Source organism: Xiphias gladius, chromosome 18 (assembly GCF_016859285.1).
Source record: "Xiphias gladius isolate SHS-SW01 ecotype Sanya breed wild chromosome 18, ASM1685928v1, whole genome shotgun sequence".
Taxonomy (NCBI): Eukaryota; Metazoa; Chordata; class Actinopteri; order Istiophoriformes; family Xiphiidae; genus Xiphias; species Xiphias gladius.
The window spans coordinates 26,969,747-27,030,694 of record NC_053417.1 but is presented as its reverse complement, the minus strand read 5'-3'; the positions used below and the strand labels follow the sequence as shown (position 1 = coordinate 27,030,694).

The following is a 60,948-nucleotide window of genomic DNA, read 5'->3' as shown; positions in this document are numbered from 1 at the left end:
GTTTCTTATATGGCCGTATTAGGACAGTAGCCTAGAGCTGCTGAACAATTAGCACAAAAACACCAACAGAAAAGGACCTTTATTGTGGCCATCAGTAAGTTTAATTATAATATGCTGCATCCAACACTTTCTGTATCCTTTCAAAACTGACAATCTGACAAGCAAACCTAATTCACTTAGTGGATGACCAGGTGTGTGGAGGCGAGAAGGTTTGCAGGATTTGTTTTTCTCATTGGTTTTTCGTCGTGAGTAAAAATGGTCCAACACCACGAATGGCTTCGAGCGGATACTTTGTGAAAGTTTGTGCGCTTGTCCCCATTTGTGCAATTTTAGCATCTTGCCCCTCCTCCTGATAACAGGGTTTTTGCCATGCCTTTTAGTGTCGCCATTCGGAACAGCTATAAATACTTCTGCTTTTAGAGGGAGCAAAGACAATTGATACAAAGTACTCTGTTTCAAGCTTACCACAGCCTCAAAGGTGTCCTCTGGCGTTTTCTTGTATATGATCAAACGTTATGTTTGTATTCGGCGTCTCTCAATAAAAAAGAGTTTACAGAGCTGAATTTTTAATTATTTCAAACTGTGATTTGTTTACAACCATGTTAAGGCCTGTTGCATTCTTCTTCCACTGGGATCCGCATACGGGCATCTGCTTCAAAGAAATTACAGCCAGCAGAGTGATTGATTTGGTCCGGGTCAGTTGTACCCCCGACCCCAATGACATCCCCTTCCGCCTCCTTCTGTAACACGCAGGCAATCAGATGATGTCCATTTTATAAAGATAAGAGGAACAAAGAGGGGAGTGGAAAACAATTCAAGTGATGTACAACAGCGACATACACCCACTGTAGGAGTTATAAAAATAACTGCCACACGGTTTTTTCTGCTTTCTTCCTTTACGCCAGTTCTTGTGTGCTTGCTGTAGATCTGTCCACTGTGTCCGCTATGCTGTCAGACGAGAAGATAGCATTCGGGTTGCTGCAGGGACCGTGCTGAGAGCTTAACCTGCTAGCGGTATCCTTCTTCAGTGCCAGTGTTGGCACATCACAATGTTTCTTGGCACATCACCGCCACCATCTGTTGATCGGCGTAATAAGGTACAGCCCGACGACAAGGACGTGTACCGTGTCGTCCACGGGCTCGCGTGAGTACACAATACGAGTAAAATGGGAACCCATTGTTAAAAATATTGCTTCATAGCTCTACTAGTAAATACAAATCCCAAAGGGGACCTTTAACAGCTGTACTGATTTTTGGTCTGATTTTAGATGTGGATCTCTGTCAGAGTGACACATTTCAACAACTGTTGGATTTCCCTAAAATTTGGTGGACACCTTTATGGTCCCAAGAGGACCGGCGATGGTGATCCACTGACTTTTCATATACAGGATTGTGTCCAACAGGTGAAAATATGTGCGAAGTTGTCAAACACAATTTTTAAGAATTAAAAACTGGAGCATGGCATTAGTTTTAGGCAGAGCGCTCAAGTCGTGCCTCTGTTAGCTGATAGTCACAGCTGTGTGACTATCGGTGGCTCAGTCATGTGCTGCTTGGCTACCAGCTGACATCCACCCATTTCCATGGCAGGTGTACAGGGAGGGCTTCACAAGCTGACACTTTTCACTGTTGCTCTGCTGACAGCTTCTTGCCAACACTGTTTGCTGCTTCAATTAAGCCTTTACTATTGTTCTGTATAACCTACTGTATATGTGAGAGCTCCCTCTAATTGTATAACAACTTCCTGGAAATTCCTTGACATGTCCCGTTGAATCCCTGTCCACCTCAGCTGTACTGAGGTTAATGCTAACATAGTATGCTAACAATCCTGACATTCTGGTTCTAGCACCAAAATCTGCACGTGACTTCCAGGGTATCATTCGAATGAGGGTGTACTTGACTTTAGTCTCTTAGCGTCCCCTTCCTACAGGTGCAGCTCAGAGAGTTTCAGGGTCAGAGACACGTTTGTTAAACTTCACTCCAACATGCAACAGTTAGACAAGGCAGATGAAAGGAAAGACACTGGGTGACAAACCAAACAGAGAGGGCTGGAGGTCAGCTGCAGAGACCTCGGTCTGCCCGGAAGCACCAACACTCGTCCAACAGTGACCTTGGCATTTTTCTCTCCTCTATGAGAGATTCAAAGTTGGAGAGGGCCTGCCGACCTTTTTCAAAATGGCATTTATGTTACCTGTTGATTATATATAGTCTGTGTGTGTGTGTGTGTGTGTGTGTGTGTGTGTGTGTGTGTGTGTGTGTGTGTGTGTGTGTGTGTGTGTGTGTGTGTGTGTGTGTGCCAATCCTAGCATGGAGTTAGCTAAAAGAGAAACACCGTACCGTATTTACATGTGTAAAGAGTTGTTGGCTTTTACATAATGTGTCTTTTCAGTCTTTAGTATCGCTCGTCTTTACATATATAGAAGGTCAAAACAAAAACTAAAAACATAATAAATGGGAAAATAGTAATTCTCAGAAGTTTCATCAACAGGCTAAGAGCCAACCTCTGTGTTCACCATGTAGTTTTCAATTAGTTGATGTATGAAGGGTATAATTTCATGGAGATCAACTAAAAAAAATTGATTAAAAGCATATTTTCCTAGTGGCCATTTTCAATAAACCTCTTCCAAAGTCCAGCGTTAGAAAACAGTGAATTGTGTCGCTGCACCATTTGAAGACATTCAAGTATCTCGGGGTGAGTGTGAGACAGAGAGTAAGATGGAACACAAGATCGAAAGGCTAAGTGCTACTGTTGGGAAGCGGAAGGTGAACGTGAAGCTCTCAGTGTATCCTGTCATTCTCCTTTTCTACCCTTAACTATGGTCATGAGCTCCGGGTAACGACTGAAGCAATGAGTTTGTAGATAGAAGTGGCCAAAATGAGTTTCCATTGCAGGGTGTCTGGACTCTGACATCTGGGAGGAGCTCACAGTAGAACTGCTGCTCCTTTACGCTGAAAAGCAGCCGGCTGAGGGTGGTCTATGCATCTGATTGGGATGCCTCCTGGACGACTCCCTGTGGAGGTATTCCAGCAACTTTAACTGGGAGGAGATGCTGGGGCAGACTTAGAACATGCTGGAGGGATTATACTGTGTATCATAACAGCCACATGGCCTGGGAATGCCTTTGGTTCCCCCAGGAAGAGCCTGAAGATGTGGCTAGGCCTAAGGCCCTTCGGGCTGCCATGTTTAGCCTTCTTCCACCACAACCCAGAACTGGATCCACACATCTCACAATCATTTTCATACACAGTATACACACAGTTAACATCCCTTTGGTTTATCCGTTGAGCTGTACATATTGAAAATGTTCAATATTTGTCCATTTCAGGGAGTTTGTCCTTGAAAAAACACCCCTCAGTGAGTCCTTTTCAGTCACATTTCAGGACAATTCCCTGCCGTCACTTCTGTTACATTTGGCCAGTTTGCTCACTGACCTTTTCTGCAGTCTTGCTTGTGAGTGCTACTTATTTTGGTTTGAGCAGCGTCCAGTTGGACAAACTCAAATGGACTCCCCTCTACTGAGATTCAGGTTGAATTTCTGAAGCACTGTTCCACTGTTGAGCTTAAATAAAAGAAGTAGCACTGATGGAAACACCTGTGCATTTAACCCTTTATGATTTAATTTGACCTTTCCCGAAGTTCAGCTGTAGCCTGTATTAACTCCTCAGTTCATTTCAGTAGGAAAAAAACTGTTCTCTTTTTTTAACGGCTTTATTTTAGTATGTTGGATCATTTCCTTCTTTTGGAAAAATATTGCACACAGACAGGCCACCTCCAGCAGCATCAGTCTGCAAACATTTGCAAGAACATTAATAAGAACTTGGTCTTTTCAGAGGCGTAACGAAGAATAACTATTTTGTTTTCAGAAGCCCTTCAGAAGCACTCAAACATAACTACCAACAAGAAGTGTGTGTTTGATTTCCAATTTTTTTCCTCGTTTTTGTATTTTCAGGATTGGGTAGCAGGTGAACTGCCAAGGCATGGCCCCCTTTCAATTATCACATCGTGCACACAAAAGATCACGCGGATTTTTCATGCTTTGTGCACTTTTGTAATATTTCCGGATTCACTGGAGATAATGAAACAAGACTAGGAACCTAGTATATGGCTGGTCCACCCTTAATCCGTTTGCTTCCCTCCTACTCTCTGTGGTCACATATGCAGTAATTTAATGCAGCTGAATTCTCAATGAAGCTGTTCTCATTTACATGTTCTCATGTACAAGTATGAAATAGTGACCGAAACGCAGCCCATTAAGACTGCGTGTTAACTCGCAGTCACTGCCGAGCCATTTCCAGGCTTCCGGGGATGGAGCAGAGGCTTAGATATTCTCACTTTTAGCCCTTAGTATGGGTCAGGCTCCAAAAATGCTAGATCCTACGCTTCCCACAATGCAGCATCTTTTCATTAGGCATCTCCCTGCATCGTACAGCCCCAGTTTTTTTTTTTCAAAATCCAAACCTCTAGTTTGTAGCACAGGCTTTCTGCTACGAATTCGAGTCTGTAATCCTAAAATGAGACAACAAATCACCCTGTCATCACGAAGGTTATTTTCCAAGACTTTGGAACGCTCCTTACAGAGCCATAGCACACATTACATGACTCGTCTCACAGCCTTAGCCAACATCTTTAACCAAGGCGACTTGCACCTTGTGTAGTAATCCCCATGAATAGTATCATAGAGCTGATGTGTGAAATTAGTGGAGTTCCCCTTTGACACAGATGATATTAAGGCAGAATGCCATAAATATATAATCCTACACATTGATTCACTCGAACTATGCATCGCATAAATCACATTTCTTTTATCTTTAGTATTTGTTGTAGTCAACAGTTCTTTTTCTCACAGCGCTGATGTGCTTGGAATGTTTAATCAATGTCTAATCAATGTTTTTATCACGTTGAGTCAGGTGCACAGGTGGTGGGATTTAACAAAAGCCCGTGATAACGGCAACGCTTCCAAGATGATGGAGAACCAACTGGGTAATTAATAAATACACAAATAGTACTGATTCTTTATTTTACTCAAGATTATGTGTGTATGTGTGTGGGCAGGAACTTGGGGTTTATGAACCATTTCTATAAACCCAAAGTTAATGAAAGGTTTGTTGTGCATTGGAGGAAAATATAAAGATATGTATCCATATTCCTTCCACCACCACATTACTGTTTTCTATTAAATCGAATGGCCATGGAATCTTGCATTCGCCTCATATCGAGACTTCATCAACGGCAAATCTACACAGCCACCAGATGAGCCAGATGCCCTCCATAACCTGCAGCATCCGCGGTGGAATTGGACGGGACTTTTATGATTAAACCATAAAGCTCTCTCTGGTCTGCAGCTGGAATACAAATAAACACACAGTTCATGTCTTTTTTTTCCCGGGAAAGATCTTGCAGAGATCCGGTCTCACTCCCTCCTGCTCATTCAGACGGGAGCTGCCCTGCATCACCGCTGTTTCTCGCAGTCCATTAGCACTGCCCGAAAAGGCCAGAAGGTTTCCAAAGCTTCCCCTTTCTTTGACGGCGTTTATGAGGGAATGTGTTCAAAAGTAGAAAGTAAGATGTTTTTTGTGTGGTGCGCAGTGTGGCGAAACTTACAACTGCAGACGGAAAATACTAAAAGAACGAGGCTGAAAGCTGAAATACATCCAGACACCACCCGCAGACCGCAGTGGTAGTTTCATCTTGATGTACAGATAGAGGTAAAACCGACAAGTGCCCCAGTAATGTGTTGAGTCAGCACAGGCTGCAGAACTCCATTAGGGGTCCGAACACCATTCAAAAAGAGATTCGCTCATTTGGCATTTCGATGATAGCCGGAGTTGAGTGGGTCTCGCTCTCAGCCCAGGGGTTCGACAATGCATGAGTGGCCCACCTGGACTGAGAAAGCTTTTCTGTGGGCACAATCATCCCATAGTCTAATACACACACAAAAAAAACATGACATTTAATTTTAAATCAACAGAATAAATGAAACCCTACATGGACTCTTACGTCAAACTGTATAATTTTAAGAAAACCTTGTACATAAATACGCTCAGCTGTCAGTTTATTAGGTACACCGAGCTAAAACTAATGCAGTCTCATACAACAGTCCTGCAAGAAATCTTACTTCACAAAGGTAAAAATGTTCAGTTTTTGTTGAAACTGTTTTAGAGAGGTGTTGATTTAACTTCATGATCACTTTGGAGGACGTAGTTTTTGGTGCCGTGGCTTTTCTCTTATTTTGTCCACGCCATTTATGTCAGCGAGGGTAGGTTAAATAACAGGAGACTGCATTAGCTGTAGCTGGGTGTTCCTAATAAAATGGCAACTGAGTGTATAGACTCCCTTTATGTGTCTCTCTGCCTGTTCCTGTCCATAGCGAATGATTCACATCCTTCTAATCCTCATCAAACCACATTACATCTGTACATTTCCGGGACATTTGTCACTGAACTACAGGGAAGGTCAGGGGAGTAACCAAAAGCATGAGGATACATTGCTGGGGACCATAAATATCCACAGAACATTTCATGGCAGTGGATCCAGAAATGTCAAGATCACAGACAGGCCAGCCGAACTACAAACCTCGCTGTCCTGAGGCTCTGCGGTGAAAATTAAACTCCCTGAGGAGAAGACTTCACAGGACCAGCTGGGAAATCTTGAATGTGGATAATGGATGAGTAGAACCTCGTCCTCCTTCAACAGATTTCTTCAGTGCCCTTTGATTGAAGCAGCTCAGCTGCCACTGCTCGACTGGTGCAGCTCTGCGGCCAACAGTGGCAGCTGTGTTTGGACCTGGGCGGTATGCATGAAGCCTGACTGGTGTGAATATGAAGGATGATGTTGTTGAAAAGAGTATGTGTCTTCAGCTAGCGCTCTGTTGACTATGGGAGGTTGAAAACAAAATAAATGCTACGGTCAACATGGCAGCAGCAGGTTTGTTCCATTCAACAGTGTCCTCTCACAGTGGAGAGGCTCGGGGTGTGAATTTTAGCTCTGCTCCTTCTTGTGTGAAGTATATTTCTTCCAGATACTTCACTGACATGCCAAACTAAAGTGGCTCAGATGAAATGGAAAGTATAAAAGACCCCTGTGCACATTTGCCTGCGTGAAGCCCGGAGAAGCATAATTCCAGCTTTAGGCAACAAAAACTCTTCGGTCAGGGTTAGGGAACGGTTGTGGTTTGGATTAAATATTAGTAAATATTAATGAACACATCAAGTCAGTTTTAACTTTTTGGAAAGACCACTGTCTTTCCTTAACCATAACCAAGTGATTTAAGTTCCAAAAGATAGATATCCAAAGAAATGTTAATCATGCTTAACTGCTACGAGCAGTTAGTATGGGAAAACAAATAAAATACGTTGTAAGTGAACGTTCTGCAGATATAATTTAAAAAACGTTTGCTCATTATGTTGAAAAAAACATAATTCCTCATTACGTTTCTCACAGGACGTTGTCGCTGTGGCAAAGGAGTAGTTTTGAAACAAAATTCATATGCAAAGTTTTTGACAGGGTTGCAAAAACCGCGGCAAGTTCAAGGTAATTGACCGAGCCTCAAATTCTAAAAGTATTATGGGGATGACTCAGTTTAAACAGCCAGAAGTCCCGTTTATATTGTTAGCACTCCACATCTATAGTGTGCCAGTGGAAAAGACTCCTAGGATGTGTCGTTTCATTATGCTAATGCTGACAAAATAATTGCTATTTTAGTGTATTATTTGGGTTAAAATGATAAGGTGTCCAGTTGTGTGGTATGGTAGTTGTTCATCTGGACAGAAATTTACTCCACAAACATGTTTTAGGTTTTCAGAAGGATGAAACAAAGTTACAGAGCTGAGGAGAACAAAGGCCAGCTGGGGAAAGGGGGGAGGATTATACCAAAGGGATGACTGTGGAAAAACTATTAATTATGGTCAATCTAGGTTTCTCTTGACAGAGCATGTGTTTTAAGAACATTTGTATTGATCTTTAACTTTTAAAACATCTGTTTTTGTATGCAGACCAGATGTCCTGCCCATCCCATACCCAGCACCAGAATTTAAATTCAGCAAACTAAGTTCTCCATTAGTGGGTCTGAGAGCAGTGCAGCTGTAACATTAATGCTGCATTGTCCCTGATTGTATCTAATGCCCGCTGCTTGAGCTCTCTGAGTTCGTCTGCAGACTCCCTTCATTAAATCTTGAAGGCAGTGGGAGGACGGATCAATAAATAAAGTCTGGGGGTCCAGTCCAAAGTCCTATCAAGGCCTGCGCCAAATGCAAACACCGACAGGTAAGCGCACAGAGTGTGTTTGAGCAAACACTGTCATGAATAAAATATTAGTCACAAGGTAGCGAGGCGATGGGAAGAAAATTTCGAGCAGTTAAAGGACCATTTTCAGGTTCCATCTCATTTTCTTAAGATGACACTCAAGTAGGATGAGGGCTCTGAAGGTTTTAACACTTAAAGGATCCCACCAGTTATATTTTTAAGTTTCAGTGAAGCAGTCGGTTTTGGTTAATTTTCTTAGAGCCGTGAAAATGATCTGACAGAGATTTGAAAGTTGCTCGAAACGAGTGATCCATCACAGTGAAGACTTCATCATCCTCTCGACCAAAAAATGTGGAGAACATGATGCAGTAATTTAACTTTTTACAGAAAAGCGAAGATGATGAATCGAGTGATGACAACAGTGGTTTGACAGAAACTTTCTCAATACAAGGTCCAGCCAACAGGTTGTCGTGGCCTTCTTCTGCAGATGGAGTTGCTCAGTGGTCACATGAAATGTTTTTGTTGCTATCGAATCACCATGTACACTGTTGGTCAGGCGTTTTTGCAACCATAGCCTATATAACAAAGACCGTCCTGCCAAGAAAAGTGATAGCATCAGGCATTCCACTAAATTCCAGTAACCAAAACGACATATGTCTAAGTTCCATCAAAATGCAAATGGCTGATGGTAGTGTGACTCTATAAAACTTTAAAGTGTTAAGTCTAAAGTGTTCTAACACGGAGGACCAATGGTCATTTCCCATTTCAAACCACCAGTCACCATTGGTTTCTTTTAACCATGACCGAGTGGTTATTGCTGTCACCCAAACAACGGAGGCCTCCTAACCTTGCCACAGTAGAAATTGTAACCCGAACCATGAGCCATAAACTTAAACTTGAACTTGCCCTAAACACTTCATTTTTCAATGTAATACTTTCCCACCATCACGGGTGAATTTCTGCCCATCTGCAAAGTCATTTTTCATAGAAATTAAAAGAAGTCGGTGGCTGTTTCATCGTGTATGTTTATGTGATTTGTTGTATATACTTCAAAAAATTTAAATTACTGAGAGGGTAGAAGGTACTAAAGTGTCATTTTTATAGAAATGAGGGCTTTTCAGGCTTCATTTAGCTGGGAAGTCCAACAGGGATCAAGAGGAGAAATAGGTGCTTGGAGGAGAAGGTTGCATATTAGATGTAATTGGATTAAACTTTAACAGTGGAGTAAATGTCAGTTATGTAAACATGTCTCTGGGATGTCTGAGGATTTGGAAAACAGAGTTTGGTTGTACTGTATGTTTAGTCTGATGGGGGAAGGGGGCTGAGGATAAATATAGGAAGGGGAGGATGAAAACGAGCGGCGAAGGAGTGAAATGCATTTGATGCTTCAGCGAATGCTGTGATTTCATGGATGAGACGACGGGTTGCAGGGGAGAAGGAGGGGAGCGAGAGAACTTGGGAACAGTTTGTTGTCTGTTCCAGAAAGCCGAAATGTTTCAGTACCTGATATTTTGGAGCGAAATATTTTGTTTGTGAAAAATTGTTTTGATAAACTGTGTTTAATGAACACACTGATATCTGCAGATTGTAGAGGCAAAAGTACCCTCCGTGTTTTCTGTCATATCCACCTGCATCTCTGCCTGCTCAGACCACATCGTTAGCCCACTCATACCTCCCCAAAGTCCTGCATGCTTACACACAGCTGGCACAGTGAGCCTACCCTCTTCAATTGCGTGAATTTTCACACACAGCGCTAGGATTTAATGGAAACCGACGACCTACATACTGGTGAGCTGCAACCTGTTGCACCAGCTTTGCGTAAGTAGAAATGTTTTAGCTTCAACATAGTACAGGGGTTACAGTATAACTAGTCATAAGTTGGCAGGAGTTGCTTTCTCTCCATTATTATTCCAATACTGCGCAATCTCTGCAACATCTTTTAAATTACAGTCGATGTACATTGTTGCACAAGTGGGGAGTTAAATGTGAGAACAACCTACACAGCATTTAGTGATGACTTTGCACTCAAACGATCAGCAGATGCAGCGAAGGCTACGGGTTTAAATTTACACAGTGAGATCATGTGGTGAATAACATGCAACTGTTTTACAGTTGAAAAAAAAAAATTCAACTCTCAATTAGAAACATGATTGGCCAGACAGACTGCTTTTCTCTGCTTTTTTTGGATGGCTCCCCTGACCTTTGCTCTCTTGTAGCTCCACCATGAGGTTGACATTTTTGGTTCAGATTGAAATGTCCCAAGATGGACTGCAATGAAATTAACAACAAATATTCAAGGTCCCTAGAGGATACATGCTAATGATTTTTGGTGATCCTATGGCTTTGTGACTTTCTTTTGCCGCTGCGATGCCCGTAGACTCCGTCGCTCCTGAGTACATGCTTGTCTCGCAGTTGCCAGCTATGTGTCTGCTACTTCCTCTTTGTATTACAGTTCAATCACTATAGTTGCTCCCCTTTACATCTTTATTCTAATGTACACGGTTCAATACATTTGTTTATTTTGTTTTACATAACTCACAGAAGAGAGTGTAATCTACCACCTGTGTTACATTTCATAAGGACATCTTTGGGTTGGCAACCAATCACAACCTTTCTTTGAGTCCAAAAAGGTGAAAGATTTTTGACATTTTTTTTACAAGGTGAATATCTGGCCTGATGGTGGTGACAGAGGAAAGGTTAGGGGATCATCAAAAACATTTTTTATTTATCCTCTGGAGACCATGAATATACACAACGGATTTCATGGCAATGCCCTCATTGATTGTTGGGCTGTCTCGCTCTGGACCAAATTGTTGGACAGACAGATTAATGGAGAGACTGTTTTTTGAATTGAACGATTTAAATGACTAGCCACTGCAAAAAATAATTTTCCCTCTCTAGAGGATGAGGAGGAAGAGTGGGCTGATAGAGAGGTTGGGCAATTCCAAGCTTTTAATGGATCTTCGTGAGAGAAGGAGGGGATGATAATAACAGGGGGAATAAATGCTGGAGGACTAGGTGGTATTCAGCATCCAGTCTCAGAATGGATGCTATTCGATGGAGCCAATAAGTGGCGGAGGAGGAGGAGGAGAGGAAGAGAAGCAAGAGAGGGCAGTGACAGACGATGAAAACGATGAGAAAAAGGTTGTTTGGAAAGATACCAGGAGCTGAATGTCGGGGCCGGATGCTGTTTCGATGAACCAGAGGATTAATTTAATGGCTGTTTGGAGGAAAAGGCAGGAGGGCTGGGGTGTAGCATCAGGGTCTAGCTAGTGAAATGTAGTGGGTGAGAGGTTTGGGATGGAGACTGATAAGACATAGAGGGCTTCATATAAGGTGCCTCAGAGAGGAGGGTAAACAGTGTTTAGAATAATGCTGCAGCTAAAGGACGGGAAGGATAAAGAAAAGCAACAGGGGAGAAAGAGGAGGAGGAGAGTTAATTTAGATGGCGTTCAGAGACAAAAAGATCAACGCAAATACATTTCTACATCTCATATTTATCCTCAACTGTTAGCCACGAGAACCACGGGGTTTTTTGGTATGTGTGTGTCCTATCGTTGAGTCCCATGAGTGACCTTGAAAGGGAAAACTTTTTCAGAAAGTGAGGACATTTTTTCCAGTCCACATTTCTTCGGAGGACTGTTTGGGAGTTAGGTTTATGTTAAAAAATGAGGGGGTTAGGGGCTAGGAGATGCATTAACTGTGAGGCGGGCCCGTGGGAAAGTTGGGAGGCGCAGAGGGAGAGACGTGAGGCAAAGAGACTGCGTGAGGTGAGAGGGTTAGGTGCCTGCCAGTGTTTGAAAAACAACGGCAAGGTGGTTATTTTAGTTTGTTCCGCTCATTTGGCCCATTTATCCACACGGTCGGCAGTTGCAGCAGCTGCAGTGGCCGGGAAGCACAGTCAATAGAGGCAATTACAGTACTTTAAAACCCTTGGCGCCTGATTGCCACAGTTTGACAAGCATGGCATGGCATGGCACTCCCTCTCTGGGGAGACTTACACGTATGATATATAATTATCTCGGATATATAATTATCTCTGATGTTCATTGCTAATAAATGTCCATAAGTCCGTGAACCGTGGATGACTCCATAGCAACAGACTTTTGAAAACCCCTGCGTAATGGCAACGCAGGTCCTCAAAAGTAAAGTACAGATAATTAGAGATGTGTTTTTCTGGTTGTGCTGACAGTGACCTGTTCTACGGCGTGCTGGATAACCACGGCTTGTGTTCACAAAGCGATGTGCTTTTAGGGTTCATAAAGAACAGAAACCTTTAGAAAGCTGCGCTGGCACCGCTCCGCATGTGTTTCTGATCCATGAGCTCCATGCAACACACGCTTCTTTATTGTCTAATTGCATTAAATTCGCTGCCCCGGGTTTCACTATTGCACCAACTTATGGTGTAGAGATTTACTGATAGGGTGAGGGTTATGCTTAACCCTCAAGGAAATACAATGTCCTCGCAGGTAACAAAAACTAGTGTCTGTTTGCTGGAAAATGTGTTACAAAATAGCTGACGTATATGTTTCCCCGCTTATTTCACAACAGGTAAGTGAAGGCAACAGTAGACGTGTCCCCTACTTCAGTACAATTGTGTTTCTCACGCTCAGAATAGAGCAACAAAAAAAGACCTTTTTAAATGCTTCCATACGCAGGAAATATAGATTGTGATCCAGCAGCTTCGAAAGGAGGATGAAATAATTCTCGCTTCCTAGAAATCTGTCAGACGGCAGAAAATAAGGGTTTACTCTGCAGTGTGTCGTTTCCTTCTTCAGAACAACGGGCGATGTAACGTTTGGAATAAAGGTGTTGACAGTCTGACATTAACACAAACTCAGAGCAGTTTTTAAGGATAAAGCAGCCTTTGAAAATATCACATTACATTAATATGTGGCATGAATTTTTTGTTTTACCTGTGTTGTGTTGCGACCATTTTGTGTTTCAACATCCTTACGCAAACACGTTCACTCATATTACCCTTAGAGTCCTTAAACATCAATCTGTAAATCACCATCTTTTACTTCAATCTATGTATCTCTGTATCTTTATGTATTTGTGCGGAGTAGCTACAAAGGTATCCACCATTTATGTGTTTTTTGCCTCTTTTTCTTCCCCTTTGTCCCTTAAAATCCAAGCATCAAACAAGTCGGTTCCAAGCCTTGACTTACAACCAATGTCCGGTAACTATCCGAACTGTGGCCTCATTTGTTGTTGTGTGACTGAGCCAGTTTATTCCAAGAGGAGACATTAATCAGTTCAAATTTGAAAAAAGAGAAACAGATGATGATGATGATCACCAAATGAAGCATGTGACTGTCAAAAACAGACTGGGCTTAATGCCCCTGGTCACGTGATTTTTGTTTTCTAGAATGAATATGAGGTGTTTTGGAAATTGTTAATGGAAAACAAGGAGGTGTCGTCTGAAGTGTTTATCCCTCTGAACACTTAATCATCCTGCTGCCCTCACACTTTCTGTATTGCTCCGAAAATTCCCAAAAAAACGACTGCGTCCCACGATCACACACACACACACACACACACACACACACACACACACACACCAACACACAGACAGGGCAATCATCTTTCAGCGCATGCCTTCATCCGAAGATGCCAGCTTACATCATCCGAGTCCTGCCTGTGTCTCCAGGCAGTGAAGTTGGTCGGCAGAATCGCTGGGCTGGAGGCCTCGTGACGCACAGACCTGCAGCTCAGCAGGCGGCCGCCTCGTTGCGCTCGTTTATTTCTGCTTCATAATATTACAGCAACAACGGCAGCGTTGTGGGGAAGCGCGAGATGAATTAAGTGTAGCCCACCTCACGCCAACAAGCCCTGGAGTGTGGATAATGAGCTGTGTGTAGCGCTGCGCCTCCAGTGCAGTGGATTTTTTGTTTTTTTGTTTGGTTTTTTTTTCCATGTTGATGCAGCAGATTAGTGTTGTCGTGACTGTTGGTGTGAAACAGCGGGAAGAGGTGTTGTTGGAGGAGTGTCGCTGGTAAATTTGGTGTAAATACCCCCCCCCCAGCTTTCGACTGTCTGCCTGCTAGGACGGGTGCAGGCCATCAACATCCAGTGCACAGGATGCATCTGTGATGTTTTCGACCAAAATCACACAAAACCCTTTTTAATCATCCGTTGCTCGTTTCGCTTTCAACCATTCTTGTACCCGAGGACGGCTAATTGCACAGAGCAGGGGCGTCGCCAGGGAATTTGGGCCCCGATAAAAGATACCAGATTGGGTCCCAACACCCCACCATCACAGGTCACGCCGACCCAGAGAATATAACACTGTGCAGACATGCATGCAACATCCTGTTTACGGTGGAATTCACTATTTGATGTAGGACTGATACCCTCTCTGGTCTTTTACAGTTTAAATCTAATTTTAATGGTAAAATTCTTGAATGGAGAATTCTCTTAACACCAAAGAATGACTTAAAATCAACAACAACAGCAGCACACATTGTTACCATAGCAACCAGAGTCCAAGCCCAGCCGAAGTTTGTCTACATAACATCAAAAAAAAACAGCAGCACAAGATGAAATCCTGGACGTTTTTTTTTTGAGGAGCATAATGCTCAACTTAACTGGAAGGAAGAAAAGAAGGGGAAACTTATTCAGAATGTCCTCAGAACATACATCTCAGGAAACTTTGGATTCGCAAACAAAGACTAGAGTTTGTGCTCGTGTCAGAACATGCCATGAGACGGGTCTTGGACCTCAACATGTTTGCGTTGACAACAGAGGAAAGGTCTTTCGTGAGTTCATCGGATTCCATCACCGCTGTCATGTTTTGAAAGTAACCCTGTCGTGACTTTCGTAACTTGTAAGAACCTTCGTCTTCACAGAAGCCCGATGCCTTCCACACCCTCCCCTCCCCACCTCCTCCTCCTCGTCTTCCTCCTGTGTCCTGAGGCGTGGAGCTATGAGGCTCCTGAGGATAAGCAGGACGTGTTTGCAAGAAGAGCCTGTCCTGCTTTTCTGACCTTGACCAACGCGGCCTACCTGGCTGGAGTCACTGTGGAGCTGCCCTGCCACTGCAAACCGCAACAGGTACATGTAACACGACCTACCATACGAGAAAAACTTTGAATTAGATCAATTTTGGGGATGAAATTCGTGCCTGTCGAATCTTTATTCCGATGTTTATTCCATCCCAAAATAAGACCACAATCTAAAATGTAAAAGTTTTAGTAAAGTCGTGGTAGCTCGCAGCTCTCAGACTGAGATGGAAAGTCTGACACATTTTTATTGTGTTGGATATATTTTTGATTTGCATGAATGTGTATTCTACAGGGTTATAATAAGGTGATTTCAATGTTTATTGCTTGTTTCCTCCATTTTAATACTTGTGTAATTGTATATATAAAAATGTAGCTGTGAAAAATTTTGCAAATATCACATTGTTTTTTAACAGAGGTAAAACGTTATTTAAGATTTAAAATAAATAATCGCAAACAGATTTTGCGGCACCCCAGGCACCAAAAGTGGCTGTGTCAGGATAGTCAGCTCAGCTCTGCTCTAAAACACCAACTCTTTGACCAAATTTAGTCCAGTTTTTTACCTGCAAATCATCACACCAGCGCCCACTGAGATTTCACAAACACCCTTGCCTGGCTCCTAACGATGAGGAATGGACGGACTCTGGAGCAAATGACACTGCGGTGAGTGATAATGAATGAGCTGTTCAAATATTAGAGAAATTATGGAAAAGGCGGAAAAGGCCACGACACTAAGCAGAGTCTCGTTCCCTCTGCTCCTCTACCACTGACTTCATCATTTTCTCATCAGGATTCCTCTGGGTGCATCACGGCCTTTTACCAAAAGACAGAGAGGATGTGATCCTCACATGTTAATACAGGGTTGAGTTAATTACACCTATGTGAGATGGTGTAACTTATGTGGTATTCAGTATCGGTGTTGACGGTATAGTTACCAGCTACTTGATATACCTCGAGCAGTGATTTAGTATTTCACCTTTCGAATTTTTCAGTCTAAAGAGAGGCCTTTCAAGAAACGCAAAGAATATGTGCTAGTAAACTATGATTGGTGTAATAGCAGCTGTGTAGAGGCTGGAGATGTTAATCAAGCTGCTCTGCCGCTGCAATCAGCAGCCTCCAGTTAGGTCCTGAAAGCAGGATTCGAAGAAGACAGAAATAAGCGAGTTAAATGGATCTGGGTATAACAGGACAGAGACGGACAGAATGTCCCGTCTTAAATTTCAGCATCTGCTGATCTAATCTGAGTCTCTGGTATTGATCTGCTGAACGACATTATTGACCACCAGCAGATATACAGTGTATTGGTCAATTTATTCTGTTTGTGTTTCAGGTCCAATCAGTCGTGTGGTTCTTCAGGAAACATCTGGGCAGCTCCAAAGAGACCAGAGCCCTGACCGATCACCATGGCAACAAGCTGCTGGACACCAGTCAGGTCCCTCACAGCGGCGAACTGCGGAGTCGATTCTCCATCCGTCTCTTCAGTCTGTTGATCTTCAGGGCGGGGCCCCACGACTCCGGCATCTACATCTGCGGCTCTGCCCGCAAAGACTTCTTCTACGGTTACGACCTGGACATCCAGGAGGCACGCACGCTCAGCCTCACTCCGAGGTGACAGGAAAGACCGGTCGTCAATGTCTGTGACTTTACGGGAAATCACACATTACGGCTGTCAAATTTTGACACTGATGGTGATGAGTATGTTATTTTACTGATAACTACAATTAATTTGTCACTGTCTGCAAACATTATGGAGACATCACATCATCACGGGAGACATGCCTGAAAAATGGCTCCAATCGTACGTCCATCATGTTTTCGTGCTGGTGGGTGAGAGACAAAGATAACAAAGAAAACATCAACTCTCATGAGCTTATCAACTTTTTGAGAAACATGGCATACATTTCAATAGATTCTTAACAACTAATGATTGCAAAACTGACAGTCTAATAGTGAAGATGTAACCAACTTTTTTTTAATTTGATAATGGTTAATCTACTGATAAAAAAGCTAAAAAAAACAAAAACATTAGTGTGCCATTTCAGCAAAGAATGCCAAATTAGTTTTATATGATTGTATCTACACTATACCACTGTGACAGACTTGGTTATGAATGAATGTTTTGTAATACAAATACAAATTAAGCGGATTTCTTTCAAACCAGTAGAATGAATGAATGAAACCATCTAAAGGAAGAATCAAGCATTTGTTGATCTGATCACAAGTTCAAAGTTATATCTAACCCATGACGATCCACTGATTTAATGGTCCTAGGCTCACTCCGGAAAATATAAGCAAGAAACTGAAGGAGAGAAAACGACTCAGCTCTGCTCAGCCACTGTATCGAGTCTTCACCAGCTACCGACCCTGGTCGGTGTGCGATCGCTGTGGACTACCGGGGGAACAGGTCCGTGTGGGACTCTGCTACGTCCACTCAAACTTCCTCCATGTACGATACAGACGGGCCAATCAAACAGTTGCTTCATGCGGCTCAGGCGCGGTGCCAAGGTCTTTTGGCCGTCTGAAGCAAAGCAGAACTGGAGCCAAGTTGGAGGTCAAAAGCTGTCAGGTGACTTGCCCAGCTGCAGCTCCGCCCTCCTCCAAACTCCTTGCTCTGATGGCATTTCTCGGGTACAGGTACGCATGCAGTTCCATTTCATTCTTTCTCACCACCATAGACAGTATGTAACACCTGGATATGCATTGTGCGCATGTGCGGGAGGTCGGGACATAATGCCAACAAAGTCAAACGTGTGACCCGGCTGACAGCAAGCGGGTAAAGGGGCCCGGCACCCAGCAGTTGTCTCATGAATTTTGTAAGGAGTTCTTTGGTTCCCAGTCAACGTCCCATGTTCATCGGTGTTGTCCTTAATTCAGTGTTAATGAGGGCCTCTGCCTCTCTCCAGAGGGTGGACCACATTCCCAGCTCCGTCTCTGGTTTTCGGAGAGGCACAGGCTAACATATGGCCTATTGCTGCGGTCGCTGGGCAAATTGACAGCAGCGACGGCAGTCATCCCTCTCGGGCTCCTGTTGACCCAGATCTGGGTCAACAGTTTTGGCCTCGACCCAAAGAGGCACCAAAGCAGGTGTCTTTGGTCTCTAGAACCCCAGGGAAAACAGGGCCTATCTGTGCCATGGTGTTCCCTTGGGCTCACTTCCCTCCCTTCAGGAGTTACTGGTAACAGATTGATCCCTCTCAGGCTGGGCTGCTTTGTGAAACAACAGGACAGCCAGGGGGGGGCTGGAGTCCTCAGCAGAGCTGCCAATGGTTGTTGAGATATTTCAGTCTGGAACAAAGTGGTAGAACAACAGACTGACTGATTGACACTGCCACCCCTACGAAAACGCTACTAGTACGACTAAAAATAGGGTGAAATCCAGGAGTTATGACGTTGGGAGTGCGACTATTCTCAGTAAAGTCCATGGCAGTCAGCCCATTCGATTTTGGCCAGAAGGTGATGCATGAGGAAACCTAACATCTAAAATGGAAAGAGTATGTCCCCAGGCAAAAATTTGTTCTTAGTAAAGGTCATGAGAATCTGATCTGAGGTTAGTGGGTCAGGAAAAACATTAAGATTCAACCTCTGAGGAACATGAATACCCACAGCAAAATCCAGCCACTCATTTCCAAAACACCTTGTCATGGACCTAAGAGTTGTTCAAATGGAAATGTGACCTGATGCAGTCGCTAAAGACAAGGTCAGTGGGACACCAAAATCACTAGGAATCATCCTCTGGGGATCATGAATCTGGACAGAAATGGTAGAGATATTTTGCTCTGGCCCTAAGTGTTTGTTTGACTGACAAATTTTCTGCCGGCAATGTCAAAGTTGATTACTGCTATAAGGTCCAAAATGTAATTAATTTCTAAGAACAAGTTTTTCTTCATAAATATGTCTATATGGAGTGCTAAATACACCGCCCAAGGCCTTATTTGACGGTTGGTCAATTTTTTTTTTAAAGTAATTGATAATAATATATTTTCCCTGTTGCACACACCCTGCGTCATTCAGTTTGCAGTAGCAGTACAACTCCTAAATACAAATGTAATACATGTCTATAGTCATGAATCTCTTGTTTCTCTGTTGTAGTTCTGCCTCACTGCCAGTGGAGGTACCAGTATTCTACTTGAACCACCCAGCGGACCAGGTCCTGACCCTGGGTTGCCCCGGTGCGCTGCCTAACTTGGCCGTGGCCTGGGACCGAGGATCTGAACCCATTTACCGAACTGAGCACTCAGCGGGTAGTAACATCAGCGCCACGCCCCTCAGGCTGCTGATAGACACCGGACACCACCTGGTGTTTAAACCGACAAAAAGTCAGGATTCAGGTACTAACTACTGTACACTAAACTACACCTGCATCTTTCAGGTGCCTTGTAAAAGATTTGTGTTCATCAGTCACTATTTTTTCATTTCATTATGTTGCTTGCCCTCTAGCGTTGGGTGACCTGCCAGTTCAGGTCAGCGTAAGTTACTCGTGCCAATTTGTGTTCCAAACCTTATTGGAGTGAAACTACACTCCTTTGGCACAAAACAGCCCTTGTGTTCACGTCCTCCTCTCCCAGTGTTCGTTCCGGAGTTTTCCACGCTCGTCATTCAACACCTACCTACTGGTGGTCGGTGTTGTGTTCGCCACCTCAGCCCATCATCTGAGCTGTTCACTTGGCTGCACGGCTGTCCCTCATCACCACATCACCTCCAGTGCCTATATAGCAGCCACCTTGCACTCATGCTGTGTTAGATCCTCTATGTCGTGTTGGTGTTGTAGTGTGTTGGGACCTGAAATCCATTTCCTTTTTTTTTTCATTTCCTGTTGTCTCATATCAACCTGTCTGCCAGTAGTTAACCCACACTGTTACACCATTTATTGGCGTCATTTCTTTACTTCCCACAGAAGAGAGGGGCAGCTGGCATTTACTATAGCGCTCTTCCATCCTCCATCCTTTACTGGGAATACTACAGAATGGAGCCTTTATGTACAAATAAATGTCTTAACACATATTCTCCAGAACAATAATCATATTCAGCATGTCAAACAAACATACGGAAACATTTCACTCCATTTTATATTCTAAAAGTCTCCATTGTGTGATAGCTAATATTTTTACACTGGGGGTCTCTTTTGCATGATAGGCTATAATTTTGCCAAGTAATTGCTTCAATAAGTGAAAGACAAACACAGCTAACTTTGTCATGTCATATGCAGTTTTTTCAAATCTTTGGAGCTTTTATGTTTTTGGCATTTTTTTTGTATATATTTTTCTAATGTCTAAAAAGTAGACTGCAGTAACTAAAGTGTCTTTGTGTTCTTCCAAGCTGCTTAATTTGACTCAGGTATCCTTCATGTTTAGGTGTCTACTACTGCTGGCTGCAGGGTCGCCGGGCTGCTGAGATACGTCTGCTAGTCTACGTCCATCTGGGGCGGGGCCAGTCAGTGACATCACATCCTGACTTCCCAGCGGCTGTCCAGACTGTGTTAAAATCGTACGCCACCATGACGGCCGTGTTTTGCCTGCTGGTGTTTGGCAGAGCCGCGGTCAGACACCTCAGAGACGCCGCAGAAGCACATGTGGATTAAACCCCTTTTAAGTACGTGGAAGTTGTGTAGTTATTGTCGACCACCATGATAATAATGATGTCGTGGTGAGATATCATTGTAGTAACACAGTCACACAATCACCATATTATTTAGTAGACAAAAACAGGTCGTAATGATAACACCGGCGGCACGCATCGTAAGTCAGTTTGGAAGAAAAACAAATTTTACCGGTTTATATGTTATGTTTGGACAACTAACACATGTTGGCTGGAAAAAGCAAACACTGACATGAGACAAGGTGTGAGCCTTGGTCCCCAGTGCCGAACTCGCCCTGTGTGCACGCGCACAACGTGCATCCAACGAGCCCCTCTCTGTGCCTTTTTGTACTGCGATATGACGCCAGACGGCTTCCTGCGTAAAATCCCGTATCGTTACTCCCATATTAGCGGGTGCGACATAATTTGATATGTATGTAAGTTATGTACGGTGACGGTGGATCAGGTTGGGTTTAGTCAGAGACACACAGTATTTACTAAATAAGGCTGTCGCGTGTGCCGCTAGCCCTACTGCGTCTGCAGAACCCGATATCTTTGCAGTCTGTAATATCGTCGAAGAAAGCAATAAAGCTTTTTAAACAGAAGGTTCTGGAGTTCAAATCCTCGTGTTCAGTAGCTCAAGCGAACAAAATGTAGCAACATGTTAGCATCAATAAAAGCTTTCTTATACTGTACACACTGTATAATCGGTACATTTGATATATTCTGCCCAGTGTTTCCTGAGAACCCGCTCATGCTAGTCAGCAGGCGCTTACAGTTTATCAGCATACCGTCCACGTTCATGTTATTGTGCTGGCACCCGGGTCAAAACACAGCGGAGCCTAGCCCCATAATCAGAGTGTAAAAGTGCACTCCACTTTTCTTTTCTTTGTTTTTGTCGTATTACCTGCGTCTGTGTTGCATGTTTTAAACAGTAATGTGCATTTTTATCCTGGTGACTAAACCGGTAGGTTGTTACAGAAGCTGTGGTTGCTGAGCCCGACAAGCTGAGATGATAAACGGTAACGTCTTCTGGTTTAGGTAACAGCAGTGCTTTTCTCGGGTGCCCCCCTTAGGACAAACTTTATTCTTGCCCACCTTGTAGACTTCCTCCATGACTTGGACCTAGAATAATTAGTGTTTGATGGTGTAAACAAAGGTAGTTTGGATCTGATGTTCGGAAAACTGGTCATTTGAGAGCGCGTTGGAATCTGTGCTTTGCTTGTATGCGGTTTCTGCGGCGTTTTGAATGTGCTTTTGTGCACACAAAAAAAAAACCCGGCTGTTTTTGTCCCCCTTTTGTTTGTGGCGGGGGGATAACACAGAAGTAATCCCACCTGGTGCAGCCTCTAGACCGGAGTGTTAAGTGCTCTCAGGTGTGTGGCTTCTCCCGGCGGTAGCCGAGAGCGCCACATATATACAGTGAAAAAAAGGGAAGCCAGCGAGAGGGAACAGAGGGGTTCGCTCAGATGAAAGGAAACCAGCGAGAGAGAGGAGAAACAAAAAGTCAAGCTTGAGTGCTGATGGAAAAAAAAGAGACATGGGTGAGTTGATGGTTGTGAGGAAAGATGAATGAGCATTTCCATCCTATTATTTCTGTGCAAATGAAATCGGCTCAAAAGACAGAAGGGAATGCAAATTTCTGTTAATATTTCCTACATATTGGAAAAATTGTATTCAAGTGTTTCTGTAAACGTACCGTTTTTATTAATGTTTAAATGGCACAGATATTTATTAACCTTCTAAAATGTCTAATGTTCAATTTTCCTACGAATCATATTTATTATATTATTTACTTTTTAGTTATATATCACTTTTATATATGTATAAAAAGAAATACATGTGGAAAAAAATGTTAAGATTTTTCTTTCACACTAAGTGTGTGCAGCTCAACAGGCAACCGGCTCAATGCGTTTGCACTGACGCACACAACCGGAGTTTTGTAGAACCTGCAGGCGTTGAAGAGCCTCTGGGAAATTCCGGTGTGGAGCGGCAGAGAGATGAACACAGTCCGGCGGGGGATAGGTGGACTCCTGCTGTGAGACAGCGGAGACGTCACACGCGTCCTCATCAAGGCGTCTCTCCAGCCCTGAGAGCCAGAGGGATGAACATCCACATGCTCGCTCCTCCACAGCTGTGGCCTGAGGATCATCGCCCCTGAGCCAGCTCTGGGGTCCCTCAGGTCTGGACCTTGGTCGTTTTTTCCCCTCCCCTCTGGCTGATGTTTTGCGTTGTGTGTGTTCATGCCTGTGTGTGTGAATCAACATGATTTTATTTTGTGAACAAAAGCGTTTTCACATCATTTATAAATATCTGCTAGGCTGATGTTAGGGAATGGCCTCTGTAGGCCCTCTGGTCGTATCAATCCATCGAGTGCGACGTATTTCAGCCAATTAGAATTTATTTCTCAGTGATAAGCGACCATGTTTCTGTCACGTGACGGTCGGAGGAAACAAGGAGAGCAGTGAGTAACATTTTAGCGTCTACTGACTCGTGTCCTCTTGTTTTAAAAACCAAAATATGGTCACCTTGGCAATTTTGTGTCATCAGAATTAAAGCTACCTGTGCAATGTGGTCCAAAAGAGTTACTATATGTTGCTATATCAGCTAATTCACAAGCGCTCAAGATTAGCCAGCTAAGACTGGCCATCTGACGTCAGTCACCTCGGGCAGGTGTCGTGTTTTTCTTTTTCTGAACATTCATGTCCGTATCCCAAACATCCGTGGCTCACAGGAAGGGACTAGGGTTTTAAGAGAATGGTTCAAAGTGCTTAATTTGTAAATCAGGAGGTCCCCCAACACAGAGAGGGTGAGGGGTCAGGGGAGAGAGGAACCCTGGAGCACATTGGACAACGCCCAGGTGCCAGCTGTCCACACTGAACAAACCTAAACAAACCCGTCGTCACGAAGCATTATTTATTAAGTCGGTCTAACACAGTGCGATACGTAATCTAAGACAGTCAGAACTAACGGCTGGCTCAGGTTTTTCTGTCAAATAACAAGTAACTACAAATAGAGTGCGTTCATTTACAGTAGTGCTGACCGGTCTAAATAAAGAAACTAATGACAAAGCCCGCTCTGTTCTCTTTTCCCGCAGTTGCAGTGAGGAACTATGAAGCAATGGGAAAGAAAGAGAGGAGAGAAACTCCCAAAACCCAAGGAGATAGTTCTCTGTGGTAGTATAGTAGCAGCAGAGTGTCTTTTTTATTTTTTTCTTGCATCTGTGAGATAAAATGTTGTACTTCACTGGAGGTCATCTTCCTTTCCAACACCTCAACTTAGTATGAGCTCCCCAGTTCACTATGCGTTCATTCACTCATCTGACTAAAAAAAAAAAAGTACAGCTATAAATAAATAAGCCCGCGTTGCTTAAGCTTCTGGAGCTCAGTTAACACTTCGCCCTCCTCCCGCCTTCCCCTCTCCGTCCTCCTGCCTCCGTTTCAGACCTCCGGCAAGCGGACTCTAGGTTTCCTGACGGACCGGAATTCAAAATAAAGCATTCGGTCGTTTTAATGGTCACCGCCAGGTTCTCGCATGCCACTTTGATTCATTCAAGATGTGTCTGACTTACTTATAGACACGTTTTTGTCAGTCAAGAATGGCCAGGACACACTACGATCAACGTGACAGATGGTACATTTTCTTTCTTTCTTTCTGTCTTTCTCTCCCTGCGTTTTTCTTCTTTGTCTGTGCTGTTCTTTGCTGTGTTACGTGTTTCACAACTCAAATTCATTCAATGAACATCAGCAACAAAGTAACACGCTAACTTCTTTAATTGAGGGCTAGAGGCGGGCTAGCAGTTTTGTTCTGGTATTGGGGTACCTACTAAAACTGCATTCCTTACTCTTTTTTTTGCTAGGTCATCAAATGCAATACATTTGTAACACCGGCTGCATAAGCTGCACATATACCTATGTGCAGCCGTGCAAGTGCAAGTTGTCAGATGAGCCTCTGAATGCAGTTTCGTTCGAAATGTGTGGAAACACTTAGAATTGTCTACTGAGTTTTTAAGGGGACGTTACCGTAACCCTGGTATTTTTTGGGAACCCCAAAATTACAGAGGGTCCCTAAACGTCTCATGGTCAAGTTAGCAGCTGTTCTGATTTAATTCACGGTACTTTAAGCACCTTTTTGTTCGTGCGGCGTCATGGGTCAATGGTTCAACCACATCACTTGGTAAACAATATCGTTCAGTGTTATGTTCTGTTCATTTGTGGGTATGAATCATCAATTTCAGAGCACAATGCAAGTCGTAGTAGAGCATTCACTGTATTAGTAATTTGTGCACAGACGTTGTGAATTCGAAAGTGCGGTTCAGACATTATACCAACAAATTGAGTTTTAAAAACATTTTAAAAAAAACATAAAAAGAATCATTTGTTCCTTCCATGGTTAATGTAGTTCCTCCAAGAGACAGATTTCTTTCCCCGTGACCGTTTGCCCGAAGGTCAGTCTTCAGTTGTAATTACAATAACTGTTCCAGTGGGAACTCAGACACTGAATTTTCTCAGAAACATCTCATCCAATTTGATTTTTCTCTCGTTCTGCATGCGAATGGGCCTTTGCAAACTGTGGATTAATACGCCTGCATCATCCGGGTCATGACATTACTAAGTGCTGAGTGCCTGGGGTTCTTGAGGACGTTTCACCTCTCGTCCGAAGGGCTTCTTCAGTTCTAACTGACAGGCGCGGAGTCCCAGGCGTTTAACACCTTGTGCGGTCATTTACACCTCGAGAGTCGCTGAGGTCACATGAGTCACGGTGGGAATGGGTGTTAAGCTGCCTGGGGAGGGATCTCTTCGATACCTTAGTCAGATATCTCTTCCTCTGTTAGCTCCCATTGTCATTCTCTAAGATTCACACCTGTTCTCTTCTCTCATTTGATTCAGTCCCTGTTCTGGCTTCTTCCCGCCCATCAGTCCTCCTCGCCTCTTGACCCCGCTGTTTTTCACTGTGGCCTTGAGCTCAGTCAGGGACTGATTTACAACAGGGTTGAAAGAGGAACACAGTCAACTGGCTGTGAGGAGAGGAAGCCAGCGGGACTCCGGGCCTCAAGGAGCAGGTGTGACCGCCGCTGCACTCCAGGTGCGGAGGCTGCACCACAAAGCATGCCCCAGGCCAGTTCGGGATGGGTTGAGCTGAATAAAAAGTCTTTAGAGTCAATCCTCTCGGGAGCACGGATGTGTTCTGGAAAGCCGCCTCTTGGATCAACAGATGTCTTGCATGCAAAGAGGATATTTTGGCCCGAGGCTGGAGCTAGAGGAAGGGTTCTACAGAACTATGAGGAATTATCCTCTGGGGACCATGAATATCCATCCCAGTTTTCATGTTCAAATGTTGAACGACTAAAACACATTAAAGTTAAAAAAAAATTGAAAAAAAATGAAAGATTAAAAATATAAATACATTAAAAAAAATAAACTTTCGAATCACGTGGCTCTTTAAAACTTTTACATTTTGTTTCCTTTAAGAAAAATCACTCTTTAGACTCTTTTGCCTTCTGCTACTCTGCTGCTTTGCATCTAACTATCAGAAAAATCAGCAGCCTGAACTGATTAAACAGAAGAAGATTTTTTTTTTCTTCAATGCTTCGATTTAGCAGGTTAATATTTCAGTTTACTGTAAACATACTGCACGCTGCATCATTAAAGTTAACCTCCAAATGGTTATTACGCGCAACTCAGCCACAACGTTAAAGTGGGTAACCGGTTTGTTGTCGTGGCGGATCGGTGGCAGCGGTATTGAGCGAACAGCAGGTAGAGGCCGTACCCCGTCTAATCCTGTGCAAAGAAACATTGGTGCTCATTTGCGTTGGAGGTGAATGGGACGCCGTCCTCTTCGTCAGCAGCACCACGCTGCCTCGTTCGTCCCCCGTTTAGCTAACCTTCCCTCATTAGCGGGCCCGGTGTGGCAGGCAGATGGAGAATGGAGAAGAAGGTGAGGGAGAGAAATTTAGACCACACACCACGGCCATTAATCAACTTGTTAGCGCATGCGGGCCATTGATGTAGCATGCTGGCTGTCTGCCGGAAGATAAATGAATGGAGACTGGTTTCTCGCCCTTGTTTTGCCTCGGAAGTACAGACAGAATATTCAGACCTCTCTGCAGCAACGCCGCCTGCCCACTGCTGCACTGCTGCACCAGATCAATGAGAAATAATCCCACTTATTTCTCATTTGCTGCCATCCAGTTGGTTTGGAGTAATAGGCAAAAATGTGAACGCTCATTGCAGCACTTTGTGGACCCCTCAGTTAGCACGGCCTGCTGCCAATTCGGCCTCAGGAAACAATTGCAGATTAGTCCCCGTGGGGAGGGAAAGGGTCCGTTTGAAACTGGGGAAGCTGTTCATTTTTTCTTTCTGCAACACTCACAGCATGTCCATCTCTCACTTGGTGGAATTTTTTTTAACTCGTCCTCGATATGAGCGATACGATCTGATTCCCCTTTGGGCAGGATGACATCGCCTTCAAAAACGAACTAACGTGAGCTGAAACGAATCGGTTAGTGTAAAGTAAAGATCGTGACAATGGTTGAAAGAAGCCAAAAATTGACCGTTGGTGGGAGATGGGATGGGAACATTTGCCTTTTCCCTAAAAGGTTTTGCAGAGGCAGGCAGATTTTCTTTCTGTTTCCAGTTCCACTTTTCTTTAAAATTTACAATTACTGCATTTAACACTGTCCTGACAATGTCAGTCATATTCCTTACAAAAACAAAGTCTTATGTACCCTCACTTTATTAGCACTTTATTAGGAACACCTGTCCACCTGCTTATTCACGCAATTATCCAACCATGCAATCATGTGGCGGCAGTGCAGTGCATAAAATTATGCAGATCCAGGTCTGGAGCTTCAGTTAATCTTCACATCAAACATCAGAATGAGGAAAAATGTGAATCCCAGCGACTCCGACCGCGGCAGGACTGTTGGTGCGAGACGAGCTGGTTTTAGCGTTTCTGAACCTGCTGATCTCCTGGGATTTTCACACACAGAAGCCTCCAGAGTTTTTACTCAGAATGATGCGAAAAGCAGAAAACATCCAGCGAGCGACGGCTCAGTGGACGGAAACGCCGCGTTGATGAGAGGGGTCAGACTGGCTGGAGCTGACAGAAAGGCTCCGGTAACTCAGATAACCACTCTCTACAACATCTGGATTTCCGCCGAGGCAATGCGGATTGTCGGGTCCGAATTCGGTTTGTTCTGTATTTCGGGAGCACTGCGTCCAACCACAGTCTGATCAGTGTCTCAGCTCCACTGGAGCGGTTTGAGGATTAGGGACGTTGGTCAGGGGCACCTCAGTGGTAATAATGAGGCTCGCTTTCTCCACCCAGATTTATCCGTCTGGTCAAGGTTCCACCATCAACATTCCGGTCACAAGCCCACCAGCCTGACTTTGAGCGGTCTCACCTAATAACCGCATCCCCTCTCCTTCTTTCTCCCTCCATTTCCGGTCTCTTTATGTTGTCACACTATCAAATGAAGACAGAAACGGCACGAGAACGAATTAACCTCTTAGTACTTTTTCAACAGGTGCAGGTCTACAATATTTTTTTTTTCCCATGTGTAGTGAGAAAATTTTGCTCAGCATTTGAAAACGGGCAGAGAGGTAGACGTACAGACATACAGGTCTCTTGACTGGGCTTTAAGGCAACAACATTATTATACATCATGATGTTTCTGTCATAAATATAAGGACACCAATGGAAGGTATTCTGAGTCTGGAAAGGCAGAAAAAAAAGAGAAAAACCAGCCAGAATAGAGTCTTATTCAGATGAATATTCATCGATCGTGCAGTCTGACTCCTCTTATGAGGATGTGCTGTTTCTGCCCAGTTCTCTTGAAGCAGGTTGATCGAGCTGCTTTATCTTTATTTTTATTTTTTTAATGGAAGTTTGTGAATCCTCACAGCTATCACATTTAAATGGAAAGTACAAGGTTTGAGCAGAGAGGGAGACACTGAGGGGCGAACGGGAGAGAGGGAGGAAATAAATCTCTATAGCTGGTGCTTTTAGACTGAAACGACATAAAGGCTAGACGTGATCATCAAAGCTAAGAATCCGGAGTCGATAAGCGGATCCCCTGTTGAGAAGAATTTCCCCGGGCTCTGAGGAGGAGACGTACTGCATCACCCTTCTAAAGAGAACAGAAAAAATGCAGTGTCTTTACAGTATCTGTGCCGTGCCGACTCCCTTGGTGCTATTTACAGAATGAGCCACTGCTTTCCACTGCTGCACATGTACCTTCTGTAATTCCCATTCCCTTCAGGCCCGAGGCGTTGGGTGATAGAACGCAAGACAGAATGCAGCATATTCTCTCTCGTCCCCGGTGCTGTCTACCCATGCAGACGCAGCTCCCGCAGGGCACAGAGTGAGAGAGAATCCCGCAGCCCGTACGTGATGGTGATTCTTAATCCGCTCTGCGCGTGATTTCTGCGAATGTGACCGTGGCTCTCTGGCTCCACAGTGACCGTCGGCCCTCCGGTTTTTCCCTGGAGAACGCGGTAACAATAAAGTACCCGACTTGCCGGCTGACCTGTTACAAACTCATTTAGTCTATTAAGTACTGTACATTATGTAGAATGAAATTCTGCACTGCGTCGTTTCAGGCATTAAAACGTACGGCTAGTGTAAATGTAGTGCCCAGGCACAGTAATATACACGTAAAAAGTTTATTTTATCTTAAAATTTGGACAACGTGGGTGCACCTAGACACCAGAGTTTTGTATAAACCGCTAAATGCTAGCAACCAGCTACGATCCAGACTAAAGTGAAGGGAGTTAGCCTGAAACCAGAGGTTCTCAACTACAGTTTGTCTGCCATTAAAAGGGACCAAAATGTATTAGACATAAGAATATCAACTTAAAGTACTTTCACCGTATGTACTGAACGTCTTGTAAAGTCAGTGACGGTCTGATGCTTCAGACCCGCAGACATGAACTGACTCTTTGCCCGTATGTTTAAAATCATCGTCCGAGGACTCAAACACCCTTCAAGCTGAGAGTCAGCACTTTAACCTCACAGCCAGTCGCACTTTAAATCCGGCACGTCGGACAAAACAGCGGAAAACGCGCCACTGCCAAAACACTCCCCTCTTTAGCGCTTGTATGTCCAGCAGACTGGAACAGAAGATCTGTGATTGAGAAACCGTGGCTGAGTTGGAACGCGGGAGCAACTTCACCTGTACTGTCACAACGGAGAAGCCGAATTAGAAGTGTGAAAAAATAAATAAATAAATAAAAAAGATAGAACCGCATCAGTGCTGCGAATGCAACTCATGTGGCAACCAGCAGTGGCCAATTAGCACCAGTCAAACGTTAGTTCTTCTTCTCCTCCTGATGATAAGGCAAGAAAACACTCATCATCTGAAGGTCCGGGTCATTTAATTAGCTGGTGAAAGGCTGAAAGACACACGGATCTTGCTCTGGTTCCGTTTTGGTGGCCAGGTGGATAAAAGCGGATGTTTCCTGTCTGCGTTGGATTTTGAATTATTACCGCGTAACCGAATGTTAGAGCTGATTCCGAGGCCGATGATGACCACAAGTAAAAACTTTCTTAATATATTTCTGCCTTTTTTTTCTACTTCCACTCTTTTTTTTTGTGTTTAATTGAAAAAAATGAAATGCATTAAAAAAAAAAACAGGTACCAATGTGTGTTTGTGTGTATATATGTATATATGTATATATGTATGTATATACATAGGGGCTTCAGATTTGTGTCTTTTTAATAGAGAGGGCCATCATTCCATCGTTTCACAATGATTTTCGGGTCAGGTACGAACTCTGGGCGCTGTCGAGACGTCCGGGACGAGTGTTGGATTTCATCAGCTGAGTGTAAGTGTGCACCTTTACCAGGGTAACAGAGAAACACATACAAGCTAATCACGTGTGCGCCTGGCGAACGTGCAAACTCGGCGCCGACTTTGTGCAGCTCGGCCCCTGACGGGCCGGCGTAGATAAACACCCCCTGAGTGTCTGTTCCCCGAGGCGACGCGGAAGCGATGTAGAGTTCGATACCTGCCTGAACATTCGGACAACACACACAGACACACACACACACCATAGATCACATGCAAGGCAGGGATTTGCTGATGCAGTGCGTAGCAGTAAATACTGCATGTCCCGCTCGTGTGTGTGTCCGTGCGTGTGTGTGTGTGTGTGTGTGTGTGTGTGTGTGCGGTCCCACTGGCCTACAACAATAAAAACCAGGGAACACAGTGCAATAGAGAAGTGTAGTTTGTGTAATTGTTTTCCTCATTATGGTGTTGTCATTGTTTCATGTAGCTCTCTGCTGCAGCTGCTGACTGTGCTCTACCACAACTGTGTCTAATCCTTCCTTCGGGATAAGTCTGTTTTTTTTTGTTGTTTTTCTCTTTGTTCGTTTATTTCGCTGTCGTTTTTTTTTTTTTTTTTTTTAAGCAGGGGATCCCGGGCACACGTCTGAACCACCCCGCGTTCCACCACCTAAAAAGGACCGTGGCAACAGACGCTCTGAAGGTTTCACCGGCGTCCCTCCGAAGCCGGGGGTGGTGTGAAATGAAGGAACGGTCGCGTGACTGAAATGGGGATTGAAAGACTCACCGCGGACAAGCTCAAGCGAGATTAAGGCTCCAAACAACCAGTAATGCAACCCTGCAGAAGACGGTCGTTACACTTCTGCTCTCTCCCTTCAAAACAGAGCATCTGCTGTAATGAACCCATAACTGGTGATAAAATACGCTCGACTCTTCACTACATTTCATTTTCATTTTATTCATTTTTTTTATTTTTACACATTTGACACTCTCTCTCTTTTTTCCTCACTAAACATTCCCTTTTCCAGTTTCCCTCGTGCTTGCCTAATGAGACGGGTAATGATGACTGATGACTGACTGCTAGGTATCAGAAAGAGGGGCCTTAACTCTGGTGGACGAGGCGCGTTGAGCCCTCGGAGACACGCGTGTAATAAGGAGCTAAATAAATACATTTGCCTGCCAACCAGACAGGGTTTAATAAACCCTCTGAGGTTTAGGCAGAGACACTGAGGGTCCTGGTCTTTCTGATCTCCCTGGAATCAGAAAGAATCTTTCATCCTTAAATGACCTTCAGTTTTATCGGAGGGATTTTTCCATTAAAGTCTCACCAGTGGCTTCACCCTTCCTGTTTCATTAATCCCAGTATGACTGTCAACACCTTTAATTTCCTGTCCCTCATTCACACTGTCTCCCTTCATTTAACCTTTTTACCAATCTCTCACCCATTTGCATTTCCTCTCTGTTCCCGTTATCCAAGTCATTTTTAAAACTTCGTTTATTTGCTTTTCTCTCCTGTGCTTTGTTATTTTCTCTTCTTCTTTCATCCCTGCTCCAGCCCTCTTTTAATTTCATCTTTCAGCTTTTTCCCTCTGTTTACATCCTTTACTCCCCTTCCACACCTCTCTGTCTTCATCAAGTTGTTCCTTGCCATTTCGAATTGGTTCCTCTTTATGAGAATTGATGTTTTTCTTCATTACTCCGTGATCTATTTCTGATCCATGCTTAACTGTCATATCAATACGTCTTGCGCCTCCTGGGGGGAAATTTTAATCAGTATTTGAGTCCGTGTAAATCAGAGGGATTGCTGTCATCAAGGGTCCTTGTCAAATTTCACCGGAGAGGTGAAGTTAGCTAAGTAATCTTCCAATCAGTTTGCTGGAAATCAATCATTTGCTGGTTTCACAGCCACAGATTTGGCTGGTGATTGGTTGTGTGAACTGCTGAGACCTGCGTGTCATGTAGCCTGTGCCTCGGTGTTCCCTCCATCACAAACTAAGCAGTTTTACAGAAGTTTGTAGCAGAGATATACCGAGCTGAACCCGGGGACTGGTATCAGGCATATTTTGATGGATCAGTAGCAGTTAAAATAAAGCCGATCAGAACCTGATGCTTTCTTTACTGCACTCTGTTGTGTTCACCTCGGCCTGCTGTGTGTTGCAACACTGCTCTCCTCCACTTCTCCTCAATGCACATAGGGACTCGTGGAGGTGAAAATCCGAGTGTATGAATGTGAAAAATTATTAGGACACGCAATTTCCGGAGCTTAGTCTCGCGGTTGATATCGTATCAGTAATTTCTGCTCATCAACTTAATGTCGAGCAGCTTGCGAAAAAGAAAGTGTGTCAGATTTAGTAGGCTACAGTTGTTTCAACATCCTTCGTCAAAACTTAAACCTGCAATACCTTTCTCGGTCACTTGGGGGCAGTGGAAACAAACTGTGACCACAGCACTGACTTACCTTTTAAGTTGAAACGTTGAACTTGTAGCACATCTAGAAAATTAGGGAGCAACCGTAGCTTTCATTTGGAGTCATTTTTTTGGCCACCTGGCGAATGTAAGTTCAATATTCACTCTCCTTTTTGCTCTGCTTTTGGTCTCCACTGTGTTCGAGCCCAACCGATACTGGATTTTCTGGGCCTATGCTGATACCAAAATTCAGATATTGATATATCGGCCGATATTCTCTCTCTCTCTCTCTCTCTCTCTCTATACATATATATATATATATATATATGTATATATATATATATATATATATATATGTATATAAAGTTATATTGAGAAGGGAGAATGATGGGGTCGTTGTTTATTAACTTTCCAGAAATGTACTTCACTTCACAAACTAATTAGCAACTTACCGTGACGACACCGCACGACCCCGCACCAGCGTCTGCTCACCCGCGATGCTACCTCGCTACACGTGCTGCAGACAGCGCCGAGACTTATTGTACACAGCGGAGTCGGAGCGCACCCTGCTGGATGAGCTATGTGATCACACCATTTCTTAATTACCCCAAGCATCTTTTTTCTGCATGATGTTCTGCAAAAAAAAAAAAATTTCACATCAGCACATATCGGAAAACATATACGCCGATACTGATGTGTCTGTAAAAAGCCAATATTGGCCACTCAAATTGGCTGATCAATACATCATATGGGCTGTTCACTGTACTCTCCACCCACTCCTGAGGCAAATATCTGGCTCTTTAGCTGCTACTTGCTCCACTGCGAGTCTGTCTGTTCCCTGGTCCTGAGCAGTGGTGTACAGGCGGGTTTTTAGAGCTTTTTCACTGGACACATCTGCCTGTCGAGACGCTAACAATTTACTCCTGTGGTTTGCCAGGAGTGACGCAGCGTCCTGCTGCCCCACGTTCTACGGGGAGTTTCCTCCCGCTGGTCGGAAGGAAAGCTAATCTCGTTCCGAATCGAGGTGTGAAGTGCCCCAGCTGTGATTACTGACGCATTTTTTAGCCGGGAACAACAGAACATTTTAATGCCAGAAAATTTCTGTTATTTCATTGTGATCAGCGAGACCTAGTGACTCTACCTTTTTCAGTAGAATTTATTATTTCAGAGTGATCTCTGTCTTTAAGTATCCACTGCTGATTTTTTTCCTACACGACAAACTGTTGTTTACTTATCAGAGGTGATTAAAAACTGATTCCTGGAATACCCAGGTGGAGGCAGCATTGCTGCCTGTTGCAATGTAGATAGAAATGTAGTATCTTCACGTTACGAGTCCGTATTTGTAAATTCGGATCCAGTGCTAGTTCAGAACAAGGACAAAACGCCGAACCCTCTCTGTAACGAGTCCTGGATGGACACGAATGCCATCATGAAACAATTGAGCTGCACCGTGGAACAACATCGGACGAAACACCCACACCCACTTCAGCAGGTTGAGCGGCTACAGAGGAAAATGTCTCGTGACAATTCATTTGGACGCTGAAGAATCACCAGATTTCTTCTGTTAAATTCTGGGGTCAGTATTATCACAGACGGGGAACCTATAGTGACAAACGTTTCAGCACACTGACCAACTTAAGATAAAAGTCTAGGTTTTATTTCATTTCCATTTCTAAAATGATAATAATGAAGATGTATAAACTCGAACTTTTCTACTACTCTTTTCTATGATTCGTTCTAGCCCCGTATTATTCTCTGTCATTTGAAGTTGTAGTTTATTTAGATGGTGATGATGACGTAAGGAGGATGAAGGAGACTCAACTGACCCCGTCTTGACTGCATATAAAGGTTTATCACAAAGAAGTGCAGGGTCAGATGGAGCCCCTGCAGATCTGCTCGTGGGAGGTCGTGAAGCCAACGAACCGCTCTGGAAACCGGCCTTGACCTCCGAGTCTTAAATAAGGCCGTTGTTTTTTCCTGAAAAACGCCACCGACCTCTGGCTTTACGCCCAAAGCATTTCCTCCTACTCAAACCGCAAGGCGCCCTCTGAGGACCTTTGACCTCGGGCCTTTGACCTCGGGCCTCTATTTCAACACATAAATTCAGCTCTACGCACGTGACCAGACACCTCACAGTCTTTTCCCAGGCAGTCCTCTGGCGGCTGAATGCCGCCGTGCTGCAGCGCTGGCGTCAAACAACAGAAACGAAAGGGGAAGAGCGGCTCGCTGGCCACATGTAAAGGAAATAAATGACTGGAGGAAGAAGATATTTGTCCTTTCTCCCCTGGTTACGTCCGTTACACGAGGCTAGAACACGACATCGGCTCCAATTTTTTAAAAAGCATGCTTTTGTGCTTTTAGTTTCCTGTATTTGCTTTTTGTTGCATTATTTTTCTACTGTTTCCTTTTGATGTCTTCTATAATACTTTCTTCCAGGCTTGAAGACATTTTATCAGGTCATAAATCATTTCATCCCATCTATTCCATTTGTTTAGTTTTTCTGTTTTTCTGTATTTCCTCTCTATACCTGACATTCCGTTCAATTCTTTTTATCCATTTTTCTCTCGTTCCCTCACTGTCAGTTTATTTGTAGCTTCGTCTCTGCCTGCCCCTCCATTTCTTCCCGTCCCGTCATCTCTTCTCTGTCATTTTGTCTCCATCACTCTCCACTCTTTGTTCTTCTGCCCCTGCCTGAAGATACGCAGCTCATTCATTCTTCTCACCTGGCTCGAAGTCCAGTTTATGAAAAACGATCCATCAAGCCATCCCTCCTCCTCAGCCCTCCGTTTTGTTTTCTTAGTTTTCCTTATTGTTGTTCCAGTCACCCGTGGGTGTCACCTCAGTGACATTTAAGTGATCCCTCCGGCTTTTATTCCCCTTCACCTTCCCCACCATTTGCATCTGAACCAAACCTCCCGATAGGTAGGAGAACACGAGGCAGTCTCTGTTATTGGATGGAGTTACTGGACGGGCAGAGCGGGGGCTTAGAGGGAAACTGCTCTGAGCTCATTTAGATTGTCGCCTCTTTGTGGCTGTCTTCGGGCTCCCTTCCCCTATTAAGCACCATCTGGCAGAAGCTTATCCACGAATTGGTACAGGGAATAAAGCAAGTATCACTTTGCTGTATTTCTGGCTTTATCTGTCACACCCGAGAAATAACTCTGAACATCTACTGGCCAGACTTCCATAAGATTTGGATGATGAACTTTGTTGTTAGCCTGACATGTATATTTGTCATGTTTCATTTTGGCCTATAAATGTCTTTTAAGGTGTAAATATTCACAAGTATAAAAAAACATTGTAGCTCGCAGACGCTGAAATTGATACTTGTAAAAATCCGATGATATTATCTTGTAATTAAATGTAATTTTTCGTGAACACAAACACGTAATACGAACAACAATTTGATACGGCTCCCTCACATTTGTTTTCTTTTAAGCAACTGTGATGACGATATAAACTACAACTCGTCAGCGCTCTCCGGTGGACAAACTATGTAATGGTGACACTGTTTCTAAATGACCTCCGACCTAGTTTGGCGTTTCTGTCCTGTCAGTTTCTTTTTCTTATGGACTGGCACGTACAGTGACATCTAATTATCTAATATGCCATTTATCCGGCCAGCTCTAATGCGTATACTTGCACCTGTTCCTGTGAGAAGAATGTATGTTTTTTTCAAGAAAGTTTTTTTTCTGTTGTCATCAGCGAATGAAGAGTCATCGTGTGACCTTGAGCTGAATTTATTCTTAAAGCGAGGGGTCGGGTGGGAGTGCGGACATAGACAGCTATTATTATTTTATTTTCATTGTGTATTTCATAACGGGTTAAGAGGGTTTTTCCCACGTTTCTAGCCTGCAGCTCCGTGTGAATTGACACAGGAAGTGCTTTGACGAATTCCAGCCTCCGTCATATTCTGCGTTGCCTGGTCCAAGGACACGCGGGATGTTTACGTCAACGTGTAGCCTAAGCTCCATCTCGCCTCATTAAGGCCCAATGTCAGAACAGAGATAAAGTGATATATGTGGGATGAGCAATTGGGGAGTGAAGACACTGAATCTGACCATAATTGGCAACGAACCAAAGTTGGGAGTGGGACACCCTGAATATTAAATGCTTAATTTGCATAAGCCTATATATTTGGGACAACACCCTGATATAGCTGGAGAATCAGAACTGGAGAATCGGACTCGACTGGACCCTCGCAGGCTTTTTAATTTGACCTCAATGATTATCTCCCTGCAAACTGTACCTGATTTTTATAAATAAAGAAAACTCAAAAGGAGCATCGACGCGCTGTGAATCATTCTTCCCCACCTCGAGAGGTTGAAGGTCGTGTTATACGACATTTTTATTGTGGTCACATTTTGGATAGGGTCTAATTATCCTCAGGTCTATTCGGTTCAGTTCTGGCTGCTCTCGAGTCCCCGTCAGATCGGATCACTGTTTTTGTGGTTGGGGGGGGGGGGGAATTTCTGCTCGCCAGGTTGCTTTTTTTTTTTTTGGTCTTCCCACTGGTCGGTTTCGGCGAGAACCAGGCAGTGGAGCGCCGGACAAGGGCCAAGGCAGAAGTTCGCATCTGACGCCACAGACCATTATGATCTCTCTGTCATCATGTGACCATCTGTTACCATGTGACCAAAGTTTCATACTAACAGCTGCAACATGAATTTGTTAACCTTTTTGAATAAACTACAGAGTCCGCAGATAGGGAACATGGCGGTTAGCGTAAACAGCTTGTTTAAACTTCATACCCCATTAAGATGTATATATAGCACGCGGTGTAAGTGTGTGTAGGAGGAAGTGTGATGTATACTACACACACAGCAACACACATACGAGATAATGTGTGTGTGATACCTGTGTGTGTGTGTGTGTGTTCAGATGTGTTCTCCTATTCAGAGTTTGGATATAAATTGGCCAATTTAACAGTGTATTGATTTGAGCATTGACTAAAACATTGTAAAGCATTATGAACACACCCACACACACAGACACACAGACACACACCTTTCATTTCCCAAGCCAATTATCCTGTATAACTCCTGTTCTCTCTCACACACACACACACACACAATAAGACCACGCTTATTTGTTTTTCATTGACTGACAGCGCTAACGGGCGCAGGTCGTCCATAGATTTAACGAGACTCTTAAAGAACGGCTCAACCGTCGCAGTATTTAGGAGGTGATTGATTCAGAGGGACACCTTTTATTACACACAGTTAATTCCGGAGCTGAAATGACCCTCCGCTCCATGGCATGAAATATGATTTGTTTTCACTTCGTGCCTTCAGTTGTTCCTTTCAAAGTGCGGCTCATTTTTAACAAGAGGTGAGAGTCTCATTTTGGGAACCGCAGCCTTATGTCAACAACTGCTGGGCGGTTTGCAGTAAAAGTTTAGTGTTGTGGTGGGAAACTTTATTTAAAGAGCACTTTTCAAAACCCGTGTCACAAAGTGCTCCGCCAAGGGCAGCAGATCAAAACAGACAAATCATAAAGTCTTCAGATATTCAAACCAGATAAAACCGGCGCAATGTAAGATAAAATGAGAAAGTAAAACCAGGAAAGGCTCACTGATAAAAGTATTTTTAAAAAGAAATGTTTGACTCAGCCAACCTGATCTCCCCCAGGCACGTTGATCCAGAGCCCGGGGGCCCTGACTGCAAACTCTCTGCCCCTTCTAGTTTTCCTCAAGTCATTGAGGTGACCTCACTAACTTTAATTCATTCTCCAGTCCTTTACCAGATAACCTCCATCCTCCCGCAGCAGTCGACGGGATAAACGGGTTGTGAAACGGATAGATTGGCGTCTTTCGTTCACAGTCACATCGGTCCATCGATTAATGATGTACTTAGATGAGGCCAAGTTACGGAGTAGTTCGACGTTTGGGATGAAGAGGGAGGAGAAGATTACTGTAACATTTGTGCGGAAACGGGGGAGGTTACAGCCAGCAGCCGGCTCTCTCCTAAATCACCTCTAAGCTCAGTACTTAACACGGTGCTAATGTGCCAAGTTACGTGCTTCCAGTGTCACTGCTAAGCTAAGAAAGTGAACGTACCTAAAATAACATACATAAATACATAAAACATGGATGAAATGTCAAACTATTCATTTAAGTTCGAAGTTCACAATCGAGTTCATCCGGTCGGGGTTTTTCTGCTGTCGTCACATTCAGGTTTTAGAGGGAATTTCCGTGGTCGCTGCAAAGAGACAGCAGAGTTGGCGCAGCCACGTAGAAAACCCAAGTGCTCTAACGTCCGCACCGCTGAATCCGAACCACTCTCGCACTTCTCTCCTCTTCGCAGCAGAGGAAGAAGAGTGGAACGTTTAGCAGCTGAAGAGCCACACACACACACACACACACACACACCTCGAGTGTTTCTCAGACGTTAGTGGAGGCCAAACGACGGCCCAAAAAAGAGAGGGAACGTTGGATTTACATTCATCAGGTGGACACAAACATGAATCCGTAAACTACCTGCTAACACAATAGCCATAACAACATGTTGGGATAACACTGTATCAAGGGTCGGTGTCTGTGAGTTTGCATTGGAGCCTTTTTGGCCCGTACAGTGAAAATGAAGGAATAGAAATGCGTATCGCAATTTTTGTCATTCGTCTCAGTCATTGTAGAAAAAAAAAACTCGGGTTTGCTGCGAGGGTGAAATCAGAGAGGAGACAAAACCCCGTCCGTGCTGGTGGACGGGCCGGGCTGCTGGAACCAGTTCCCCTCCAGCCTGTGCTTCTGCGGGCTACTCTCCCTCTTCCACGTCCTCGCCCACGAGGAACGGAGCCACACCCTGACAGTAATGAAGCGTAAATTGCATCGGAGATATTGCCCTTGCCGGCTTGGTATAAAAGTATTTCACCTGCCCGGGCAGACCTCACATTATTTCCCTTGAAATTACGCGTCTTCGCCGGTGTAACGTTACCAGTCCTGCCTCTGTGTTATTGTGCGGGATTACACCCCAGTAAGAAGAAAATCTGAGTAGTGTCAGTGATCTATTCCTGCCATGTTCCTTTCTTCGTTGTTCTTTTAGAATTTGCATTAAACAGCGTTGCTCTATGTATCGCTGACGGTGGAGTTTACCTGTTAGTTTGATGAAGGTTATTGTCAGGTTGATGAAGTTCAGCTCCAGTGAACATCTGCCCCGTTCTGTCCAACCTGGACTGGATCCCTCCTCTTCAGACCTCTTCCGGTCCGGTTCACTTCACTCTCCGCCTGCTGAGACAAAATGAAAAGCAAAATGTTAAAAAGACCTCAAACAACCAACAGAGAGACCAGTTAAGTGTCAGTTCATGGCTCTGCAGAGGTTCCACTTAATGTTCGCAGGACGACGGGTGTCGCTCTCTCTCGTTCGACATTCCCTACCTCCCTCGACCCTCTCATTTGCTCTCTTGCCATGCTTCTCTTCATCCTGTTCATCCCTCCATCTGCCCCTCTGTCTGTCTCTCCATGTATGTCTCTTTGCCCTTATCCGCTTCTGTCAGTCACCCTGCTCCACGGCGCCCTATTTAGTATTCCCCTCAGTCACATCTGTCAGCTCGCACTCAATCACACACACACACACACACACACACACACACGCACACGGGCACAAACACAGGCCGCAAGTTCTGGTGGTAATGACTTATCTTTTCTAACGTAGGCTACAAATTAGACAAACAAGTAGATGCAGGCATGCAGCCGCATACCCACGCGCACAAGTGCACACACACACACACACACACACACACACAGCTGACAGTCTCGTGGCCTTGGTTCCATGGTTTAATGTGCAGGAGGACACATGTTATGGTCGCGCCGGACCAATGTCACGGTCACATTATATTAAGGGGAAGTGTTTTGCCGTCGCACGACGGCGGCGTCGGGGTCATTTATACCAAGGACGGCCGGATGCTGCGTCTCATTTCAGACCGTCCTTCAGAGGGACGTGTCCTTCAGAATGGGAGCTTAGGAACTTGTATGTAAAACAGTCGCACAGTTTAACCACCATCAGTCACCGTGGTGATTACTTTCCGGTCCCAAAAGTAGCCAGAAAAAAGATCAGGAAAGGAGCCAACAACAGCTCATTCTGCATCAAAAAAACTCAAGGAGCTCAGAACAAATCTCAAAACACTGGACAGAATGTTAAGAAGAAGAACGCAAGAAAGAAGAGAACCAGCCTGAAACGACAACATGGGACAAGAAATCAGTTTGCTCAACAAAAGCTCAAAAGACGAAACGCCATGAATCAAAAAACTGGTCGATTCCTGTGCAGTCAGCGGGTGTATCGCCAGGTGTTGCTAAAAAAACAAAAAAACAAAATCTATTGCTTCGAACAATCAAAACTACAAAATCTCAAAACTAAACTTCTGAGGTGAAATAAATGTGATTTTAATCGGACCTTTACTTTTGCCATAACAGCAGCAATTTCCATCTCCTAAATAGGTCATCGCTGTAAAAAACTGATCAGAAAAAAAACCCAACTAACCTTTCGCCAACTGTCTGCAGTTAATGAGCCGGCAGTGAAAGATAATGACCATTTTGTGCCTGCTGGTTAACAGGGCTTCCGTTACATAAAGATATTGCATTAATGTTTTATGTAGCATAAAGCCAGGAGGGATTAGGCAGCAAGAGTAGGGGAGATAACATGGGGAGGTGTGGAAGAACTGGGAGGTGGAGGAGGGGAGGAGATGAGATGGCAGGAAGGGGAAGGAGGTGAAGGGAGGCGAGGGGTGAGTCTAATGGATATTGGAAGGAGAAATGGGAGGGAAGTGAAAACACAAGTGGACAGGAGGTGTAGAAGTGATAGAGTAAGGTGACGGTATAAGGCGAGCCCCCTTCGGGACTGTCTCATCCACTGCGCGGGAGCCAGTCCCAGGGGGTGCCCATAGAAAAAGCTCCAGGAAGCGGCTGGGCCCTGCGCTCTGCGGGAGACGGGGAAGTCAATCAGACGTCCATTTACAGAGCCCGTGAGTCAGTCGGTTGGGACTTCAGCCTTGAAGTCTTTCCTCTGGTAAAGCTGAAAGATACAGCTTCGAAACACTCCTGACAAGGCATAAATCTCACCTTTGTGTCACCTGTCCACTCGAGTTTTTGAGTGCAGCTTCTTCTTCACCTCTTTGTGGGGCACCAAGCCATAACGGGCTTATTAGTGTCCCCCTCAAGGATGGAGGGCTGAGCGGTTGCTGAGAATTGGCGCTGTTGGTAGTGGATGTTTTGCCCCCGGCCGCCACAAGGGACAGCAATGAGCCCATTACACACACACACTGTGCAATGCACGCACCTGTGGGAGGTACAGTAGGTAGAAGTTGAAGCAGGAAGTTGATCTATAGAGTGGGCTGTGGGAATGTACGTTATCCTGAATTTAGCACGTGATGTTTTTTACCAGCCCTGTATTAGGGACCTGCCTTTGTTTGCTTCTGCCTGCAACTGATCATTGATTGAATATTGGCTTTAATTTGAGAATTTCTGAAACAGAAGTTTCTAAACAGTAGTGCAGGATCTAGTTTCCTCTTCTCATCTGTACCTGTATTCCCAGTCTGCACCAATCCAGCCCTTTCTGTTTTCTAACAGCGCGGCTTTACGGATGGCAATGTCATTTAGCGCCACCATCAGGCCAAAATGTTAATTTCTCCAGTACTCTGGTTTCCGACCTAATTCCTGCAAAGCCACTTACATTCCCATCAGCCTCAGCTGTGGTTACTATTGTGTTTGGTTCGAATTAGCATATATTAGCATGATAAAAGGATAAATAAGATGGTGAAAACATTATCTGTCGGCATGTCGGCATTGCTAGCACAGGACGTGTGGGGCAATTCTGCATCACCAAAATAAACGGGAAGCAAATATTTCAATTTCTTGTGAGAAAAAGACAAGATGACGTGAGAAGTGAGAGGGTTAATGAGAGACGAGACGTGGCGCACAGACTGATACGTGACTGAAGGCAGCGTTATCCATCCAATCGCCAGTGTGTCAGACGACACTCTCTCTCACTCTCTCTGTGCCTTGGCTCCCCCTCCTTCTTTTAATCTTTACAGCCTCTTTTCATCTGCCTCACCCTTCTGCGACATGGCCTCTGCCTTCTCCTCTCTCCCACGTGGATCTATAATAACATGTTTAACTGACAGAGGAGAAGGAGAGGAGGAGGGCCGGCAACAGTGGCGTTACTTCCCAAACCAATTTAAGCAAAGCCTCAGCAGAATACTGTGGAGGTCATATGGTAACAGTGTATGTGGATTATTTTTCAGAACCACACACACACACACACACGTATAGGGTTTGTCATGCCGTATCATTATCTTGTCACGAGGTTGAGTGCGAATAAGAGAGAGACTCCTGCTGAGTGTAAGAGGGAGACAGACGGTGTGATGAACATGTCCTGACAGACCGTTTGGCCCGGGCTTGTATCTTGTCACCAACCAGGCTGCCAGTTGTTGAGTTCCTCAGTCCATCAACCGCCGAGGCTGCACTTAGATTACACAACACACTTAGTCCTTTTAGTATGTAGTCATGCAGAAAGTATTGGTTTTATTTTCAGAGGTTTTGGGGTCTTGTCGTCTTTACTGCACTGAGGTGTTGTCAGAAATCTCAGCTCATCTTGTGCCCGCCCACGGTTTCCGTGTAGAATATGTGCATTCGGTTGAATTTGCTATCTCTGATCTCCGAGCAGTTCTCTTCCGGGTACCGTTCATCTCTCCTGACCCTATTCTAAGATCTATGTAGGTTCAGTTCACTTTTGATTCTATGGCTACTGGCAGATACAAAACCTTTAAATTTTCCGTACCACGGTTAAATGCAAAAATAAAAACTTTAAAAAGACAATACAAGAAGGCAGGATGGAAATGGAAGGATAAAAATACTGATTCCCTTTGGCTCTCTTAAACATTAGATGACTACTAAAAAGTGTGCAGTCACAGAAGCACGGGACTCTTATTTCTTGCAGCTGTTAGCAAAACATGGCAGCAATGCCAGAATTCACTTTACAACCCCTAAACTCCTCTGTGATTGGTCCGCCAATTAGCCAATCCTACCCAGAGAGATGTGAAGGATTTCTCCATTATTTCTATAATGACACGGTGGAGATTCGGCAGCGCATTGACACAGAATTCGGAGAGCTGGATGTTGGCTCCTGCTTCAGCACTAACTCGCTTTACCGAAATCTCTCTGTCAACCGTGGAACATGCTGTGGCACTTTCAATATCATCCCCCCGTCCTTCAGACTGCATTCCCGCTTGGTCTTTAAAAGCAGTATTTCAGACGGATGGTCCCAATACTTTAGCCATTGCTAACTTCCCTCTGTCTGCTGGTATTTTTCCCTCCAGTTTTAAACATGCCACTGCCTACCCCATCTTAAAGAAGCCCTCTCTGGATCCTTTTGTTTTAAGTAACGTTAGACCCATCTATAAGCTGCTATTTTGATCTAAGATTTTAGAAAAAGTTGTCTCCTCACAATTTTTATCGTGAACAATAATGAAATATTAGAAAAATTAAAATCTGCTGTCAGCTCACGCAGACTGCTCTGGTCAAGTTCACCAATGACTTATTTCTTTTCACTGATTCAGGCCTGAACCCTATTTGGTTCTCCTTGACCTGACCTCAGCATGTGGACCACAATATCTTAGTCAGCCATCTGAAAAACTATGTTGGGATATCTGTCTTACAGGTCCTTCTCTGGTTTGCTTGAAGATGCCTCATCCTCTCGCGCTCCTCTCTTTTCTGGGGTCCCACAGGGGTCTATTCTCGTCCCTTTTTTATCTACTGTATACATGCTACCTCTGGGGCCAATGATGTGTAGACATAATATTGATCTCCTTTGCTATGTCGACGATATGCAACTGTGTGTTCCGATAAAGCCTGTCAGCACCAATGTGTCATAAATTATTTATCTATCAATCAAATTAAGCACTGGATTTCCAGTAATTTCCTACAGTTGAATGACTCCAAATCAGAAATAATTAAAATTACAGTTGTCATTTAATAGTCACGTGACTAAAGTTGTACAATCCTGCTTCGTCCAACTGAGCTCTCTGACCAAGAGCAGGTCATTCCCTTCTAGAAAAGGTCATCCATGCTTCTATCTCCTCCAGGTTGGACTATTGCAATGCTCTCTATTCTGGTATCAGCAGGTGGAACATCCAAAGGCTACAGATTCATACTGGTTGCATGTGAGTTTTAGAATTGATTTTGTGGTTTTACTGCTTGTTTTTAAAGCCCTGAACGGTCCTGCCTATATCTGTGATCCACCATCTCCCAACGAGCCTGAAGGCTGCTTGAGATCCTGTGGCAGGGTCCTACTAATGGTTCCAAAATCTCTGCTTGTCACTCAAGGTGACTGGGCCATTGCTGTCCAGGCTCCTCAGCTTCAGAGCTTTTTAGTATTTTGTGTTTCCTTCTTGTTTTTCTCATTCTGGTTGCCCCATACAGGCTTTAAATCATCAGTGGTTCTGAAGATCTGAAACATTTGAGAGCCGGGTGTTTGGAGCAAGTAGCCTTCTGTATGTCTCATTACGGCTTCTAACAAGAAGAGGACCAGGAACACTGATGAGGTTTTGTTGCGTATCTGTCAACTTTTTTGATATTTTCTGCCCCCTAGTGTCCAAAATGTAATAAATGCAGCTTAAAGTTCATGTTTATATGCCGGCATGAATACTAAGATCCCTTTATTTTTGAGTGTGCTGTCAACGGACACCATTGTCCCACAAAGCAACGTACAGCAGAAAAGAAGGAGGTACATCTCCCCACTCTGTCCATAAAACATTTATTGCATGTCTGTCCACTCTGGAAGAAAGATCCATCTTCTGTTGCTTTTCATGAGATTTTATTTTTTACAGCTAAAGGGTTTTTTAGTCAAGATATTTCATTATATATATATATATATTATTATTTTTTTAAAAGTTCTAAGGATTGAGGATATCATATGTAGCAAATTAGACAAATTTAATTTTGGGCTATGTAAATAAAATTGACTTGACTTCAGTAGTTGTGGCTGAAAGTTTTCAAATTTGAAAAATAGCTGTTATAAGCTCTATATACCCTTATAAGCACAATAGATCAAACACTAAATTATTTTAAGACACCAGCCTAATTGTGTCACGAGAAAACAGAAGAACCCAAAAGCGAGACACTGAACACGAAGAGTCACCACAAAAAACAGAGAGTTTATTCAGATAACTGACTGTGGAGTGGAACTTTTCGGCTGGGGAGTTGAGGGGAGGTGGCGGTAGGCAGGCGGGGTGTGCAGAGAAGAGCGGGGAAGGGCGGAGGTCGTGATGGCCACAGAGAGGGTGGAGGTGGTGGGCAGAGTCAGGGGAAGGTTGGAGGAGTAGCAGCAACATGTTGCAGTGAGACCCCACTTCTCTCTAGCTCTCTCTCTCTCTCTTTCCCTGAGACAGAAGCTGGAGGAGATAATGGAGGATGGAGGATCACAAAGCACTGACATCAATTTAGAGCTGAGACCTCAAGATGAACACACACACACACACACACACACACACACAATGATTTGGTCTGAGTGAGTCACACTGATAGCAGTTCGCTTAGCATGGCTCTCCAAGTTAAGGCTCTTTTGAGTAGAACATGTTTAGGTGTGAATGACAAGAGAAGGAAAGCAGTGATACTGAGATACAGACGTCCTCCTTTATCCTGCACCTTAAGCATTTGAATTACTGGACCGCATATTGTCACCATTTCAATACAGTAGCTGTGAGTCCTTAACATCTCTGTCAGCTAAAGTGAGCATGTAATGATAGAAATCCGAGATGAAACCCAGATAAACATGAAAATGAGGGCCCGGCTCAATGACTACAACCGGCTGTCGTCATGAGATTCTGGAAATTCTCATGTTTTAGCCTAAAATGGAGGATTACATTCTCCTCCTCTTTTATAACCCACTGGCTTATAAAACCCTTCCAAGATCAAGTGGTTAAATTAATAATTCATGGTCATCAGTCTGAAAGCATGGCCGATGTCATTTCAAATCTCGACAGTGACGGCATATCTGCACTTGGGTAAAGCTCCTGCGTCTTCCGAAGTCAATACTCAGATGTAGATTGATGGGTTTGCACTTTTTGAATCCAAAATTTTCCAAAATGTCAGCTTTTCGTTTACAGACATAAACAATCCCAACCCATATTTTAATTGTGGCTGTTTTTTAATGTCAGCTATGCTTCTCTTATCGCCGTCACTAATTAGGGAGCAACAGGACATAGGATGACATTTCTCAGAAATTTAACTTTTTTCTCGTACTGTGGCTAAAAGGCTTTTTTTTTTTTTTCTTTTCTTAATGCATAGGTTGCCTGAAAGTTACACTATTGAAAAGGTTGATAACCTGACTGTGTAACTGCATATGCAGAATCATATCCATACCATGGATATGGGCTTTTTCAACCCCGGCACAACTCCAAACCGTCAGTGATGTGAGGTGTCATTTTGTGCCACATTATAAGCTCCTTTCAGACAAGATTAGTGCCTGTGGGGGAGGTCAGGTCATTTCATTTCTGCAGCAGTGATGTTTATCCTGTCCGGATTGGCCCTGTCTGTGTTTTTCACCTTCAACCCTCGAGACACTTCAGCCCCAAACACCCACCGTGTGACAGACACAGTCAAAAGCTGCTCTTCTCATAGACTTTTCGAACACGTCTTGACTAAGGAAGGACACGCAGGCGACTGGACACCGTTTCTCAACCCTGTTTCCTGTCATTTACGTTCATATACTATGAAACTATTCTGCCATTTACGTTGCGATGGGAAACTAAGAACAACAACCGTATTGCTTATGTCATGCGTGTTCAAAAAATGCAGCCATAGACTGACAGAACTAAGGAGAGCGTGGGTATCCAGTTTAATAATCTGCTTCAACACAGGTAGAGCAGAAAAGTCATGTTGTTTTACTTAATGACGATAAATTGATCAAATGTATTCAATATAATCATCCAGCCGTGGCTGCGCTCATGTCTTCTAAACTGTTAACCCCTTAACATTTCAATTACATCCACCCCCATTTTTGATGCTATTTATAGCTGGCATCTTTTCAGCATATACATATACATGTATATGTATCTATATATACATATTTATGCTCTATTTTATCCATTACACTAATGACTCCTCTTCCATACGGCTGACTTTATTTCCCACATTATCCTGAGAAACCCATTCTGTTTGATTGAGATCAGAGTTGATATTAGCAGTCACCAGTCTTTCATCTGCATGATCAAAAGACATCTTGCATTTGTAATTACTGTATGTGAGTGTTTGTGCTTCTGTGCATCTACTGTACATGACTCTGTGTGTGTGTGTGTGTGTGTGTGTATAAATACTGTAGGGCTGTTAGTACAGAAAATGTGCTATGTCATGACTTTGCTTGAAGTGCGGTACAGTATGTTCATGTGCACGACAGTACACACGTGTATCCTTTGAAAACATCCGTGGAGTTTTTTTAACGTTCACTCCTTCTCTGGAGTCATGAAATGTCTTGTTCTTAGATTCTTGTCCGTGAAGAAAAGTGGCTACATGTCAATAAACGTGTCTGTTCACCGCAGGCATGCGTGTGGTTGAGTGTGTGTGTGTGTGTGTGTGTGTGTGTGTGTGTAGTGAAAAGAAAAAAGAAGATAAATGAACAACTTAGATCTGCGTTTGAATTTCAACCAAACAAAATCAGTCCAAAAGTCGTTATTTGTAAACTTGAATGCAGCATCGTCGTCCTTGTGCTGTGTTTAGCAGGTTCACACCAGGCAAGGTCTGTTAATATACAGCAGTATTTACTGTAGGCACTCTTTTAGTTCAGTTTGACACGGGCCTCATGCTCTGAGAATTTTCACCGGGGGGGGGGGGTTTGCTAAGATTTAGATGGACTATAGTAGTTGTGATTCTGGATTTAAACTTTATTGCAAATTTAAAGTTTTAAATTCCGTAGCTTCTTTCGTCAGAAGTATGATGCTCTTGGTGACTAAATAAGCACTGATCCATTTTTGGCCACTGGGGGGTAGCAGAGCTCCACAACAGGCTGACGGACGTGGAGGTAACGTCACTTCATAAAGCTGATGAGACTAACAATTGAGCAAACATTAGACACCGAGCAGCTTTAACATTCACTCAGTGTCCCCCCGATGAATGCAAGTCCAGTATTAAGCCTTTTTAGATCCACCAGCTCCTGAGGAAAATATTTGGCTCTTTTCCACTCTCTTCCCCGGCTCATTGCTAAATTGGTCTGTCTGCTGTTTGGTGCAGGTTAGGCTACAGCGGGTTTATCGGGGCTTTTTGGCTGAAAACTGGTGCCCGCTTCTGCTGGAAACAAGGTAACTGGAGCGCTGACGCCGAAACCCTGAGCTAAAGAAGCCTAAGAGGTGTCGACGGACCTGCGGAGTTGGTGATAATCACCTGCGGCCTCGCCCTCTTTCACATTACACAGGCACTTGACTGACTCATTGATTGATTATTACATTTTATTAATTATTTCACACATCGAAGGAAAGCTACGCCAGAAAACGGTTCTTGGGCTCTGACTGGATACACAAGTCTGCAGTGGGGTATAAGTTAAAAAAATGAAGTCCTCTCCCATTGGGAACTCCTGGTCCGTCTGTGTTATTGCACTCTCTGTCTGCAGTATGAGTGTGTACGTGGCTGCATTAAGTGTGAACGATTCTCAGCAATCCGCAGTTCACCTCACTCCAGTCGCGGCTCGATAGTCAACTGGGGCCTCGCTGATTGCGGCACAAAAGTTGTGCCGAAGTAGAAGACGAAGTGAACACAACAGGAGCCACAGAAAGACACAGCTGTTAAGGTGAAAAGGAAATTTAGTCGAGCACCGGAAAACAAATGTGCAGAAACGCTCTTTTTAGCGTTTTCTCTGCAGTGACGATGTGTAAATGCGTGTGGAGATCAAACCGTCAGTAAGTGCGTGATGTGGGGGAGGTTTCACTTCATAGTCTCCGAGCCCAGCTTCAACCTGACAAAATCTGCAGGTCTGTAGGTAGGAAAAAAAAAAAAACAAGCTCTCTGTGCATTCCCGAATTCAGTTTCTCTGAATTGAGGCGTTGGCGGCAGAGACAGGATGACATTTGGTCTCAGATACAAAAGTGTGAAATCGATATTTTTAGCTTTTCTCGCTGCCAAACAGTATCTGTAGAATATAAACATGTAGTATAAAGTTACTAATAACACATTACATGAGTCATATCTCATAAGCCCGGTAATTAAGCCCTGCAAAGACAGCTCCATGCTGGAAAGTGTAAACAGGACAGTTTATTTAAGCAAATCCATTTACAGACCTAGTGATGTGACACAGGCAGAATGATACAATTTTGTTTTGATGGAAACTAATGTGGTGACTGGAGGTGAATCGTGCTATTTCACATGTCGTTTTCCAAAGCTTCGTCTTTCTGCCTCATCATGTTTGTCTCATTTCATGTTTTCAGTAATCACCCAGAACCCCGAATACTCCGCTTTCCCGCTGGAAACCTTTCTCTGAACTGCCCTGCTCAAGGCTTTATTTTAAAAATGTTCACGTTATAACATTTCCCCGGCAGTTTGTCTTTCCTTGTTTCCCTCCTTTACCTTAGTCTGCTGCAAAATCCCCCTGCATCATGATGTTTTTGTTAATTAGCCAGATATCTGTAGGTTTTTTTTTTTTTTTCTCTGTGACACCCTTTGAGACATGATGCACGTGACGAGGAGGGAAATTAACTTCACGTCAAACCCAATGAGAAAGACTCAGCCTTCCCTCGAAGAATGACAGGTCCTTTCCTCGGGCAAGGCAGTTAAGCCCCGATTCCTCCGGTGGAACTAATCTCTAACTATAAGATTACAGTTGTATAGCCAGCCGCTGGCGATTCCTAGTCATGTGAAAGCGAATTGGGGTACTGCTGAGATAAAACAGCGCGGGTTCAGTGGACCTTACCTCGGTGATAAAGGTTATAAAACAATACAAACTGCAGTTGGCTCAGGTTCTGTGAGGACGGATCAAACGTGCGGAGCAGAGGCATCCCGAATGAAACTGTAGGTCTGTTTTCTGCAGACCATCTGTTTAACTTCACAAAATGCTGTGCATCGCCTGCCTGATGTGCAGCTTTGGTGCCCCCAGATGGTGACGGAAGGCACTGCAAAGCACACTCAACATGTGGCAGGCTTGTTTCACAGCAGAGACACGCTCATGTGTGCTCTGAAATCATTACATCATTTGAGCACGTTTGACTCATATTAGCACCAGAGCTTTTTGTTCAAGAGCACAATCATGTCGCGTGTCTTTGCCCTGTGTTGTTGCATTAGTGGGATTTAGAATAAATTGAGGCCTTCACGAGCGCTTTCACGTCACCCAGACACACAGCGGCAGCTACGCTTTAGGCAGTGGAAATACATTTGATAAGACTTAACGCCTATATTAGAGGAGATTTGTGCTGCTAGATATGATTCAGAATCGTATCACCGATCAAAGGTTAACCTCTGATAACACGCGGTGGTGGAGACTAAAGCCAACTCTGGCCAGTGTCGGTGGCAGTCTTCCAACAGCGGGTGCTGGTCTGCAAAAGCCGGCTTTACCCCCTCAGGGCCTGAAGTCACAAGCCGGGTATTTCTTTAAACTTCCCTTCTCTGAGCACACACGTTGCAGGCAGCGGGTTAGAGGGAGGCGAAAGGTCAAAGGTTGCGTTGCCCGTCACAGTGTTCCTGTGACCCTAGGGTGGATGACTTAAGGGAGATATGTCTTAGGAAAAGAACTGAAAAGGGGAGTATTTGACGGTGACCTGTGAGGGGCTTAGTTAAGGTTAATGGCAAGTGATTCAGTGAGCTCCCTATGCAAGTAACCCGATTTTTAGAGGCCATTATTTCCCCTTATCCGTGACTCACATGTGACTGGAAGTGAGGCAGGGAACACTGGGGTCTTGAAAGAGTCAAGCCTAGAGAAAAAATGCCCTAAAAAAAGAACAATTGCTGTATCTTTGACGGTTTGACGTGAAATTGCTTGTTTATGCTGTGGGCTACTTTTGAATCCCAGTAGACGTATCATCCAGCATCCATGTAGGAAGTGCCACTTGGCAAGACTAGACTTGCAATAGGACGTGTTATTCAGTGAATTCTCAGAGGCTGAAATGCAAAAGTCTTCCACCTATTCTCAAGCCTTTCATTGTTTTAATCATTTGTTTGCTCCATTGACTCTCTGTCTCTCTCTCTCTCCTTGGTGTATGGCGCCCCCTCCTGCCGCCATTGGTCCACTCACATCATACGAAGAAGCCACTCGCCAAACGACACTGTCTGCCTCTTGTTAAAGCTCAGCTAATTTTACATTTAAAACCAAGAAAATCCTGATTTTATCTTTGTCTCTTATTACCAAAACAACAGAGTAAAGGAATCATCTGGAGGGGAAATTTACGAGCACAAATAGAGTCTTAGTCTTAGACCAAGAGGCATCCTGAAAAGAAAATTCAGCGCCTACCGAACAGATGAAGCTGTCAAGAAACCTCAGGAACCAAGCGTGACAGATGGGTATTGAGCTTCGGCCGCCTCCACATCACTCTTCTGTTACACTGAGTGACTGAGTGTCAAACCAGGGGCCTGCACAGCCTGAGGGTGAACCAGGTGAACCCAAGTAACGTGACACGGTCGTTACTGTTCTTTTAATATGCAGGAATTTCATAGTCACGTGCCGCGTTATCTTTCTACGTACCCACATGGGTGTATGAATGGATGGATAGAGAGAGAGAGCGCAGCTTGGGAATAAACCCTTGGACAATGGCAGTGGTAGACAGTGGTTAATTGTGCTGATTCTCAACATGTGCTCGAGGACATGTGAACCTTGAGATTCCCGAAAAGAAGGAACTGCGGCTCACAGAGGAAGGCTGTTGTTGTTTATCTCCCTCTGCGAGGGAGTGTGTCTGTAAAAAGCAGCGGATGGTTGGCTGATTAGACGAGAGTGTGGTCGAGTCCTGTACGGAACAGTGTTGTGAAGCTCAGATTAAGGACCTGGTTTTTTGTTTGTTTGTTTTTTAATATATAAATGGTCTCAAATGAAATCTTCTCAGAATAGCCTCAGCAAGAGGAGAGGAGAAAGGAGAAATTAGAGGCCCAGTGGTTTCAATGTGTGGTCAGAACGATCTAACGTTGACCTGAGGAGCACATGCAAAGCAGGATATTGCTGAAAACTTTTACTTGTGGTCACTTGACTTCTCTACTCGTCGTTTCATCAGTATCTCTCGATGTGCCGCATCTATACTAACTACTACCGATTATTGGGGAAGTTAGACATTAAAACGCTGTAGAGGTGATCTCTTTAACGGTTTGGTGTCACTGTACAAAAAATAGTAGACTATTGTTTCGCAACAGGGCTCAGTCCAGTGTTGAAAAAGTGTAAGAAATGATGTGTGAACCTTCATCGTGATGTGTTGTGGTTATGTTATAAATATGAGCCGATGAGCTACGAGCAGACCAGACGTTCAAATGAAGTTCCCTCATTAAAAACTAAAGGCACGGTACCTATTGTATCTAAACGGCCTGTGTTGTATAAATGAACAGCTGCATACTATTAAAACTGCCTTTCACACAGAACACACAGCTTTAGGCCTGTTTTTTTTTTTCACGCCGGCTGCACAAAACGACACACACTCACATGTAAAGTGACATTCAGTGGAGTTCGGCGCTCTTCGTGCATGAAGACGTATGTGTTAAAAAAAGAATCAGTTGCCAAAACAATAACTAATCCATATGTATAAAAATACTAGTGTGCATAGAAGTAGATGATGAAGAGTTTTATGAAAAAAACAAAAACTCCTGGTCTGGTATTTAAGTGACTCTATGCTTTATTATGTGCAATGACACGTACAACAAATAAAAAAGATTATAGACACATATATGTATATATAAAGTTTTATTATGGCGAACTCCTGGTCTCCTCCCGCTTGAATGGGCGTGTGAATCCGCGCATGCGCTCCGCCACCTCTGTCCGCCAGGGCGGTGATCTCGCTCCCTCTCTCTCTCTCTCTCTCTCACACACACACTCACACACACACACACACACTCCCTCTCTCTCTCTCTGGGAAAAACCCGAGCAGGAGGAAGGCAGCAGAAGGGGGGAGGAGGAGGACTCCTTCTTCTTCTTCTTCTTCTTCTTCTTCTTCTTCCGATACACAGCGGCGGCGGCGGCGGCGGCAAGATATTTAGATAAAATTTTAAAAATTATTTAAAAAAAAAAAAAAAAAAAAAAAAAATCCCCCCCCCCCCCCCACACACCCCCCCACCCCCCACCCCCGGTGCGGAGCGGCAGAGGAAGAAAAAAAAAAACCCACACGGATGTGCCTCCGAAAGCGCAGCGGATACCGCCCTCCGGACCTTATTAATGCCAAGATTGTGAGTATCTGATCGGCTGCGGGAACGAGCCGGGACGCGGGGAGGGGAGGGTGCTGGTTACAGTTTGATTTCCCCTTCTCAGGTCTCCAGTCAGCGGCGGGGCTTTTCCTCTCTCCGCGGTGTTGAGGAAAAGGTCGGTCTCCGTGATTCCTTCCCTCCCCTCCGCTCCGCTCCCCTCCCCTCACCTCACCTCCTCCTTCCCTTTCCTTCTTTCCTCCCTCACCTCCTCGACTCCCTCTCACGAACGGGCGGGCGGGCAGGCAGTGCTCGGGGGAAAGAGGCGCAGAAAAGGAGTCGAGCGAGACCTTGTCGCGTCTCCTTTCCGTCGTTTTCCGCTTCTTGTAAACGGTCTCCTCGCAGACACCGACGCCGGCGGGGCTGCTTCCGACCGCTGCTCCGTCTTGAGCTGTTCTTCTTGTTTGTTTTCTCTCTGTAACATCAAAACAGGACGCGCAAAACACACCAACGGGCTCATTGGTGGAAAAACCGAGGAAGCAGAGAGAAGTAGTAGCAGAAGTAGCAGGTTTAGTTCTGACACAGGTCAGTTGTCAAGGCCCAGGTCAAACCGGGATGCGTGACAGTATAAGTTTGCACCAAACTTCATTCATCTGAATGGGGGCTTTGGGATCTTTGGATTTCTGTCTGTGGTGCTGCGCCAGGTCTCGTTTTGCGTTTCAGCTCTGATTCACTTTTCTGACACATCAGTTTTGTCCCTGCAGACATACAGAACATCGTCTTTGCTGCGTTGAGGAAGATTCTGAAAGAGGAAAGGGCGCCATCCCACCTAGATAACTTTTCGCGGCGGCTCGCGGCTCGCGCCGCCGCCGCCGCCGCCGCCGCCGCCGCCACCACCGCCACCGCCGAGCGCTAACCTCGACGACGCCATTCCGTCGACTGCTTGAATGACTGAACTCTAATGCCTAAATATTCTCCAATCAATTACCAATTTTTTTTTTTTTTTCGAGTCAGCTGATTACCGGTCGACTGGTAATCAATCGCCGGCTGCCAGTGAGTCATGTGGAGAACTCACTGGCCCCGAGACAGAGCATTTTCCTCTGTTCTGCTCCAAGACCAAATTCCCAACCTTTTCAGATGGGCGCACTCAGGTCTTACTTTTGCCTCGCTCTCCAGTCGGAGAAGAAAACGTTGGGGTTTGGTGATTCGTTGAGTTCGGATGATCATCTGTTCCCTAGAATGAATGAAAATCATACTGACCCCTTTGCATGTTGGGGGCACCGCTACGACCTTTTCTCCGCCGATGTCCGTTCAGACACCTCACCGTTAGCGCGAAATGATCTGATACCACTTCTCTCTTTCTCTCTCCCTTTCTCAGAAATCTGCATACCCGACTCATTGGGAACTCATTGGGATGATTTTTACGCGAGGTAACATGAGGCCAAGGATTCGCAATGGGGCGCGAGAAATTTTTTTGGGGTAATGCGGCGGGCCCGTATTTTGGTGGAAACGCGAAATACAATGACACTGACCAACGGATACATGTGACGTGGCTCGATCACATTTGTCTAATACCCGACACTCTTGAAAAGGTCGGTCCTATCGCAGATTCTAAATTCAGCTGATCGGAAGTAGTCCACGAAACCCATGTGGGTCTGCAGTTGTGTAGCCGAGACCTCGCATTATGCGATCGGATGAATACGTCAGCTAGTGGCGACAGTCGTCCTCTTCAACCGGGGGAACTTATTTGGCCAATTTTAAAGCACCTTGATAATAAAGGGGGAACACAGATTTAACAGAACAAAGTCTGTTTAAAAGGTCCGGGGCAGTACTAGTATCGCACATGTGAACAAAGGTTTTATGAATTCTTTTGTGGCTCCAGAGCGAGCTGTGCGAAGCACAACACCCCGAATCTTCAACCGAATTCTCACGTTTCATTGTGTTTTAATGTAGGCGCCAGGTTTTTGGATTTTGTTCTTTTGTTTTAAAAACTGTCCATCGTGGGTCTGACAGTGTTATACGAGCACTCTTTTAATATTTGTCCATTACCAGCATCAAACTCGTAAGTAGAAGGTGAAGAGGTTTTCGAAATCCATGCTCCGATGTTGCAACCTTATGATGAAGGCACAGATGTTGAAAAGTGTTTTGTTTTTTTTTCGCCTCGTTTTTACTTATTTACATGGGATTGACTTTGATCTTGATTACCGGGGTTTCTGGGTTTGGCACCTGAAAGTCCGTGAAGAAAAATCACGGCGAATGTTACTGTCGCGTCACAGGTTTCTTTTACGTAAGAAGTCAAAATTAACGGGGGGGGGGGTCGCCGTGACCTGTTCCACGCAGATTCGGCGACATCGTCCGATATTTGGGAGGGTTTAAGACAAAACCAAATCCCCACAGTGTCCCCTTTGCTTTGCTACGGCGTCTCCGTGGTTTGTGAGTTTATAGTGACCTTGCTGTACTCGATGGCATGTTTATGTATAAACTCACACCATGAAGTCCCTACATGCTGCAACCTACAGCATGTCCAGCGGCAGTCTTGTTGTATACATTATCCCGTGTGGCACAACTCTAGTGCAAACTCCTGTTCCTGTTCCATATTCCTACTGGGACCTGTGGGACTGTGGTATAATTCCTATTTATGACCATATAAGGTGTAGCCTCTGGTTAGCCACTTTTAAGAGGAAGAGACACAACAAAAGCAGAAATTGCTGTGTTGTTGCGTTAAAGTATGCTTAGTTTGAGCAGAGATGGTATTATACAACTGATCCCTCCTTTTTATTTCTTTCAGTTTCCTAATCCCTTCATTGTGTAGTAAATTCCCTTTCATGAATCATACTGGACAGCGTTGGGTGAAGATGTTGCACAGGAAGGTCCTTTTGAAATCAGAAATAAAGGTGGAAGGAAGTGTCAGACTTGTCAGGTTTTGAAAGTAGGGCTTTTTTTTTTTTGCCTTTCTTCTCTGTTTTCAGTTTGGTGGGTCCTAGTATGTGGAACTGCTGGCTATCGAATGTCAACATCCATCTCCTTTGATCCTCCTAAATCCTCGGGTTTTGGAGTCCTTTCCCCGTAGCTGGGTTTGAATTACACGCGCTAAAAGAGAAGTGAGAGTTCTTCTTAGGTGTCTCTGTGAGGTTCGTCGGTGTAAAAACTTTGTTCGCACGTGACTGAATAAACCAAGTTACGGGAGGAAAAGCTTGATTGAACGGCTTCAAACGCATTCAGTGTGAAAACACCGTCAGAAAACCACTTCCTCTGTACGATCTGTCATTTAGTTGGGATTTCCACTCAAAGCAGCGATTGAATAAAGCGGCTCCCTTGAAACCAGGATAAAACAGCATTGGCTCTGAGAAAATGTGGTCTGTGGCCAATTTTGGGGTCCAAACCCTAAGATTAAGAAACACACCACATCTGAGATACTGTCTTGTACCCGATCAGGAGTTCAGAAGTTTTTTTTTTTTTTCCTTCTTCTTGTTGCCAGTTGGTACACACTTCCTCTTCCTGCCTCTTTCTTCATTGTGTCTGTTGCTTGCTTCCTCTTTTTTTTCAAGTTGGTCATCACCTTTCTTTCCTGAGTCTCTCTCTCACTATTTTCGTCTTCCAATTTGCGTCTCTTATTCTCTGTCTGTTAATCTTTACTTCAGTGATGTACAGTGTTCGTGTCTCTCTATGTGGTTGCCATTTTTTCAAATGTGTGTGTGTGTGTGTGTGTGAGTGTGTCTTCATTGTCATCCTGCTCTGCTAGTGTCTGGTGGTTGCACTGGTTGCTCTGTGTTGCTGGTTTGATGTCCATAAATATCAGCACCAAAGCAGCATTCCCATGCCATCATGGATGCCAGAGTCAAAACCAAAGATCTCCCCAGTGTCAGTGTTCGCCCGGGGACTAAAACAAACCTGCCTTATTTTTAGTTTGAGCACAACACATTTTTGAGGTTATCCAGTGGGATTTTAAAAGGATCCCATCAAGAGGTCGTAGTGTTTTCTCAGCCCGTAGAGGACCATGTCGTTCTCCAAATAACACGAACTCACCAGAAAGTCTCCAAAAGAGGAGTTAAAGTGATATGCTGTTCCTGTGGCCGTAGACATTTTGAAAACAGGCTGTGAAATCAAACCTCTTTTGTTAAGTAAAGGGCTTCATCTCATGATTAGTTTCATTATTGATTCATTTGTTAATTATTTTCTCGATTAATCCTTTGGCCAAGAAAATGTCAGAAAATAGTTTTTAAAAAATGCACATCACAATTTATAGAAGCTCAGTGTTATCAAATTGTTTTTCTCCAACCAAAACTCCAAAATGTAAAGATGCAGATTATTTTACTGTCGATTTGATTAATTGATAAGTCAACAAGTTGTTTCGTCTCTAGTTAAATCACACAGTGAGTGTGCAACGGGGAAGATGATTCTTTCTCCACTAAATTGAAATCTTAAGATTCACTTTATCCGCCCAGAAAAAGTTATTTTTGTGTCGTGTGGTTACTGGCTGAAAATCTTCTTGTCAGAACTGAATAATCAGTGTTTTTGGATGAGAGTTGCATCGGCATGTATCAGATTGGTATTTCTATGTGGAGTAACTCAGATCTGAAAAATACTGAAGTCCAACCAACACGTTAACATGGCCAATAGCACCAACACGTATCGGCATATATGTCAGCCGAAAAGTAACCAAAATCTCGAAACTCCACCATCGGTGCGCTCGACATGCGTCTTCTTCGTTCACGTGTTCATAACACACAGGTCTGATCTGTGACACATGTCAACTAGAAATTTAGAAACGGGTCCACTCAGCGCCCAGGTGGCTACATACTCGCAGCGTTCCCGATTCAGCTGCATGTCACATCCTTCTCTATGCCCTCGTTTCCTGTCTTCTCCCATCACCGTCGACCTCCAATAAAGGCAGAAGAAAAATAAAAGCCAAAATTTTTTTTTTTTTAAAAGAAAGGGTCACCTTTACTAGGCGGTGTAAAGGTAGCCTTAAGCACTGTCAACACTTGACTGGATTTCTGGGCAACGAGGCCTTCAAAATTCAAATTCAGCCTTACATTGCAACCATTTACAATCACGTCGGACTAGTGCAGGGAAAGCCCCTCATAGTGGGATGAGTGTCCACAAGCTGGACTATAATTCAGCCCAGTCATATGCTGCTCTATGAAGATATGAGTCTAAATTTGCATGTGTTTTGAACAGTAACGGTAAATCTCTGCTTATAAAGTCTCGTTTGACAGTCATGCTCGTCATGTTGGAGTCCCTAAATTGGTCTCTCTGTTTCCTCAAAATAACTTATTAGCATCATTAGCTTTCCTTATTGAAACTAATTGGCATGATGAGCAACAACCTTGCCACTAATGTCTGTCTCATGGTTTCAATGTGGAATTCAAGCTACTCACTTGAGGGGGATTTCAAAGGACTAGAGGTAAATTTCCCCAGGGCAGCCGCTGTTTAAAAACTGTACATCTCCAGGCTTTTTAACTTGTATTTATTAAGAAAAGCTTTTTTTAATTTTAATTTTCTTTTTTTATTTTTTATTTTTTCTTTTTTTTACAACTGCTTTACAATTTCTGGCCAAAACAAAGTCACATAGTTTGCAACATCTTGAAATTGTTCTGTGTTTTTTGGTCTCATGTATTATTCTCTCTCTGTTATTCTTTTTCAGCTCTGGATTGGTCCAATGTGAACTTGTGTCAAAGTCCTTTGGTTTGGTTTGGTCGTATATTCACCACTATTTTGCCCTGGTTCGGTCCAGTTTTCACTGATTTTCAAACCCTGGTTCGTTCTGTATTCACTGGTGTTTTGGTCGAGTAGCCGCTGATGTTTTGCTGTGGTTTGGTCCAATATTCACCAGTGTTTTGCCCAGGTTTGGTCTCGTGTTCGCTGGTGTGTTCGCCAGGGATGGATCCACCTTTTTCCCCTCCTGATACAATACATCACGAGTGCTCTCTTTTTCCCCCAAACCCTAATAACTCACTGTACCGAACTCACTGAGACTGCAGCCAACCATGAGTCAATGAATTTAAGTGACAGAGAAAACACAGAATCTTATAATGAGATTGATAATGAGTCTGTATATAATGTGGATCGGTCACATCATGGCTGATATCCAATTTGCTTAATGAAGTCAGCGTATCAGTGGATTTTCACGGGATTTGTATTGATCATTTGTTTAATGGAGTTTTCACGTGTGAAAGTAACACACACATCGTCTTAGATGGGAAAGAGCAGAGACACACCGCGCTGAACCGAGAGAAGACTTTATGTATCTCTTGTTTAGATAATCTTGTTAGCACATCCTCAGAATGTTTGCATGTGAGAAATTCATGGAGACACACACTGGTTTACTTTTTCTTTCACTGAATCTTTGGAAATTTGCTTAAAATTTGAGCCTCATTCGAATGAAAACGTATTTCATTGTTATCAGAATTTTTTTTTAAATGTGTACCTTTCTCAGTGTATTGTGTAATAGATGGAGGATCCACCATTGACGGAACCTCAATAACAGGTGACAGGTGGATAATTGGTACACACACACACTCACTGTGGCCTTTTTTTCTCTCCGTGTGTGTGTGTGTGTGTGTGTGTGTATGTGTGTGTGTGTGTGTGTGTGTGTGTTGCCTGTTTACGCCCGTGGTTAAATGTACTTTCCCCTGGGATTGTCGGCGCATTCTGTGAGTG

General features: G+C 44.1%; 2 protein-coding genes across 5 annotated transcripts in view; both read left to right on the top strand.

Moving 5' to 3' along the window:
* Nucleotides 1-2,712: 2,712 nt before the first annotated feature.
* Nucleotides 2,713-20,821, top strand: LOC120803380 (Ig-like V-type domain-containing protein FAM187A). Its single transcript, XM_040151783.1, has 7 exons — nucleotides 2,713-2,760; nucleotides 9,824-9,870; nucleotides 15,130-15,295; nucleotides 16,574-16,851; nucleotides 17,515-17,877; nucleotides 19,333-19,571; nucleotides 20,595-20,821. The coding sequence occupies exons 1-7, from the start codon at nucleotides 2,713-2,715 to the stop codon at nucleotides 20,819-20,821; spliced, it is 1,368 nt and encodes a 455-aa protein (XP_040007717.1).
* A 33,408-nt stretch (nucleotides 20,822-54,229) lies between these two features.
* Nucleotides 54,230-60,948, top strand: part of rgs19 (regulator of G protein signaling 19) — a 34,375-nt gene continuing 27,656 nt past the window's right edge. For 2 of the 4 annotated variants that reach the window (XM_040153046.1, XM_040153045.1), the window contains exon 1: nucleotides 54,241-54,330. In XM_040153046.1, the coding sequence (XP_040008980.1) occupies nucleotides 54,274-54,330 (57 nt within the window). In that variant the 5' untranslated portion in view covers nucleotides 54,241-54,273. Of the gene's footprint in view, nucleotides 54,331-54,358; nucleotides 54,464-60,948 lie in introns of those variants that run through there. The other 2 variants (XM_040153047.1, XM_040153048.1) reach the window with 2 other exon arrangements.

Bases quoted from the DNA above. Each gene is read 5' to 3' on its own strand.
- LOC120803380 (XM_040151783.1), top strand. From the start codon at position 2,713: ATGGAACACAAGATCGAAAGGCTAAGTGCTACTGTTGGGAAGCGGAAG. The intron at 9,871-15,129 runs CATCTCTGCCTG...TCCCCACCTCCT, and splicing joins TTTTCTGTCATATCCACCTG to CCTCCTCGTCTTCCTCCTGT. The intron at 16,852-17,514 runs GTGACAGGAAAG...TAATGGTCCTAG, and splicing joins ACGCTCAGCCTCACTCCGAG to GCTCACTCCGGAAAATATAA.